General features: G+C 36.8%; 1 protein-coding gene across 7 annotated transcripts; it reads right to left on the bottom strand.

Moving 5' to 3' along the window:
* Window positions 1-3554: 3554 nt before the first annotated feature.
* Window positions 3555-61425, bottom strand: LOC103706768 (putative cyclic nucleotide-gated ion channel 20, chloroplastic). Of its 7 annotated transcripts, XM_088714319.1 has the most exons (14): window positions 61180-61303; window positions 61023-61073; window positions 56357-56814; window positions 49414-49602; window positions 46181-46279; window positions 34532-34669; window positions 30349-30597; window positions 26156-26419; window positions 20448-20593; window positions 19451-19528; window positions 10001-10130; window positions 6597-6843; window positions 5943-6105; window positions 3555-3949 (listed from the first exon to the last, which is right to left on the bottom strand). In XM_088714319.1, exons 3-14 carry the CDS (start codon window positions 56795-56797, stop codon window positions 3814-3816), a joined length of 2280 nt encoding a protein of 759 aa, XP_088570445.1. In that variant the 5' UTR covers window positions 56798-56814; window positions 61023-61073; window positions 61180-61303; the 3' UTR covers window positions 3555-3813. The 7 variants fall into 7 exon arrangements, with proteins under 7 accessions (XP_088570445.1, XP_088570444.1, XP_088570448.1 ...); XM_088714318.1 differs by lacking the exon at window positions 61023-61073 and having other exon boundaries at window positions 61180-61414; XM_088714322.1 differs by lacking the exon at window positions 34532-34669.
* Window positions 61426-63272: the final 1847 nt, after the last annotated feature.

The following is a 63272-nucleotide window of genomic DNA, read 5'->3' as shown; positions in this document are numbered from 1 at the left end:
TTTATGTTATTTTATTTTATATTGTTTGGGTTTATCTGCATATTATCATTTTAGGGCTTTTATGGGTTTATTATATCTGTAGAGGTCTTTTTGTTATTTTGTGACCTTATATATTTGGATCCATGCAATTGATTAGGGTTAATGAATAATTGATTGAATGATTAGCCTCTTTTCTCTTCTTGTTCTTCCTCTTTCCTTCTCTTCTCTTCTTTTTCTTTCTCTCCTCTCTTTTCCGTAGCCGTCCTGCATCGGGGTCCCTTGGTCGCCACCGATGATGCCATAAGTAAAATGTTGTATTTGGGTATTTGTTTTAAGGCATGGAGGTGTACATCAAGCATTGTGATTGAGGGAGAGGTCAAGTTACTTGTGGGCACTCAATGGTGTCGTGAGCGCTCTATGCCATGGCCTTTGCTTTGGGCATGCCGCAGGAGGCGTCACACGAACAAGAATCTATTCGCGTCAGCGACACTCATTGATACATTTTTTAAGCTTCTAGGGGTGGCCAAGAGTTGGATACCTTCCTCCGATATTAGTTGAGAGGTGAAATGTCATGCTCCGAGATCGCATGTCAGGAGTCGCGGCAACCGCTCTATATTTATAAAAAAAAAATTTCTATAAGCATGCAAGGCATTTCATGATATTATAATCAAATCGGACGATAGAAATAATAAAATTTAAACTCTTACCAAATTAATAATATTTAGATCTAGTCTTGTGTCAACTCTAGTCTAATATATAGAAGTCTTGCATGGCTGTACTGATATTGACCTTAAAAAAACCTTTTCTATATTATCTTTTAATACCAAGTCTTAAGGCCTCTGTTCAACAAACAAGCCTTCACTCCCATTCATACGGCCTCTTCGAAAAACCACAACCACAAACTTTTTCTCATCCGCATCACAAGTTCCTTGTAGAAAAATCATAGGTTGTGACACTTTCTTCAGTTATATTGCATTGGTATAGCATCCCACTAGTACTAGTCAAAGTCATAATGTTAAGAAGCCATGCAAAGGAAAAGATGATCATGCCACAACCTTCTAAATAACCTCCTCTCCAAGCTACCTTCAACATCTGATATGACCCTACCTTTGATAACTGAAAAATAACAGAAAATATTTCTTTTTTGTGTGGACTATGGACGTCCTCCTTCTCTTTGTGTTGCGGAAGATAGATAAGCATTAAAGCTTTTAGAAATTATAATTAAACGACCAGAGAGAGAGAGAGAGAGAGGTGGTCTATTTGGCGTGACAACTACTGGAGAAAAAAAGGAGGAACATCGCGTAGCAATAGATTCTTTTAAGAAAAGTCAATGCAGCTGATGGCGATTTCCAAATCCATGTATCCAATTTTGGCCCTTGCCATCCGCTCATTTGTATTATGGTGCAAGACCCGCGCCTACTCCGGAGTGGACCACCTGCAGACTACCAACCAACCATAACCCCCCAACAACTGGTCTGATGCTGCAGACCGAATAAGCAGTCTCAATTAAGATCTGTAATCCCGGAACTCAGTACCGTATTAAAACTTTATCGATATAGTATATTGCACTTCTATACCGAAATAGTTATTTAACTATTTTTTTATAATTTTTATTTCGATACGTCTTAATACAGATCGGTATGCCTCGATACGGGCCGATACGTACTTCAGTATACCTCGGTACACTTCGGTACAGAGCGGTATATCTTGATATAGGGCGGTACGGAATTTGCACCGATTTGAAATTAAGTTTTGTACCAGTTTTCTTCCCGTATAGAGCAGTACGACAGACCATGGCCATAATTGTATGGATAGTCGGGGAATAGAAATCATCTCTCTCTCTCTCCCCCCACACAACACATACCCTCGCTCAAAATATAGGATTTGGATTGTTATCTTTCACGCAAAAAAATGATTGATCTTCTTTTGCAACATCAACCATTGGATCATACCATGTACAGATCTCAAAGCATCCCGAACTCTTTCATTCATCCATCCATTTATATAGATCTCGAAGTGATTATCGTGCAATCCAACAGTGATTCATGAGAAGAAAAGTGAATTCTTCTTTTGAGGAAAAGATACAATCCCTATCCCAAAATATATGAGTTGAGATATATAACTTGGGATTTATCCTAGTGATCGTAACTCTCAGCTTAGCAGGTTTAATTGCTGCGCTTTGTTTAAATTTATGAATAGGAATTTAAAGTCATAAATCATAGCCAAGAATTTTTTTTTTTTTCCTAGCTATATGAAGATGAGCTAGTTAAATTCTTTCAATGTCCATCCCTATTAATCTTCATTCATGGGCACTTCAAGTTTGTCCAAATCATTTTTCATGTGTGTCTCAACGGACAGGGTGGGATCTCATTTTGTACGTTTGTGTTTCATATTCAACAGAAGGTGGTGTTCAGCTGCAGAATAAGCGAGGGAAAAGAGATCGGCTGTACCATTAAAGGAATAGGCCTATCCCACGAAAATATGGGGGAGATATCCCAATTTGAAGGACATCTCCCTATTTAATTTGCAATCAAATTCCACCATCATAATTAATAAATAAATAAGAAGGAAAAAAAGAAAAAGATAAGGTCCCATTAATTAGCGTCGCTACTATTTTAATTGGCAGCTTCGGTGAGATGCGAGAAGCTCGAGCCCATCAAGTTCCCTGCTAAAGAAGCAGCAAGAAAACGGATTGAAAGGTCTTTGACATTTTAACAAAAAAAAAAAAAAGGTCTTTGACAAAATAAAGCCCTTCCGTATACATATATATAATCAAGCAATATGGTCTTTTAAAGGAGATGAGAGAGAGGTAAAGGAGAAATTTTTCATCTTTTGAGGTCTGATCAATCTTTATTGTCAGCAATTTATCCTTAATTAGGCACATATCACACTTCAGCTCAGTGTTTTGAATTCTAAGTGTGCCTTGTTTAGTAGATAAATCTTTTGAAATCATTAGAATAACATGGTTGAAAGGTTGGGTTAGCAGTCCATGGTAGCTTCTCATGTCCCTCTTTAGGCAACTAGTAGCATACAACTTGCAAATGTTTAGATAATAGAACGACAGTACATTAATCCACATTTGAAAGAAGAAATGTTTAGGTGGACTACGAAGAGCACATCGATGCATCTTAGTACTTCTCGATGCAACTTAGTATCATTAACTTTGCTCTTTCGTAATGATACATCCTCATCTACCCTCTGATTTGAAGAGAATTGATGCACCTGAGGCATTCCCAGACTTTGATCAGAACTCTAATGGTGGAATAATAAAATACGTCTAACCATCATCCCTGTACGTATCAAATAACGCACTGGATCTGCTCCCTGATTGACAAATTGGAGATTGTGGACAGTGCTTGCTGCACATTTTGGTTGAGTTCAATGGATTTTGGCAGCACCCAAACTTGCGAAAGACCGTGACAGGATGAAACCCTCGACACTATTCAAGTGAGTCAAGCCCCCATTCCACGTGTTCTTTAATCATGGAACACGTTGGGACAAAATATTGCTTCAGAAACGAAGGCAAATGTGAAGAATAGTTATCCTATCGACTACCTCTATCTAATCGCAGCTTGTTTACACACACATCAAATGGTGATTACACTAGATATTTGCTTATAGTGAACTTACATGCTATTTAAAACCTCTTAAGTAAAACAACTAACAAAAAGGCACCCACCCTCAGGGAAAGCCATAAACCTAGAAAGAGGATGATCGATGATGCCTTTAAACTGATAACTGATTGATGTCAAGAGTCCTTTAGTAAGACTTGTATATATGGATTACATGTTAGACTCAGAAGTGTAAAATCTGCTTTGCTGAATCTGATGACTGTTATCGCCAAACATGAGAACTAGAATGAGTAGATCCATTGTTGGAACTCTCAGTCCGCTTTAGACGTCTCTGCCTGTATCTCCATACTACTTGAATGCGGGTCGCAGCAATATTTCTCCAATAGGGTGATTCATACCTAATATTTTGATGGGAACAAGATGATCTTAATTCTTGAGTTTCAAAGAACTAAATTTATATTGTTTTACAGAATTCTGATTACCAGGTATAGCAGTACAATGCACAATGGAATTATCAATGGTGCTCTATAAATTAAAAAGAAACTCCAGGCAATAAAAGGGGAAAGTTGACAGAAGGAAAATTTTGAATATCTTAAGCACTTGAGATAATTCTGAAAATTTTATCCTTGGTTATTTGTAATATTTCACGGGAAAAACATTACAGTATAGCAAATAAAGTATTTGAGTTGCGCACAATGTATTTATCAACAAGCAATTAATAAAGAGAAGCAGCTCATAATGGATTGAGGAGGCTGAGAAAAAAATGTAAAATTAACTATGGACATTAACTTGTATCTATATGGAGTCCATTCCTCTGTAGCTACAATTTTCTACCTCAAGCATCGCATTGCTCTAAAATCTTATTGCCACTCAAGCAACCCTCTTCATAGCACTTTCCGTAATCACAAACTTTAACTGGTAGAAGATATTTTACTGATTTTTGTTTAATAAGAGACTACTTTATAATATTCATTGACTTTTGGTTTTTAAATCCGTCATTTTTTTAATCAACAGAAGAACCTTTTTTTATTAACATATAATGCTTGATTTGATCAAGATACTTTCCTAGCACTCTTGTTCCCTACCTTCTCTAAGAGGCCCGCTCCCGATTCAGTTAGGTACATGACCTGTATAGGCCTTGCACCATGGTACATAAAAAATGATAAGGTATCAAATGGGCAATGGTAAGTTGAGGGATGGGCCAATATGTAACAATAAATATCTATGTAGACAGGCAAACAAATGTACTGTGTTGGCTACCATGTAGCACGGGTACATATCATTGATGCTAAATGACAGTGAACCAATGTTTAAGATTTCTGTGCATATAACAACCACATTGTTTTCCTCAAAACTTAACAACCATGTTGACTCAGTTAATGAAATACATGTTGCATTATGTATGACGTTTTTTGAAAGGTTTTGTTCCTTGAAATCAAATTTTTATCTTTTGCAAAGATCTATTCTCATCTTACACGCTAATGTTCAGCATTGACATCAATTTTGTCTGGAGAAAACATTAAACCAGAAACCCTACGACCAGGCTTTCCAAAATTGGTCATACTACAAAGAAAATTTTATGTCTCTGAGAATGTTTGATAGTTAGAAACCCTAAAGTTACAAACTGTACCTTGCTTCAATCAATTCCACTAGACAAAATTTCTATCAAAAAGAAAAAAAAACACTAGATGAAAAAAATGAGGACAAGATTCAGCATGAAGATTTTTCTCCAACATTAATTAAGCAAGATAATACTTTCCATAAGTAATATAAAATAGATGTATGTACGGTAGGGTTGTCAAACAATGAGCCATTTGAGAGAGCCAGCTTGTGCTCAGATCAAAATTAAGCTTGCTCGATTTGCAAATGAGCTAGGCTAGAGCTAGGTTGGGCTTGTTCAGTTTGGCTTCATTAAACTTAAAATATGAGAATGTAAAATATTTTATACAATATTAAATTATTTTTATCATTTTCTATATAAAAAATAAGTATTATTATTGAATTAATATGGTTTATAAAAAATAGAATGTATTTTCAAAAATTAAATATAACCAGAATAATACATCTTGTGTTGGCCGAAATTAAATGAGCTAACTTGACTTCTGCTTCATTACAAAATAAGTGAGACTTGAGTAATACCTGACTACCTCAAGCTAGGCTCATTTATACCCTCTCAATGAGATAAGGTTCATTGGTTATTCTTATTTCTAATATTATAAATTGTTTATTTTGTTCAATTACCAAAATTTACATCATTAGTTTTAGTGAATTACCATACTATAAAAATGAACTCTATTGAGTTTCAAAAGCACTCAATACTAATCATGAATGACAATTGATGACGCAATTTGTGATATGCAATATCGAAGAAAATAGTGCAATCATGCTTACCTAATCGCTCCTTGCACACGTGGGCTCCGCAGGAATCGGGAAAACAATGTAGTGACTTCTTCCAAGTCAGCAGCTCGTAGTGCGAATGCCTCAACATTAGTTAGACACTTAACAGTCCTGTTTGAAAACAAGAGCTGTCCTGGGAACCTGATTTTCCCACCATCTGCGAGAGGAAAAATTTTTGCACACATTTAATTAGCACGCATTAGAAGAAGATGTGCTATGTCATACAACATACAACATGATTTTTTTTTCTTCACTTTTTCCAAATAGCCTGCTCCTTGGCTTAGTATCTGAATTTTCTCTTTACACTCTACTAAAAGTAACTGGTTATCTGTTTGTTTTACCAATTTGAGAAACAGACTACAGATGAAGAACTGGCAGTTCTATGCTAAAAAGAAAATTGCCTTCTAATAATGTGTTAATCATCTATGCAAAACACTAAAAATTCACATAAATGTCCGTAATATATCCTAAAGTGCTTTGGAAGCTGACGTAAAAGCTTCTCGAGGACAAAAACAAATTGAAAATGGTAACCAGCGAAACAAGCACTGAAATTGGACCTCTTAAATCTAGGATTGGGTTATATGCCTAGATAGGAGCTTCTGAATGCAATGCAGTATTTGCCAATGGAGACTGGTGTACATGTCATACCTCTATTCACCGAAGAGTGTTCAAGATACCATGTGAGGAGCTCCTCACCACATACATCTCCTTCTGATAAAGGCGCTACATTTCCATCTGCTCCAATGCTCTCCAATTTACCCCTCACTATGAAAACCATCTTTTCAACGGGACTTCCCACATAAAGTATATCACTTCCTCCAATGTATAACTTTTGCCTTAATTTTTCACAAACAGCATCAAAGAGGGCCTCATCCATCAGGGAAAATATCCGAACCTGCAAATCAGCAAATTTTCGGTTCTCAACAAAACTATGATATCAGAAACTAGAAGACTCAATTGCCACAATGGCATGAAATCAGCATTTGTATTTTGCTTGCTAATGTGCATAACTACATTCAACTGATCTTTTGCTTCAATTTGATCTTAGTCCACAGTTCAGACCAAGTAATATCTTGTTAGAGTACTAGTATATGTAAATAGGGTCACTAATACCAGAAATACTACCATGATATTATGTTTTTGGTATCTAAAAGCAGATCACTAGAGTTCAGGCACTAGCCTGTAGTAGTGCATGTATGCTGCCGAATGTACATGTTCATTATGATGTAGAGTTGCATACCTCCATTTGTATGTGTGAGACCAGAAATGGATTGAATTAAATTGGGAATGGATTGTTTTAGCGTTTCCGAGAATAGGCCCATACGTGCACCCTTTAGTGTGATATGCTCATCATAGGGTGTGTTTGCCATCAATGTCTGAAGTTTCACGTTGTAATAAGTTTAGGAATTAACACTTTCACTTGCTTATGCAGTTTTGTAGGACGAGCATTTGTAAGAATCCTATAATCCATGACCCAGAACATGGATATGGCCCCAAATGATCTGGATCTCATCCTTGTATCAAATTCAGTAAGGATCATAAAAGCTAATGAAGCAGCATTTTTCTATATTCTTTGCTCTACCCAAGAAAGAAGAAATGGGTGGTCACCATGGCATGCTCAAAGGAAAGAATAACCCTCACGGTGATTGCTCATTTGTAATGTATATGACCTATATAGGGCCAAATATAATGGTAGAAACAAATCCCGACTACCAGGTGTGATGTTAAATAGGCCTAATAAACCTGTTAGAAGAACCATACAAATTTAATTCTCATCTGCACCAGATCATCCATCTCCATTAAATAATGGAAACTTAAATCATAATGATACTAAGGATATAGAACAAGTTATAATGACAGGAAATTAGAAAAAAAAAGAGGTGATATCTATACTTTAATTGGACAGGAGTACGAAAGCTCCTTATCCTATAATTCAGAGAAATAGCAAAGGGGATAGGGTAAAAAATCCCACTCCTCTAAGTTTAACCAGACATCCTTTTCTGTGCTAAGTACTTGCTCTCAAACGTTAAAGAGAAACAAAAATAAGATAGGAGAAAAAATAAACGCTCCTCCTGTTCGAACCGGAGCCTCTACTTAATAGGGGAAAAGCCTAAACGGACCCAAATTGACAAGTATCCTAATTAGCAAAATTTGAATCAACTCATGTCCAAAATCTCTATATACCAATCCATTAAATATATACCTTAATCCAACCATCCAATTCTAACTTGAGCCTCTTCTCTTTAGGGGCGTGACTTGGGGTTAGTTCAGGCTGCCGCCACTTAAGTCTAAACCAACCAATAAAATATGCACCTAATCATACTTGACTAAACAAACAACTTAACTAGCAAAACTCAAACTCAGCGTAAGACATAAATTTGAACCAACTATAGTAAAAGAGTTGAATTAGGTTGAGTTGAGAACGACTCTAGAAGTGCTACCAAGTCGGGTCAGGTCCAGCTATCACCCAACCCAGATCCAACTTGTTGGGAGGTTTCGGCCTACATTTGAATCCATTCGCTACCCATTGTAGAACTGGGCTGGTTTGGGTTTAGGTAGGATCAAGTTGACTAAAGATTGAGTCCAAGTTGGATATGGTTTCGTCAAGTTGCCCAACCATCCTCACATGCATCTCCCTATCCAAAATTCAAAGAGAAGTCAAAGAATGCCGTTCTTCCAACTCAAAACTAAGTCCCCCTTTTGCTTAAAAATAACTATCAAACATTAAACCAAAAACTGAAAAGAAAGAAGAACAACCATCCTTCCTCCTATTTGAACATGCGCCTCTCCTTCATATTGAATTGACTGGAGATTGTTTGGGTTATCCCCAATCAAAACTGATTTGAAACCAACCTGATCGATGAAATTTGAACGCAACTAGAGTTAAGATCTCTATGTATAAGCCTATTAAATATGTAGTACAACCCAACACACAAAATTCCTAATCTTGATCTGACATGACCGATCATGAACCCGATTAGTAAAATCTGAACCCCCCAATATGAGTCCACAATCTTTATATAAGCCTATTATGTATATATAGGAGATATACTACCCTAAAAAAAATGGAGGAAAGAAGTCTTCCTATTTCAAAGTTTAGAAAAATATAAAAAATGTAAATATACAAAATGAAATCCTCCGACTCAAACTTGATGCCATCCTTACTTGACCAAGAAAATATGAAACCTAGCTAGGCCTGACCATACAATTTGTTTCTTAAATTCCTTATCACTTTACATCCCTTTACTCCATGCCACACCAATCAATGATCAATGATACATGATCTAACTACCCTAGATTTATCAATAATGTCTTTTCTCATATTTTACTCTGAGACAATTAGCATTTATGATGTTATTATATAATTTTTATTTACTTCCACCTTTATTTTTTTTTTCTATAAATCAAATAACTCAATTTCTATTTTTCATTTTATTTACTTTATTTTTATTTCTATATTTAATATTTCTTAATCCCTAGCATAACATGGTTTTAGTTGTACTATGCCAACTTACATATGTGCTTAACCTATTCGTATCAATTTTTCCAAACACAATTTCAAATAAATTTACATGGTTTCATGTTTGGAGAAATGAATTTATATGTTCTTATGACGTTATTATGCTGTTAAGAGTTATTTTCCCCGACTTATTCTTTTAAAAAAATAAAATAAAACTAATCACAACAAAAAGGTGCTTGTGGACACTCTACCATCTGATACAATCATAGACATCATATAATTGAACTTCCACTCTCTCTAATATGTTTATTGTATTTGTTGTTTGTTAAGCAAGAAAAGGACAATTTTAATTATCATAAGCCACACATACATAGAACATTACAATTACCATCTCAAGATATTATAAATTTCCTCAAAGAAATCGTATTAAATGCCTAGACATTTATGGTAGTCCACGTGAATGGTCCTATCATGACAATACAAGTCAGAGTCAGATCTATGAGAACAAGAACTAGTTATCAACAAAGTGATATAGACTTATTGTTACTACTTACTACCATAAACAAGTCACATCTCATGTTTGGAGACTCACTTTATGGAGAAATTTAAAGAAATGGCGACGAATTTCCCTTTGTAGGTCCTCTGGTAGATTCTCTAGTAGCTCTTCTTCATTTACACCTCGAGTAGCTGCCCAACTAAACCTCTCCGCTTGTCTTACTTGCCTAAATCATCATGTAATTTGGGTTAGTATCACCACCAAAAGGGAAACTTCAGGAATCAATAACAAAAACATGCAGAAAATCATTAAAGAGTTGAACAATAACAAACACATATAAGTAGTACAACTAAATGACTAAGGTTCAATCCAGATAAATGATTATGATGTCTGGACAGTCATGCACCACGTTAGCCAAACTATACTGCAATTAATTCATAAACAAGGTGGACTCAAATAAAATAAAATATTATGTGGATTCACCATGAATAACTAAATAGACATTCTAATGGATATTTCCTATTTCAATCACTACTATAAAGTAATAAAGTTCTCAGAACAATGACAATAAATTTTGTTATGATTTCCGTACAGATATATGTAATTAGGTCAGCTAAGTGGTCACAGCATTATCATAGTCGTATCATTTTTTTGATATACTAGACTTTGCCTTCCTCTTTGTATAGGCACTTTCCAAGTCTATCGCAACTTGATGGGTCTCTCCCACTTTGCATGAGCATAGATAGCCTAACCAATAAAGTAGGTTTTCTTTCCCAAAATCACTCTCATGTTTCACGACAAATTTCATCCCTCATGGAAAAAGTCATCAACCAGAGGATCAAAATAAAGAGTTGATGCAAGGTCGAGATATAGATGTAAAAGGTTCTTGAAATTAGGATGTGTATTTCTCAAGAAATAAGACTTGCAAGTACAGTACAATACATCTTTAATTGGCTTGTAATCTTATAATCACTAGCATATATTATCTTCCCCTGGTTACTATGCTCCCAAGATCAGTTCATTGCTTGGAACCTTCATGTCGGAGCTTTGAATTAGCATTCCAGGAGAAAAAAAAAATCTAGAAGACCAATTAAATGATTAGATTCAATCGCCTAGAGAATGTCTTAGGTGTTTTTGGAGTTCTTATCTTGTCTAGTGGTTACTGGAACATAATTCATGCTCTAAGAGCACCAACTGATCAAAAGCTCCAAAACAAACAACTGTGACCATGTCAGCCAAATTCAAGTTCAGGGTAATATCTACCCCTTCTATTACCTTACATCCATTTTCCCTGATCTCCCCTTCCTCTTTACTTGCATATTTCCTGCCTCTTTTAAACCATTTTCCACTTTACATGGCTAGTTGTGCACAATTTATTTGATAATGCATAATGGCAATATCCCTTCATCTATTACCTTCTTTTCTTAACTACTTGCCACTTTCTCCAATCTTTTACCAATTTACATCCTTCACTTATTCTGTTATTCAGAAATTTGCGTCCCTTTTCTCTTACTCCACCTCAACTTAGTTTTGTTTCTTAGGATGTTTTACAGCAGTCAGTTTTCAGATACCATCAAGGCATTCACATGACATTAGATTAGACGAAAATAAACTGTGGCATTTGATCTAGTATTGTAATGAGGCAATTATCATGAATTGATTTATTGGGTCAAATTGATAAGACAACATCTACATTTTCAACAGATGTTCTAGGGTGCATCAATTGGGAAGCATGGCAGCTTGACAATTGATTTGTCTTATCCTTTCTCTTGTTCTTTATTGTATTCCTCCAGCTTTGCGTGATCCACTTATAAGTCCTTAATGTTGGGCTATGCATGGGACCAGCTTCAGACATTTTAAGCTTGCGGCAATTCTACAATGTGCAGTGCTTCTTGGGGCTCTGGATATGCTCAAGTAGTTCATCTTGTTCCTCTCCGGATGCTGCTCCAGTCTGATCTACTATTGTTCTATTCACTTTGTTGGTCATCATATCAAGGTTTATCTTTTCCTAAAAGGGCCATCAGCAACAGAATCCTCCTTATCAATCTTACCAGCCCCACCTATGCACCAATGCGAATCATTCCTTCTTTGTGTTGTCCTTGAGTTCAATGTTCCTTTAACGATGGTGTTCTGCAGTCTTCCTTGTCATAATAGTGTGCAGTCTTCCTTGCCATAATCACTATTACAGGCAAGGTTGGAGGAACTGGTACCGGAACCCGTACCGATTCTTCGGCGGGATGGCTCGGTATGGCCTGTGCCGTACCGCTCCGGGCCCGTACCAACACAGCGCAACAAATAGGGGAAGGAAGAACGAGAGAGGAAAAGAGAGAACGAGAGCAGGGGAGGGACGCCAGTGGAGGGCCGGCGGAGCCTGGCGGAGGCCGCGATAGGGCCGGCGCTGGGGAAGAAGGAACGAAACAGGGGTCGGCCACTTAAACAACCCTTCTTCCCTGGCATTGGCCTCCCGCCGGCGTCCTCTTCTGCTCCCTCCCTCCCCCGCTGGCTCTCTTTCCTTCTCTTCTCCGGCTCCGAGAACGTGTCCCATTTTTGGAGCCGGAACCGTACCGGTGGCTCACCGGTACGGTTCGAAACGAGCAAAACTACCCGGTTCGGGTCAGTTCCGCTGACGTTCACAAGTGCTATTACCAGGCCGCTACATCTAGGTAGCCATGAATATTCGATTCTATACCAGGAATTCTAATACCAGCCATTTAGATTAATATATACCCCTGCCTTCTTCATTTCAATTATTTACTATTGATTTATCTTCCAGACCTAAATCTTCAAAATGTCCTAACTCCCTAAGATGTAATTATCAGTAAATTTTGCTCTTTAACTACCACTGAATTGTTAATTTCAAGATGCGGATTTGATCTCATTGCGGCCCTGTATTGCTCTTTTATCTGGATTTATAAGTCCTTATAACAGTACCATCAAAATACCTGCATTGTGGATGAAATTATAGTTAGATATTGGATTATGGATGAAATTATGTTTAGGCAGTATAAGAATTGTACTGTTTTCTAGATGAAATTATGACTTATGATTATGGATGACACTATGACCTATAGATGAAATACCAGTGCCATCAAAATACAGCCCTTATAACTGTATCCTGGATGAAACTACGGATGTTTCTTGCTTGTATTAAGCACTGTGTTATTATTATTATGTTTGTGCTGTAATAGATTGGGTTGTGGTCTGAACATTGCCATACTTTCTGATTTCTTTTCTGCCTTATCTTTACAAAGTGTTTTCATGTCTGTGTTGTTGCATTGTGAAAAGAAAGAAATGCCTAAGAAGAGCCAAGATATCTCTGCTAGTACATCATCCCAAGATGAAAAGAAAAAGAAGTCTGTTTGGAATGACAAATTGATAGAGAGTTTATTGATATCTGCATTGGTGAAGTTGAAGCTGGTAAAAAGACTGGAATCAATGACTACAAACAATTTAAAATCAAATTGAATAGTTCAAAAGCAAACTGGAGCCTTCGGATGAGGTTGGTAGGAAAGGACATGGGGTTGGAGGGGAACTGTTAGAAGAATGATAGATGCACCTGATGCATGGCAGGGAAAAAAATTGCAGGTACAAGTAATGCTAGTTTGATGTTTCTAAGAGTTTGTGTACTATGATTCATAAACTACTATTGACAATTATATGTCCACAAATTGCAAGATATTCCTAACGCATGTAAGTTTCAAGAATATGGTTTGCAACATGCAGTGAAGTTAAACAGGTTATTTACAAATGCTAGTGCCACTGGGGAGGGGGCTTGGACACCAGCCATAGCGGTGCAGGAGGTTGTTGAGGGCACATTTGGGACAAATGAGAGGTTGGATGCAGTTAATATTGATATGTTAGAGGGCTTACGTGACTCAGATGATGACCCCAATCTGATTGTACGAGAAATTTATGACATTCCCACTGTCATAGACAGTCTTAACCCTAACCTTGCATGCAATGCCACCCAGGAGAAAGAAAAGAAGAGGGTTAGCACTAGGACTCAAGATAAGAAATGCAAGAAGGTAAGAGGTGCTGGACAATTATCTCAATAGTTGAATTGTATAATTGAGGTAGAGGAGAGTAGGAGTACAGTGACATCTAGGTGATGGAAATAGTGTGCCATGCCTGAGGTAGTCGCACAACCTGAATTTCTTCTGATTGTTGCCAAGGTGCTCCTTTAAAGAGAACACAGGGAAAAGTTTGTAGCTCTCAAGGGCACCCACCTTCAGATTGAATGGCTCAAGCCATGGTTTGCTGTACCGCGCGGTGCGGGGCATACTGTACCGCATCGGAAGAAAACTGGTACGAAACTGAACTTCAAATCGGTACAAGCTTCGTACCACCGCGTACTAAGGTCCATACCAGACCGTACAGAAGCGTATTGATCTGTATTGAGGCATACCGAGATAAAAATTGAGAAAATTGGTTAGAATTATTTCGGTATATGATGCATATCGTTCCGTACCGTACCGAACCAATAAGATATCGATATGGTACCCAGAACCGAGATTCCGGACCTTGGCTCAAGCGAATGTCAAATGGATGTATTCTTACAGTGATATGTGTTCATAGTTTTAATTTGTATTTTCTGTTGGAAATCATATTTCAATGCTGAATTGTGAATATAGATGTTTTAAATAGTATATGCATTGGTGCCATGGTGGATAATGTATTTTGGATGTTATGGATAGTATGTGTTGGATGGATTACATGTGTTGATGTTATATATTATTTGTGTTATTTGTTATGGGTTACATGGAAATTATGGATTATATGTCTTGGTGTTATATATTGTTTGTGTTATTTGTATGGTTGTTTTATTTTTTGCATTTTGTTTTCTCTATAGATATTGGTAGCACCGACAGTAGTTCCGAGGAGAACTATTCTACTAAAGACGAGATAGTTGATGATGGAGATTTTTATGCATTAATGACTACAACTATTGGTACAACTATTGATTATTATACAAATTATATTGACAGGGAGCCTTATAGGACCTCTTTTCTGATTGAATTAAGTTTGTATTAGAGATTCTACAAGGCAATCCAGATGAAGTTTCGCCGTCTCAGTACCAAATTCTGTACCAGTACCATCTTATTACAGTGTCCGTACGTAGTACGGTACAATATGGCAAGGCAAACCAAATGTCAGTATGTTACAAGACTGCGTACCAGTTCGCTACCGATACAGTACAGTACGCCAGGTACAGTATGGTACCGACTGGTACGGCAAACCTTGATCTAGATAGATATCAAAAACAATTCAGAATGGAAAATATGTATTTGATGATTTGCGCAATGAATTGGAAGACATGGTTTGAAAGCTTCTAGAAGCATTGCTGTTGAGGAGCTAGGGACTATGCTTTTGATGATTCTAAGATATGGAATTGGAACAGGATGGTACAAGAAAGGTTTCAACATTCAGGAGAAACAATTAGTAGGCATTTTATCTGTATCTTAAATGTTATCTTAAAAATGCCAAGGATATTATTAACCTAATTAATAGAGTTTAAGAATATTCCAAATAAAATTCAACGACAATTGCTGGTGGCATTATTTTAAGGACTCTATTGGAGCAACTAATGGTACTATCCACATGCTGCTAAAGGTTTCTTCATCCAAATAGATACCATATACTGACCAAAACGAGATTCCCATGCAAAATATCATGGCTTGTTGTGAAATGCGTTTCACTTTTATTTGGACTATAGGAGGGTACCACTCATGGTACAGCTATTGACTATTATACAGAGTACATTGACAAGGATCCTTATAGGGCCTCTCATCCAATTGGATTAAGTTCGTGTTAAAGATTCTACAAGGCAATCCAGATCAAGGTTCGTCATCTCAGTACTGGATCTCGTACCAGTACCATCCTATTACAGTGTCAATATGTGGTACAATACAAGATGGCAAGGCGTACCTAGTGTCAGTATGTTACGAGACTGTGTACCAGTTCGGTATTGATACGGGACAGTATGCCAGGTATAGCATGGTACCGACCAGTACGACAAATCTTGATCTATATAGATGTCAAAAACAATTCAGAATGAAAAATATGTATTTGATGATTTGCGCAATGAATTGAAAGACATGGTTTAAAAGCTTCTAGAAGCATTATTGTTGAGGAGCTAGGGACTGTTTTTGATGATTCTGAGATATGAAATTGGGAACAGGATGGTACAAGAAAGGTTATCCGTGTCTTAAATGCTATCTTAAAAATGGCCAATGATATTATTAACCTAATTGATAGAGTTTAAGAATATTCCAAGTAAAATTCATAACGATAGTTGCTGGTGGCATTTTTTTAAGGACTATTGGAGCAACTAATAGTACCCACATGCTGCTAAAAGTTTCTCCATCTAAATAAATACCACATATTGACCAAAAAGGGATACCCAAGCAAAATATCATGGCTTGTTGTGACATGTTTCACTTTTATTTGGACTATAGGAGTGTATTGCTCATGGTACAACTATTGATTATTATACAAAGTCCATTAACAAAGAGCCTTATAGGACTTCTTATCTGATTGGATTAAGTTTGTGTTAGAAATTCTACAAGGCAAACCAGATCAAGGTTCGCCGTCTCAGTATCGGATTCCATACCAGTACCATCCTATTACAGTGTCGGTACGTGGTATAGTACAATATGGCAAGGTTTACCAAATGCCAGTATGTTATGAGACTGTATACTAGTTTAGTACCGATACGGTACAATATGCCATGTACGGTATGGTATTGACCGGTACAGCAAACCTTGATCTAGATAGATGTCAAAAACAATTCAAAATAAAAAATAAATATTTGATGATTTGTGCAATGAATTGAAAGACATGGTTTGAAAGCTTCTAAAAGCATTCTTGAGGAGCTAAGGACTGTTTTTGATGATTCTGTGATATGGAATTGGGAACAGGATGGTACAAGAAAGGTTTCAACATTCACGAGAAACAATTAGTAGGCATTTTATGCGTGTCTTAAATGCTATCTTAAAATTGGCCAATGATATTATTAACTTGATTGATAGAGTTTAAGAATATTCCAAGTAAAATTCATAACGACAGTTGGTGATGGCATTCCTTTAAGGACTCTATTGGAACAACTAATGGCACCCACATGCTGCTAAAGGTTTCTCCATCCAAATAAATACCATGTATTGACCAAAAAGGGATTCCTACGCAAAATATCATAGTTTGTTGTAGAATGTGTTTCACTTTTATTTGGACTATAGGAGGGTACTGCTCATGATACACATCTTTTTGGAGGCTATACATAGTGAAAAGCTCCAATTATTGTAATAGGTACATTTTAACTTCGATGCATAAGTGTAAAAGACTAACATATATATATTTATTCAGGTAATATTACTTGGTGTATAGAGGGTATCCTCATATGATGGGATATATTGAGCCATCAAAGAAGAGAGGTATCATCTACCAAAATTTCAACATGGAAGTCGATCAACGGTTATGCATGAAATCTCTAATTATGCACATTACATGTTACGATGCACTACTGAGAGGACATTTGGATGTTGGTGGAGAATATTGAGTACAATGCCTAGCTTTTCTTATCACAAACAAGTTCACATTTTGGTGACTTCCATACCCATTCATAACTTCATTAGGAATAATGCAATTAAAAATTTTGAGTTTCAGTCTTATGATGATGAGGAGGATTTATTCCATCCTGATTGTTTAGAGTTGATAAACCACAGGAAGAACTGCAGAGCAAAGTCAAACAATAATTAACCATGAGATGGATATTCTCCATGGTCATATCGTGGCTCTTTCTTTAAGAAATTATGCTTGTAACATGGATATTATGCTTTGTATCTTAGTATTTTGTATCTAAGTAAACAAGAATGTTGTTTGTTAGAATCAAAAATTTCTATTTTTAATAATGACATTCTTTGTTACTTGGCAATCTCCCTTTAAAAGATAATTACATTGTTTATTATAAGATTTAGATTCAAATAAAATATATAAATTATAGATTAACAATACTTTACAGTTTACACTATACTATATTAATATGAAAATAATATTATAATATTATACTCTAATTATAATATCGCATTTATATATTATAATAATATTATACAATGTAATAATATATTAATATGTAATAATAATTGTAATACTTCATATCAAAACATTACATTATAATTACTAAATAATATTAGATACATTATATTGTATTATATTATACTATAGAATACAATATTATATTATAATAATATTATATTAGATTATAATATTTTATTACATCATATTACAATATTATATTACATTATAATAACATTATACTATGAACTAATATATTAATATGTAATAATTATAATAATAAATATAATACTTTATATCAAAATACTATATTATAATTATTAACTAATAATAGATACATTACATTGCATTATATTATGCTATGCTTTACAATACTAATACTACTATCATTATTATATCATAATAAATCATATTTTAATAATATAACATTATTATATTTCTATAATATTATACTATTATATTGCAATATTATAATACTCTAATATTATAGCATTCAAAATAAATAATTTGTAAATTCAAAATACTTTATAATAACAAGTCTTGATAATACAAAGAGTTTAAAAATTGAAAGCACTATACAATGTTCTTTATGGTCATTTTCTTATACTAAAAGCACTTTCTCAGTTTAGTTACCAAATGTATGTTAAAATTCTGCAGCACTTTGAAAAATGTAGTTACCAAACAGAAAATAGTTTTTTATTAAAAGCTTTACTGGCAAAAGCTCTTCCAAAAGCTCTACTACCATTAGCAATTCCAAACGATGCCTAAGACTACTTTCTGACCTTCTATATACTCTCTACCATAATAAATGACAAGTTGTTATCATACTGGTGTATCTCCCCTTCTTATCATCTTCAATAATGACAAAATGCTTAGCAGAGAGATCAAACAATGAACATATATGTTGGATGACCTTTTGCAGTGATAAGATAATGAATATGTGGGTGACCCTTTAGATTTACCATTTTTTTCTACAGAGGGTGACCATTTAGACTAAGTCCCTTGATATTATGAATAGTTCATTTACAAATGTCATGTGTTTCGCGTGCAAAAGAAACAATTATACTAGTAATGCAAATATCCATGTGCATTTTGTCATATTTAAAATACTTAGATAAAATATGATAGATCTCATAAGTATCTTAAGCTACACTAGCATGAAGTGTTCTCAAATCATATTTATTACTGAACACAAGAACATAATATAGTGGTCTCATGTCAAGTGATGAAAAATTTTGATTAAATGAAAAAAGAGAGAACAGAAACTAGGGCCAGGATAAGGCATAAACATCATGAAGCATAATATTGCAATGTAGAGATCCATTTCAATCAAACAAAAGATGACAGCAAAGAGATATACACATATGGTATATAATAGATTCCATGAAACCAAGTTAGAGTAAATATTTTCATAAATTATTATGGCGATTGATGTACAAGAACTGAAATCAAATATTCAATAATATTTTTGTAACAAACCTCCTCAAATATTCTGGCAAACGACGATGGCTCATCCATCGTTCAACGTCACGTCGTCTAAGTTGCATTTCAAGTCTCCTTGTAAAACAAATAGGTAGAATCAAATGAAGGTACATTGCAGGTTTTATAATATTTGATGTGTGTTTATGAAATTCCAAAAAAGAAAAGAATCTTCTACTAAGTTGGAACTAAGAAAAAGTTTCCCTGCAATGCTAAATGTAAGGATCCAATAAGAAAAAAATTAGGTTTTGTTATCTGCTATATAAATCAGAACACTTGGTTATCCAATATACCTTATGTCCCAAGAATTTAAAAATCAAGGTGTGACTTTTACTGGTAACTGAAAGGTACAGTATGTACTGTGGTACAAAGGCAGTTCAAGGTCAGCACCAACCAGTTCGAATGAGCAGCAACACACACACAAAAAAAAGGAGGTTGTATCGTGTGGCACGAGATCGGTATGGGTACGTAAAAGATCACCCTACAGAACTATCCTGAGGGGCACCATGTACCCATCCCTAGCTGGAATGGTACATATAGAGCGCCATGGGGCAGTATGAGCAGTACATTACTGCTTGATAAACATATTCAGATGGCAAAAATATAAGTCACGAATACATGGTGGTATTTGTTGATCTTTTTACATCTATACCTACATTCCAATTTCATTTTCCTGACTAAAACTAGACAACTGAAGTCAGATACACAGGCCTGCTTATGTAAATACACTCATACTATTTGCACACGTGCACACATAAATAGAGTGATGGAATTGATGGATACTTATATTATGTTGTAAAAATTGTTTATCTCTATCTGCGATATGTAATAGAGAGCAAAATCTCCAAAAAAGAGACAAGTCAAAGGGCTTATTATAGTACAACTTGTAACAAGCAAAATAGTGGTTGTAATCGTACCAAGGAATTGCATCATTAACAATTATTTTTAAAAAAAAAGAGCTTCAGTAAGATGAGTTATAATCACGTAATTTGCACACCTTCTTCCGAGGGCTTGGAGAAAGTTCTGCATATTTCCAATGAGCAATGCAAATAACAAGAGCCCCAATCCAATGATGGCCATAGTGAACAGAATTTCCCACACAAAATAACTTGGAACTTGGTTACCAGCTAAGGTACTGATTTGCTAGGACACAACATAATATTTAAAAGGTGAGAAAAAAATATATCAAAGTATGTGCACATTGCTCATAAGATTTGCAAGAAATAGCATACAAAGCTTTTCTGATTGTTTTGATAAACATTCAAATACTAACTAAACAGACAAAATAATCAAAGTTGCAAATTTATGTGAATCATAGGCCCAAGGTTTGCTGTACCGGTCGGTACCAGTCGGTACCGAGCGTACCGTACCCGTACCGATGGGTACCGGTATCGGTACACCAATGTCGGTACGGTCGGTACCGAGCGTACGGTACCGTACCGACACTCGGTACGCCTATACTGGTGCGGCACCGGTACGGGGTTCGGTACCGGTACGGCGAACCTATTCATAGCCACACAGAATGAAAAAAAAAAACACTAAAAATAAATTGGGACACTGGTTACCAGCTAAAGTGCTGATTTGCTGGCATTGACATAACACTTAAACAAAGGTATACAGATTACATTAAAGAATTTATAGAAAAGCCTAACAGGTTGCAAGAAAGAAGGTGAGAAATGCTACAGCTTTTCTGTTTATATTTCTACCCATTCAAAATTCAAACTCATACAAATAGAACAAAAATTTCAAGTTTCAATTTCACATGAATGGAAGCAATATCACGTATTTCAAAACAAGAAGTTATACAGTGCGGACTTCCTTAATGTTATCATGTCATGTATCGCTGTGATTTACATAAATTTAAAGTCTCTCGAGCAAGTCAAATCTATGAGCCTCACAAACTAAAATTCAAAAATATTAAGCAAGTATTAACTGACCACCCTAATGGTCATCCCTATAAATTCTACATCGAGGGCCACCTCCTCCATCAATGCAAAATCCTTACAAATTCTATGGATGTTTTGTATGTATCTTCCTTTTTTACTTTTCTAACCTTGCACGTGAATCTGAACCTCTTCTGAACAGACCTCTCTTTGGTCTTCATTGTGCATGATCAAACTATACCATTAGTTACCCATCTTTTAGCGTCCACCAGTGCAATGACTAGACCTGCTTAAGTATCCTTCCAAAATATCCTTAAGTTTCCTTCCAAACTCGCTCTTCTAGGAAGCACAGAAACTTCAAGTTGCATGCCATGTTTGTATCATATATGTATCAAATACCAGCACTCATGGATACATCTAGGTTACATATCCAATATTTATTTTAAGAATCATATCTTTTTAAAATAAAAAAAGTATTCCACATACTTCCCGGATACAATTGAGATACTTTCCCAATACCTCTAGGAATGAGGGTAAGGGCATTTTCTTTCCATTTTTTTTTAAATGAATGTCAACCTTTTAATGTCAATGGTCAATTTTGGAGTTGGGATCTTGAAATTTTAATGTGAAATATGGATCAGGGTCCAAGGATTTGAGTGATAACTCAATAATGATTTTGTGGAACTTGATGTTACTACATAAAGTAGGAAGTACGAATTATATTATTTTGATAGTGCATGTGATTTATGGATGCTATCTTTCATATATATGAAATAAATATATTCATTGTGCTCGTCAAATTGGTGTTGAGAGCAGTACCAACATATAAACCTGTTCATGGGCTCAAAAAACTTGCTTAATCCTAAATAAACATATAAAAACCCTAAACAACACTGAAAAGCAACAAAATGAATGAAAAATGTCTCGGTAGGATATTAGGATGCTATAGTGTATCGAGTGTCGGTATGCAAGCATCTCGAAATTATATCGACCCAATCCCAACCAGAAAGTTTCTTCTTGATTAATTCCTAAAGCTACTAAAGGCACTCAAAATGAATTCAAAGAATCTTACTTTAATAATATCATTTATCCTACACTCCAAGCTGGGCAAAAGCCCCAAGTAGCAACCCTATTGCACCAAGGAGTACTATATATATGGTAATACAATCCGAATACGACATAAAAGGGTGTATTATTAAGGCTGGCAAAATATGACCCGACCCATGTTTGACCTGCAATAAGCAAGTTTGGGTATGGGATAAACAGATTTAAGTCATAAACAAGTTGACACATTTAAAACGTTTAATAATCGGGTTGGGTTCAAGTTTCAGCCCCTTGACCCGTTTAACCCATTTAAAAATCAAGCCGGGTTGGGCTATGCAAGTTAAGCAGGTTACCTGCTTATTAAACAAGTTGAGGATGATAGTGATATTTCGATGATTAACACAACAATTGAGTGAACATCAAATTAATAATACAGTTTAACGTGATACATCACTAATGAATACGACACCCTCGATACATTCATTATATATTGAGAGAATGAGATCAAGACGACTTCCAATGATTAACAATGAGATAAAATTTGTAGTAGAAAAAAGATAAAGAGCTTTCAAATCTAATTCAGCAAAGTTTTAAGTGAAATCTACTCTTAAGGGCAAAACAGTAATTTTCATTGTTAAGGGTATGAAGTTCTATCGTGGCATACACTCAAAATTACTTGAAATATGTTCTATTGATCATATGAATTAGTCTAACCTTAAGATGTAGGAAATTGTGAGTTGAGTCGACCCCAAAGAAGTTTGGAGTCGACCCTGATGCATATGGCACGGAGTGGCATACTTGGGACAGTGTATGAGTCGACCCCAGAAGAAGTGGAGTCGACCCTGGCACATTTTGGAACCTCCTGGCACATCCTTGGAAAAATGGCATAGATGAACAGTAAGTGAAGCCGACCCCAAGTATCTTTGAGCCGACCCCAAGTATCCTTGAGCCGACCCCAGGAAGACTTGAGCCGACCCCAGTGGAGCCGACCCCAAGAGAACATGAATCGACTCCAGGATAAGTATTCAAAAACCATGTCTCTGGAATCCCTGAGAAGGCCGACCCCAATGGAGCTTGAGTCGACCCCACTGTAGCACGGGTCGACCCCAAGAAAGCATGAGTCGACCCTAGTGAAAACAGCCGAAAAACAAGGTTCTGTGATTCCTGAGAAGGCCGACCCCACTGTAGCAGGGATCGACCCCAGAGAAGGTTGAGTCGACCCCAGAGAAGATTGAGTCGACCCCAAGGCTAATGAACAGTAACTTGAGTCAACCCCAGGAAAGTTTGGGTCGACCCCAGCACGGGCAAGAGCATAACGGCTAGTTCTGCAGAAGCACTTTTTCAGCTTCCAACGGCTAGTAACGGCTAGTTTTTCAAATCTAACCAATGGGGAGTGGCCAATAGAGGTTGGAAAGTATTTAAAAGACACTATTCATCAGAGGGAAGAATCCTTTTTGCAAAAAATCTATAGAGCATTCAAGAGAAAGCAAGCCCTAGTGTTCTTCATCAAGTTGCTTCAATCAAGTCCCAAAAGAAGGTGCTTGAGCAATCAGAAAGTGCATTCAACAGCTCTACCAACCCATTGTGAAGTGAAGTAACCTGAGCAAAGAAGAGAAGAACATCCTCAAAGCGATAACTATTTCTCATCTCTTCTTTTAGTTCATATTTGTTATATTTGCTCATTTAGGAGCTTCAAACTTCTTTCTTTTTAAATCTCTTGTAAGGTTGGTTGGTGAATCCGTAAAACCAACGGTGTAGGTTGTTGGTGAGCCCGCAAAACCAACATAGGTTTTTGGTGATCCCGGAAAATCAAAGTGTAAAGATTTTTGGATTGTGAGCCCGAAAAACAATCCAACTGTAATCCACGGGATTATAGTAAATTTCCAAGAGGACGCTTGGGGAGTGGACGTAGGTGCTTAGGAGAGCACCAAACCACCATATTTCTTGTGTGTTTGCCTTATGTGTCATTCTAACTTCACTACACGCACTCAATTAGTATTAACTAAACTACTCATTCATCTATCAATTTGATTAAGGGATTAAAAATTTAGAAAACCCAATTCACCCCCCCCCCCTCCTGGCTTGTCATCTTGGGCAACACAAGTTAATAGATTAACAAGTTATATCGGTTATACAGGTTAATAGTTTAACAGGTTAAGCAAAGATACCTATTTATTAAACAGGTTAAACGGGTTAGGTCAGATTACATGTTTATTAAATAAGGCAGGTTCAGGTTTCAAATTCTTACCTGTTTAATAAATAGGTCATATTCAAGTTTCGAATTTTCTGACCCGACCCGCATTTGACCCGACCAGTATATGATCCGACCCAACCCGACTGCCACCCCTATGTATTATGTAATAGATTATATTGCTCATACACCTTAGCACAAGCCCATGTTGCATTGCATATATTAACATTCAACAAGACAGGTCAACATACCTCAGGTCATTATTAGTCAAAAGACTCAAAACAACTGAGGTTCGAAGCAAAATTCAGTAATAGATGCTTTAAGTAAAAATACTCCAGCACGCCAATCCTACGAAATAAATTCTAAGGCTCATTTCAGGGTTTTGATTTATTGCTCACCAATGGGCATTTGATTAGATCTTTAGAAAAATATTGTCTTGCTTGTCATTTAAACCTTTTGTCCAAACAAGATACATCAATGTGTTCAATGGAGTAACAGAAATTCCAGAAAAGGCACAAAATAATTTTGAGAGAAAATGGACCTCCCAAATAATTCACAAACTCAATCAGTTTTAAAAATAACCTGAACAAATGCACATCCATTCATACTCTTTTTTTTTGCACAAGGTGATGAAACAAATACACTTGAAAATAGCTATATTTGTTAATAAAATTTCTATTTCAACAATACAAAATCAAAAATAATATTACCAAAAGGATAGACCAGTGCATGAGGCTCCCGCCAGATCTGGGAAGGGTCAGATTACGCAACCTTACCCCCACATATGGAGAGACCAAAAATAACATTACAAGATACTACTATTTTATAAAATTATTATCACCTTAATTTCTTATTATGTTTGAAGCAAGCGATGGGGTTATATAGTGGTACTTTTGGCATTAAAACTTAAAAATAGTATTGATCAAAATGGGAGCCTCCAAAATGTATGATTATATTTTACTTGATTACCTACTAATTTCTAGTAGCTGCTGCTCGAGAGAGAAGCAGTTGTTTCTTTGTGCAATTTTAACTTAATATTTTTTTAATTAATTAATTAATTATTGTAGTGATAAAAAAAAATACTTTGTAAAATTTTAAATAACTATGATTTGGTTTCTATGATTAAAATAGTATAAATTTAGTTATTTAAGTCTACAAGTTATATGGATGATTCACTAATTACTTCAAAGGGACTATGGAACCGACAATTAGCCAAGAAAGCAAAGTTCTAGGACTAATGGTCCAGCATAAGGAGATTCACCTGATGACTTTGTATAAAATCTCGCTAGAGGAATAGAAGCAAAACTTTAAAGGTTTATAATGCCTGCAAAAATCACTATTATTTGGGTAATGTGCAGCATGTGACAATGTTTGCTCCGATTGCTGGGGAATGAGAATGCAACATTTAGATGGTAACTAAGAATTGAGACTACTAGGCAATGAAAGTAGGGAACTCATTGCATATTTATCCAGCATGTATAGTGCATTCCAGAGAAATGTAATCTCAAAAATAATTGTCAGGGAATAGTTTATAAATTTATTGTGATAGTGGTATTATTTAGAGGGCAAGTAGATGGAATGGGGTACCTGAAATCCCCAGAATGAGGAATATATATATCGTGTAACAATACTGTGCTTTGTTGTTAATTCGACAGCTTGTTGATAAATGCCATAAACAAAATGTCCATCACCATAGTTAAAGCAATCACTAGAATAAGAATCATTCAACCAATTTGTTCTATTTTTATCATTCTGTTCAACAATATTCCCACGTCCACAGTCTATATATGATGCACAAGATGGAAAAAGAGAACTGGAAGAGCAGGCATCCCTTAGACATTGATTTATCCTCTGAAAGGAAAAGAAAACAAAAATTAAAATCTATCCATTACCATCATTACACCAGAAGATAGTTACAAATATCACCATATATATAACAGATGACTAATGGTTGAATGAAGATACCATGGTAAATTAATAAAAAGAAACAAGAAATTAAGCATCCTAGCATATAAAACAAGGTAAGTTCATAGATAAACCAAACTAGAGCATGCTGATTTAAAAGTTGATTTTCGATAACTTAAAGAGGGGAGGTTTAATGTCTCAGTCTTATCAAACAAAATGCATATGAAAGTTTGAGAGAGAAGCTCTTATAAATTATGGAAGTAACACCACGCCAAAAGCACTTAGAAATTAATACAGATACAACCTGGAAATAGGTTGTGCATGAATTTCTAGAAAGTGATCTATAAAACCATAGACCGAACCATAGTTTGAAATTTCACTAGATTCTAGAATCCAAAATGGAAACGGAAACTTTACATTTTCAGTCAAAGAGATTTGTAAACAGAACCAGTTTCCAAATTCTAGCTAAAACTAACTGATGAGACCAAAACAACTTTGTGTATTTACTAAGTATGATAACGTTTGTCACTTCTATATTTTTTAATATGTCAAGAGGCACTGGAAGCATTTTATCTTAGATTAAGCTTAGATTTATTAGGAAGAATTGGTTGTTCCAATACAAATCAGTGAAAAGTAAGTTTTTGAGCATAAGTTAGGCCACTGTGTGACTCAAGTCTCATAGGCATCTCAATTGTTATGTGTTATATTTGCATCAAATAATAAAATCATATAGTACATTCTAAAGACGATCTCATAACATTTTATTTAAAAAGGAAGAACTTTTCTGATATGAAATAACTTAAACAATACATATAAAGGTCCCAAAACAAACAAATATTCAAAAAATTCCAGCTTATTGTCTTGATTTGCTATATTTTTTTATTTTTACTTTTTCCTTTCTAGTTTCAATTGACATTTTCTGGATTTCTTATTATTCCAACTGTAATGGCTGAAAATGGAACTAGAACTACCAAAACCAAGACTGATCTGATTTGGCATAACACAAAATTGAGTCTTCAAACTTGGATGGAACCTTAGCAAGTTATAGGGCCAGATTAGTTCCTAACAGCTTTAACTAGAAAAAGAGAACAGATCGCCTTAACATCCTTTTCTGTAGGATAGGCTCTAGAAGGGTTTCTCTAACATTTCTTTTCATAAATAAGTTGGCTTACATCAAACAGATAATAATGGTGTGTTCCTTAATGATGAATTAGAAGAAGAAATATGTATGCATGAAACAACTTGAAGGATTTTACAGTAAAGGTCAACAATATACCATCTACAGCTCAGTAAGATTTATTTTACCAACTCAAGCAAGCCCCGAAGCTATGGCATGAGAAGTGCGATAACTTTATCATATAGTTCTGAAGTTCAGAAGAATGGAAAATGACTATATAGTAAAACAATTCAAAAAAAAATTGTGCAATATATACATGCCATGCTAATGCAAAATACAGCATATGGAACTAACTTGGAAGTTCTAAATGAAATTAAGACTTTCATTCCTAGTTACTTTGATATGAAAGATCTAGGTGTGACCATTTTGATCCTAGACAAGAAACTAATTAGATCTTCTGAAGGTTAAACTCAAAGTTGTGCTATTGAAAAGAGGTAATAGTATTTCAATTCCTATAATAACAAACATGTTTCACACCTTATGATCTTAATTCACATGTTAAGAAGAATTTATGTGAGCCTGTCTCGCAATGTAAACACTCTTTAATTATAGGTTTCTTGTTATGCATGAGAAATAGAACATGAACTCACATACTTTACAGAAAAATTGAGTAGATGCGCCAGTAACCAAAATAAAGCTATAAGATGCAATGAAAACAAAGATGACAATTAGCAGGAAAAATTACCATTTTAATTGGAAAAGGGATTAAGAAGGATAAAGATCAACATAAACTTGCTGGTTCAAGCTTATGCAGGATAGATAAGATAATTTATATGAATAAACAAATTTTTTAAGTTACAAGATTTAGGATCATAAGCTTCTGAGATTTATGTATGAAGAAAACAGTCTGTATACAGTCTCATGACAGAAAACTATAAACTCTGGTTAATTTATGTCATAGGAGACACTTATAGATACCCCATCGTAACCCTTTTGAAGCAAGAGATATGATCTAGAAGAGAAGAAATCCGCCAGTAAGAAACAAAACTCCGGTCATTATTAATTAATGGGAGTATGAGATCATCAGAAAATGTTATGACTTTCATTTGGCTCTTTGTATTATTTGCGCTTCTGAGATGAAAAAAAGTTCCTTATATCCAATGCTATCACTGCACTGTCCATGTAGGCTCTATCCACAAGGAATTCTAGAGGTTCCCCCTAGCCAGATAGTTTTCATAGCAGATCCTTCTCTTGCTTAAATTTGCCTCAACCAGGAGATCAGCACCAAATAGAGAGTCTAAGTCAAGCTGACAGCAAGTCATAAAAGATGCTCAATCCTTTTGCCGATTTGATGATGATGACAATGATGATGAAAGCTATCAGGATTACTATCTATGTAGGTTCTATCCAAGTCTTGGGGAATTTTATAGGCTTATCCTACCATATAGCTTTTATGGCAGGTCCCTCGCTAGCTTAAATTTGCCTCAACCAGGAAATCAGCACCGAATTTAAAGTCTAAGTCAAGCCGACAACCTCACATAAAATAAGCTCAACCCTTCAGCCAATTTGATGATGATGTTGATGTGCTACCACCCATTTAATGCTAGTTTATTTCACATTATGAATTATATATATGTCCACACATCAAGATACATAACCTAAATATTATAGAACCTAAGCAAACCCAATAATTTAAAATTTATATTATCTTCGATATTTTATTTTTTTTTTACCCTGCATGTGAGCAATGAAACTTCAAAGTCAAACTATTACTATAGTTGTTGCCTTGCTCCTCCATTAGATACAATAAGAAAGATTATCTGACAGACGAAAGTCTAGGGAAAAAAATGAATTCTACATCGGACAACATTAACTTCTAAGATAAGCAAGACCTTAGTTTTCTGCCTATCCAATGCAAAGCATCTTAAGCATTGGTGCAGAGTGCAGACTATGTCATGATGTTGTATAATGCAGGTGTAAAGTCTAGAATATGGACCTTGACAGTAAGGCACCATACTCAGATCAATAAACCTGTCAGTGCCAACACAGCAAGAGTAGGATGCACTACCACGTTTTGGCATAGTATGGTACAGAAAAGTGTATCGGTATGGTAAGGTACAGCCCATATGGACTGGTATGGTATGGCACTTCAATCCATGATTATAATGCTTAGCCATACTATATTTGATCATGCCGCTGCATCCCTCCAATCATAAATTACATACCAAGTCTTGTTGTGCTGACTAATGCAACTCAAACACCAATAACAGAAATGATCCATAAGAAAACATAGTGAAACTAAATATTTTATTTCATATTTTAAGTTGCAAAGCTATCAAAAGTTCATATAAACAAAAAGATTGTACATTTTCAAGCCTCATAACAATCAATATGAAGCACCATAGAATCTTGCTCTAAGTTGGATGAAAGATCATCTTCTTATGTTTGCAAACAGTCTTTAGTGCATTAGGTATTATTGTACATTCATTACTCTTATGTCCAGCTAATGTACGAAATAAGATTGTGAACCCTTCAACTAATAGTGCAAAGCACTCTTAACTACTTGAATTACAGTTTGCTTTCTTCACAACCTTGAATGATAAATAAAAGAACTCATATCGTTCTTCCAAAACAACTTTTTTGGTTAAACAAAGGACTATCCAAGTGCTATACTAACCATGCCTCACATAATACAAAACTTCCATAAAGTTTCACAAAGATGATGCACCATGCTAAGGAATAAGTAATTGCTGCACACCTGTAACCCAAAGAGGTACCAAGACGAACCAACAACATGACTAGCCAACATAAACATAAGAAGATTAATAACGAAGTTAGCCCAAGCTGACTCAAAAATGAAGCCACTTGCAGACTGCCCAGCAAGCAAGGGAAGAAATCTAACAATTCTTGGGGCATACTGAAGAAGAACCGTGGCACGTAAAAGATTTTTTGCATAGTTTGCTGCTGATGATCCCACATATTTTGGTATGACTAGTAATATCATTACCTGCATAAAAGATAAAAATGAAGAGACCTTTGGTAGGGACACACAAGAAGATCAAGGGACTGCTGCATGTTACAAAACTGAAATCCAAATCTCATTTTTCTGCATTATGCTTTTAAAAAGAAAGCTTCTATAAACACAATCCTGCACCAATGTTATACATAAAAGTATCATAGAAACTGTAGGATATATACAAAATCCACGTATGACATGAACCAGCAGCAATTACAAAATAAGCATCCCTGTGAGAGTATATTCAATGGAGAAACTACAGAAGTCAAATCAAAGTGCACAACTAACAAACCCAATGTTGAAACCTAGTTGTTTCCGATCTCAGTATAATGGCTTAGGCTCATATTTGATGGCATCAATTTACAATGACAGGGAAAAATAAAAGTACAAGAAATTGCTGTTAGAAAGGTGAGGATAAGTAACTGTAAATCATTTGTACTTTTAGAATGGTGCATCATTTCCATTACTTCAGTGTTATGTTATCAAAGTTTGTTCTTTATACCAAGCTGCAATAGAGCCACTAGTACATTTTAAGTTTAGACTAATTTTCTCATTATATTTATAATTTTATTATCACTAAAATATGCTATGCTATGTAATATGGGTTCATACAGTTGTTAGAATGTGGGCGTGTACTTAGGAATCAGATAATTCTTATACCAAATCTTAACACATTGGAACTCAACATAAAAGGATTCAAAATTTGGGTTGGAGTAAAAAGATCTCTTGTATTTCCTACCATTTTAGTGCTTGTACAGTAAGCTTTTAAGTTTTAATTTTTAGTCCTTGGACCATGGTTCGTTGTACCACCTGATTTGGTGCATATAGAGCCATATCGGGGGCAGGCCAGCATAATTCCGCCCCTCGGTTTGAGAAACCGAAAAGGGAGGGGGAGAGGGAGAAAGAGAGAGCCTCTCTCTCTCTACCTCCCTCTCTCTCTCTCTCTTTTTCTTTCTCCTTCTCCCTCTCTCACCAGCTCTACTGTGTTGAGACGGGCTCGGCACAGAACGACACAGTGCCGTACCGAACCGTGCCGCCAGGCAACCAGTACAGATCCCAGTACCAGCACAGTATACCTTTCCTTGGGCACACATAGGCCTTATTTATGAACACAACTAAGTGTTTTCATACATGCTTATAGACATATAAGGGCTGAAAGTTAAATGGCTGTAAAACCAAATACCTAAAATAGAATGCCAATCGATAGGAGGCTACATAATAAATTGTAATCCATCCAAGAATGAGATGTTAGTTTTGCTCTTTTAGAAAAGGCATCATGGGAGCTGCACACTCTGAGCCTAATAAATTGCAATCCTAATCCTCTCTCTCTCTTGATGCCCACCGTGTTGTTTCTCCTCCATTATATACTCCACCTTGGATCTGTCTATCTGCGTTCTGACCACAGTCCACAACTCCACATCATCCACAAGAACCAGTCTACTATTAGTCCACTCTTGCCACGTACGTATCCTCCGGTATCCTCTCCTCTTCTTCTTTCCTCTTTTTTTTTTTAGATACCTACTCCCCCTCTCTCCTACATCGGACTTTCCAATCCACAGTCAGATTGCTTAGTGTCATACTTGACTCCTACACTTATCTCTGGCACCTATATACAGTACCCATGCCATGCCGTTTTAGCATGGGGTACATCAAGGCAAAGGGATGAGTCCAGGAATCTTAGAAGCAATGTCAAGTAAAGGCACCAAAATTTTAAGTTGCTTAATAAAATTTGAATCCATAAGTGGTTGCTCACCAAAAATTTAATTTGCTTAATCACATTTACATCCACAAGTGGTTGCCCACTATGTATATTAAGGCCATAGAAATCGACCCCAATACATGATTGGAATAACAAAATGCAAGCACCTAACATGACCATCCACCAAAACCATGTAGAACAGTAACAACTTGCAACACCTACCAACCCACCTAACCCCACTCCTATACACAAACATGTAATATTTCTATAATTCAGTACCCTTTTGAGGATTCTGAAGCACAACAATTCGTACACAGTAACAAGTTGAACAAAGTTTACCCATTACAAGTTAAGGTAATCAATCAACTAACCTAGGTCCTAACCAATAATTCGGTTAACTACTGAACAAGTAACTTTGTGGGCAAGGTGAGTGTTACACCAGCAATATCCATACATTCTTTTAGTAATATCTCATTCTACTTGGCACAATAGAAGATTGGAAGTGTAATTCTAACCTAGATATTCCCCATCAAATTAAAGATAAGCCAAAATAACCAAAAACTTGCAAAAGCATACACTCATTGCATCATATTTCATGCCATTTTTACTAGCTTCTGACCAAATCCTCAACAAAGATACCCACTACCTTAGAGCTCAAGATCACAAGTAATATTTTTAGGGAAGCTAGGTAGCAACACCTAGGCTTCCCATGTGCTTCCATTTGTTATTATGGCCACAAAATCCTAAAGTATGAGAGGGAAAAGGACCCTATAGCTTCCAAAATAAAAAAGATCATTTTTAGGATTAAGACTCTAGTATAGTACCCTCAGACTAGCCATATTGTACCAGATCAAGGACTAGTACAGATGATCTTGACATGCCCCAATTTTAGCAAACTAGGCCCTAACTGCCCTATTGCACCATATAACACCAGGGCATACCACACCACACCATGCTGCATTGATGTGTATTGATCACATACCATCTCTCATGCTTGGTAAATCCATTTCCCTTTCTAATGATTTCTGTTGAGGCATGCCAACCTGTATCGCCCTTGTATCAAGTACTGTAATATACTAGACCATGATTGGAACGAGTCCATACATCAAATAATTAAATCCTTGCTTTATTCCTAAAAATGCCCTCCAAGAGCCATGACGCTCTAGCCTATTTGCCTAAGGTCTCATATCCTCCTCCTACCTCTCACAACCGCTTTATTCTCAAAAAGAACCATTGCCCTCAAGGATGCTTGCCAAGCTCTCATATCCCTTTCTACTTCTCGCAATACCTCCATCCACTCCATGTGCTACCACACCAATTCATGCATTCTAGCCTTTTCCCTTCTCTTTTCACCTCCTCTCCCTCTGCTCTAAGGCAGAATTTACGTGCCATCTACAATATCAAGTGAATTGTTGATATAATCTTCCCAATCATCAAAGTTTTCCTTGCATGTATAGGATCCATTGGCTTCAGTATTTCCTTTCTACTTCTTTTCAAAAGCCTTAACAAAAATCATTCTCGAAGCATAAGGTTGTGATGTCCTTTTTGCAATTAAGATGTCAACAAAGAGGAGCTAAGCCTAAAGATTTGCAGACTTGCTTTCTTTCTAGCAGCATAAATACTTTGGGATCACCCGATGGATCTAGATAGGATCTCATGGCACCAATTTCAAATATTTCTTTAGGGAGACAATAAAAAGGTGGGATTTCATTGAATAACTAGAGCAAAATTCAAAGCATAGCAGAGATCCGGGGCCCAAATTCAACACTCTTAACACCCAAGTAGAGACAAAAAGGCTGCTACTTCGCAACTCTACCAGCCTAAAAATCAAAGGACAATAAGATTAAAACAAACCCATAGAAAGAGGCAGTCCTATTGTCCATGCCCAAAACAAAACCACCTTTACCTATGACAGTTCGTCAGGTGCCTAACCTAGCACACTTCATTGGGACACCTCCACCTAGGACACTTCAATCCTTGATTGAATGTCCATGGTGTAAGAAGGATATGACATAACAATATTGCAAGGTTACTCAATTTTCCAATTTTTGTATGTCAAACTTGTGTAGCAGAATGCCAGTCAAAGCTACAAATGTATGTAGGATTGTGCTATTATATATATTCAAGATTCAAGTAGTTTAATGGTGCATAGACTTGCAATAATATTTGCACTTATATTTAAAAAAATAAAAAAAAAGACAAATCACAAATAAGAGAAATTCATACCTGAGGAAGTGGCAACACAACAAACACATCAAATATGAAGTAACCACGAAGATAATGAAGTGCAATTTTTTTTGGCTGATCAACTAAATCCCCAGCACCAACAACTCTGGATTCAGGTGCAACATATGCTAGTCTGAACTGTAGAAGATAAATTAAATGTATCAATACAGTAAACTACTGCACTTTAAGCATTTTATGTTTAAGATGACTAGTCTTAATTCAGGTAATTGACCTAAACCGACATCTATAAGGATAAATAATAACTAGCAGTTTCTCTATTCATACCCTATGTCACACGGACTAAGAATAGGATTCTTTCAAATATCTAAGAATTTCATTACTGCATCCAAGTAACATACTAATATCCATGTTCAAATATCTAAGGAAAGAACCATGCAAAGTCACTAGAGCTAGTTAAAAACAAGGTCGGCAGAACCACCCCGAACCGGGCGGTTCCGGCCGTCCCGAGCCGTTCCGGTGTCTGTACGATTCTGAAACCCATTGACGGAGCCGGAGAAGGAAAAGAAAAGAGAGAGTGAGAGGGGGAGGAAGGGAGAGAGAGAGGGCGGGACGCCGGCGGAGTGCCAGCGGAGGCCAACAGAGGCCATTCGAAACAAGGTCAGCGGCCGGGGCCTTAAAAAAATTCACGATTTTTAAGTGAAGTCGGCAAATCAAGGCCGGCCTCCACCGGTACTTTGCCAGCGTCTGCCACCCTCCTCTGGCCCGCCCTCCCCCACTTGCTTTCTTTCTCTTTTCCTCTCTGCACAGTCCCTCTCTCGGTACAAGGCCGGCACAGTCCGTACCAATTCATCCCGCCAGAAAACCAGTATGGTGCCCGGTACCAGTTCCTCCCACCTTGGTTTAAAACCAGCCCAAGCACTATTTAAAAAATTGTAAATATCACAAATTGATGATAAAAGAATCTCCTTTAGAAGGACTTGGACCCAATTGTAAACTACTAGGAGTAGATAGAAACACAACTAGAGCTAGTAAAGTAAATGGTAACAAGAAGTTGGATGCCGTGTTGCCATGATGATCAAAAATTCCTATAAATCTGAAAAAATGAGTAAACTTATCTAAAACTATAACTATTAGCCAAAGAAATTGGATATGGTTTGGATCAAGATGAAGATTTAAGGAGAGCCAATATCGTGTCAAAGCTCCCAATACAGGTATCTAATAACAATTTAAACCTGATAGAAAAGCTCGATCGGAAATGTATATTAAAGCACCATATTAAATATATCAACTAGGAGAGTTTCAAACCAAATATACTATTTCGAGAAAATATGTTCAACATTACTGTTGTTTGATATGGTTTACACAAAAAATTCTATCACGCCCCCGCTTACGCGGGGCACGTGAGGCACCCAATGCCCACGTGGGGGCCACATGAGAGGAAAAATACGGAGCTCCCCTGCCAGATATTGTCCAGTTCCGGGGCTTCACGCAAGCGTCCTTCACCCCTTTCCGATTTTGTTTTTCTCCCAAAATGCGTATGCAGGATTTGGAGACACCCGCCTCATATGCCAGGCTCTGCAACGAGTCTTTCTGATGTGGGACTATTGGGCCTCACACCTTTCCCACCATCAGACAAGAGCCGTCCTCGGCTCTGATACCAAATGTCATGCCCCCGCCTCCGCGGAGCACGTGAGGCACCCAGTGCCCACATGGGAGCCATGTGAGGTATTTACTGATCACAAAAGCTTAAAGTATATATTTACCCAGAAGGAGTTAAACATAAGGCAGAGGAGATGGCTCGAACTATTGAAAGATTATCATCTAAATATTAAGTATCATCCGGAAAAGGCTAATGTGGTGGCAGATGCCCTCAGTAGGAAGTCAGCAGTGGGCACAACAGCTTTGCTCACTACTCAAAAGCAAATTTTTAAAGATCTCTACATGATGCAGATTGAGGTGACTACCAAGAATGCTGGGAGCATGCTGGCTAGTTCGATGGTACAACCCACCTTGGTAGAGAAAATAAAGGCTGCCCAACAGATAGATGTACAGATGTGTAAGCTCAAGAAAGATGCAGAAAGAGGGTTGCGACCCGAACTCGGGATTCACCCAGATAGTACTCTACGATTTGGGAGTAGACTGTGTGTACCAAAAGATGCTGACTTAAAGAAAGAGATTTTGGAGGAAGCTCACCAATCCCATTTCTCTATTCATCCTGGTAGCACTAAGATGTATAGAGATTTAAGGGAACATTTTTGGTGGAATGGCATGAAAAGAGAGATAGCCGAATTTGTAGCTCGGTGCTTGGTATGTCAGTAAGTGAAAGCTGAACACCAAAGACCTGCAGGATTGTTGGAGCCATTGGAGATACCAGAATGGAAATAGGAACATATCACCATGGACTTCGTTATTGGGCTTCCCAAGACAGTCAAGAAAAATGATGCAGTGTAGGTGATTGTTGATCGCCTCACAAAGTCAGCTCACTTTTTACCCTTTAGGGTTGGCACTTCACTTGATAGGCTGGCGCAGAGGTACATTGATGAGATCGTGCGCCTACATGGGGTACCGGTAAGCATTGTATCTGATCGGGACCCACGATTTGTATCTAGATTCTGGAGAAGTTTTCAAGATGCTATGGGTACTGAATTGAGGCTTAGCACTTCTTACCACCCTCAAACCGATGGTCAGTCAAAAAGGACGATCCAAACCTTAGAGGATATGCTGAGGACATGTACAGTTAATCTTGGAGGTTGCTGGGATAATCATATACCCTTGGTAGAGTTTGCCTATAATAATAGTTATCATTCTAGCATCAAGATGGCACCATATGAAGCTCTTTATGGGAGGAAGTGCAGGTCTCCTCTACATTGGGATGATGTTGGAGAAAAGAAGTTATTGGGTCCAGAATTAGTGCAGAATGCCAGGGAGAGAATCTTGTTGATCAGGGAAAGACTCAAGGCAGCTCAGAATAGACAAAAGAGTTGGGCAGATAAAAAGAGGAGAGAAGTAGAATTTCAAGTAGGTGATTTTGTTTTCTTGAAGATTTCACCCTCGAAAGGTATCATGAGATTTGGGAGACATAGTAAACTAAGTCCTCGATACATCGGGCCCTTTGAGATTCTGGACAGAGTTGGGGAGGTTGCTTACAGATTAGCCTTGCCACCCGGGCTATCTAAAGTACACAATGTTTTTCAAGTTTCCTTACTGAGGAAGTATGTCTCGGATCCCAGTCATGGGGTACAGTATGAGCCATTGCAAGTTGACGAAGATTTGACTTATGAAGAATTTCCTTTACGTATTATTGATCGCAAGAAGCAAGTTTTGAGGCGGCGCACCATCCCCCATGTGAAAGTACAATGGAGCAACCATTCAGAAAGAGAGGCGACTTGGGAGCTTGAGGATGAAATGCGTGCGAGGCATCCGCAATTCTTCGAAGTCTCAGGTATGTAAATTTCGAGGACGAAATTTTATTTAAGGGGGGGAGAATGTGAGGCCCAAGCCGAAGGAGAGGTCGAAATCCTCGGCTGCACCTTCTCGAGCGTAACGGGGGCGGGATCCGCGGCGGCCATTTGAATGGCCGATGAACCCGCGCAACCGCCGCTGAAATCGCGGCGGTGAATGAGCAGAGCCGTTTGAAATTTTCTCAGTAAAATCCTCCCATTGACCCGCATCTGAGATCCACCAAGCACTTCTCCTTCCCCACCCTACTCTGCCTCTAACTCCTTTCCATCCTTCGCTGCTAGGGTTTGGAGCTCACATCAGTGCCACCGGAGAGAGTAGCTGCAGCTTCTCTTCGTAGCAAGGTAAACCCTAACCCTGTTTCCTTTCTACCTTATGATAATGAAATAAAAGGAAAGAAGAAGAGGAGAAAAAGGCATACCTTTGGTCGTCAGCGCTGTCGGCTCTCAGCCACAGGTACCGTCTGGCTTCAGCCGCATGTATCCCCAGTCCTCGGCCGCAGCCACCACCAGTCGTCGACAGAGGCTGCAGTCGGGTCGGAGCCCTTCCCTTCTCCCTTCTGATGGGACAAAGGGGGCGACTCTCGCCTTTTTCCCTGGGTGAATAGAAGAAGAAAGAAAGAAAGAAAGAAGAAACAAAGTAAAAAAAAAAGGGAGGTGACTCACTGTGGGCGCCGGCCATAGGCGCGGCCTGCGACTGCGGGCGTCGGAGGCCGGGGGACGCCGGCCACGGAACGCGAGTGCGGCCACGGCCACAGCCGCGGGTGCCGCAGGCCCGGCCGCAGGCACTGCGGGTGCCGCCAACCGGCCGAGGGGGCGTCGCCAACTCGGTCCTCCCGAGCCTGATCTCCCCTCGCGGGAGAAGAAAGAGGGAGGGAGAGATTAAAAAGAAGAAGAAGAAGAAGAGGGGAAGCTTCGGGAAGGAAGAAAAAGGGAGGAGAAAAAAAGAAGAAAAGAAAGAAAAGGAAAAATAATAATAATAATAATAAATATATAACTAAATAAATAGAGAATTAAGATAATAGATGTATTTAAATGAATTGAAATAACAATAAATAAATTAAATAAAATAGAAAATGATGAATGAGTGGTAAATAATCTGTCCTCTATGATGATGATAGGTACAATGAAATTGTCATCTGGTTCTAGGGATTCGTGAGCGAATCAAGGTAAGTAACCCTGGCACTGATCTTATTAATTTAAAATCACTGTTTAATTGTAAGAATAAAATAATGAAAAATATATTTGGTATGATGTATTTTCTTAAAAGTAGGATCAAGCATATGATTGCATGTGATTCATGAGTTTGACTAAAATGCATCCTTCATGAATATTTGAGTATAAATTATGGTTATGATAAATTCTATGAAAATGAGATTTGTGGCATGATCATGAATTTTATACATTACGATGAATTATGGTTATGATAAATTGAATGAAAATGAGATTTGTGGCATGATCATGAATTTTATACATTACGATGATGATAAATTGCATGAAAATGAGATTTGTGGCATAATCATGAATTTAATACATTACGATGCCATTTGTCATTTTTCAACCTATGTATGAAAGTATGATTTATGAAAAAGAAGAATGATTTATGAACTCTCAGATAGCTATGCTCACCTCTAGAAATAGAGGTCAGTCGACCCCCTGGAGCTAGCATCCAACGAATATGGCCCTCTGCCAACGGGTTAAAGTTGGTAACGAATAAGAATAAGTTATAAAACTCGTCGACTACGAATATGAGCCGTCATGGGATTATAGTGACCATAGCAGCACATCCGTCTGAGAGTAAAATTTATAAAGTACTGATGAATGGAAGCATTTTTATATGACTTGCATTATCGTGTTTATGAACTTGCATGGTTGGAGCATATTTTGCTTTATAACTTGTTTTGAATAAATTATCTATGAAATGCTTTATTTTGCTGTTAAATTCTTCAAATGATGCATTGGCATGAAAAAAAAAAATTATGCTTGATCTAATAAGATAGTACATGGTTACTTACTGAGCCGCAAGCTCATACCCCTCCTGTTGTTTTCTTTTATTTATTTCAGATAATTAAGGCGATTAGGAGCAAATGAAAATTGGAGTTGAAGCATAGTTACAGGGACTCTTAGAAGTATCTATGTTAATAAGTTTGGGTTGTAATATTGCAAACTCAATTATTTGATTTAGATGCTCTGTACTTGCTTCTTTATGATTAGTCAATAAATTTGATCGGATTTGGTTTTATTTCATGAAATAAAATTGTTATCATGGGCTTCGTGTTATTGTGGGCCGCATCCTACAATAGCACGGCCATGTCATGAACCGGATCTGGGGCGCAAAAAATCATGTCCGTGACATTGTGAGGCCCAAGCCGAAGGAGAGGCTAGAATCCTCGGCTGCACCTTCTCGAGCGTAACGGGGCGGGATCCACGGCGGCCATATGAATGGCCGATGAACCCGCGCAACCGCTGCTGAAATCGCGGCGATGAATGAGCAGAGCCGTTTGAAATTTTCTCTGTAAAATCCCCCCATTGACCCGCATCTGAGATCCACCAAGCACTTCTCCTTCACCCTATTCTGCCTCTAACGCCTTTCCCTCCTCCGCTGCTAGGGTTTGGAGCTCGCATCAGTGCCACAGGAGAGAGTAGCCGCAGCTTCTCTTCGTAGCAAGGTAAACCCTAACCCTGTGTCCTTTCTACCTTATCATAATGAGATAAAAGGAAAGAAGAAGAGGAGAAAAAGGCATACGTGTGGTCGTCAGCGTTGTCGGCTCTCGGCCACAGGTACCGTCTGGCTTCAGCCGCATGTATCCCTAGTCCTCGGCCGCAGCCACCGCCAGCCGTTGGCGGAGGCTGCAGTCGGGTCGGAGACCTTCCCTTCTCCCTTCTGGTGGGACAAAGGGGGCGACTCTCGCCTTTTTCCCTGGGTGAACAGAAGAAGAAAGAACGAAAGAAAGAAGAAACAAAGAAAAAAAAAAGGGGATTCACCGTGGGCACCGGTGGCAGGCGCGGCCTGCGACTGCGGGCGCCGGAGGCCGGGGGATGCCGGCCACGGGACGCGAGTGCGGCCACGGCTGCAGCCGCGGACCGTGAGTGCGGCCATGGCCGCAGCCGCAGGCCCGGCTGCAAGCACTGCGGGTGCCGCCAGCCGGCCGAGGGGGCGTCGCCGGCTCGGTCCTCCCGAGCCTGATCTCCCCTCGCAGGAGAAGAAAGAGGGAGGGAGAGATTAAAAAAGAAGAAGAAGAAGAAGAAGAGGGGAAGCTTCGGGAAGGAAGAAAAAGGGAGAAGAGAAGAAAAAGAAGAAAAGAAAGAAAAGGAAAAAAATAATAATAATAATAAATATATAATTAAATAAATAGAGAATTAAGATAATAGATGTATTTAAATGAAATGAAATAACAATAAATAAATAAATTAAAATAGAAAATGATGAATGAGTGGCAAATAATCTGTCCTCTATGATGATGATAGGTACAGTGAAATTGTCCTCTGGTTCTAGGGATTCGTGAGCGAATCAAGGTAAGTAACCCTGGCACTAATCTTATCACTGTTTAATTGTAAGAATAAAATAATGAAAAATATATTTGGTATGATGTATTTTCTTAAAAGTAGGATCAAGCATATGATTGCATGTGATTCATGAGTTTGACTAAAATGCATCCTTCATGAATATTTGAGTATAAATTATGGTTATGATAAATTCTATGAAAATGAGATTTGTGGCATGATCATGAATTTTATACATTACGATGAATTATGGTTATGATAAATTGAATGAAATGAGATTTGTGGCATGATCATGAATTTTATACATTACGATGAATTATGGTTATGATAAATTGCATGAAAATGAGATTTGTGGCATAATCATGAATTTAATACATTACGATGCCATTTGTCATTTTTCAACCTATGTATGAAAGTATGATTTAAAGAAGAATGATTTATGAACTCTCAGATAGCTATGCCCACCTCTAGAAATAGAGGTCAGTCGACCCCCTAGAGCTAGCATCCAACGAATATGGCCCTCTGCCAACGGGTTAAAGTTGGTAACGAATAAGAATAAGTTATAAAACTCGTCGACTACTAATACGAGCCCTGTCACGGGATTATAGTGACCATAGTAGCACATCCGTCTGAGAGTAAGATTTATAGAGCATTGATGAATGGCAGCATTTTTATATGACTTGCATTATCGTGTTTATGAACTTGCACGGTTGGAGCATATTTTGCTTTATAACTTGTTTTGAATAAATTATCTATGAAATGCTTTATTTTGCTGTTAAATTCTTCAAATGATGCATTGGCATGAAAAAAAAAAATTATGCTTGATCTAATAAGATAGTACATGGTTACTTACTGAGCCGCAAGCTCATACCCCTCCTGTTGTTTTCTTTTATTTATTTCAGATAATTAAGGCGATTAGGAGCAAATGAAAATTGGAGTTGAAGCATAGTTACAGGGACTCTTAGAAGTATCTATGTTAATAATGTTGGGTTGTAATATTGCAAACTCAAGTATTCAATTTAGATGCTTTGTACTTGCTTCTTTATGATTAGTCAATAAATTTGATCCGATTTAGTTTTATTTCATGAAATAAAATTGTTATCATGGGCTTCGTGTTATTGTGGGCCGCATCCTACAATAGCACGGCCATGTCATGAACCGGATCTGGGGCGCGAAAAATCATGTACGGATTCGTGGCGTGACATTGAGTGGTATCGGAGCCGAGGACGGCTCTTGTCCGATGGTGGGAAGGGTGTGAGGCCCAATAGTCCAACATCGGAAAGACTCATTCCAGAGCCTGGGCATATGAGGTGGGCGTCTCCAAATCCTGCAGACGCGTTTTGGGTGGAAAACAAAACCGGGGAGGGGTGAAGAACGCTTGCGTGAAGCTCCGAAACCGGACAATATCTGACAGGGGAGCTCCGTGTTTCCCCCCTCATGTGGCTCCCATGTGGGCACTAGGTGCCTCACGTGCTCCGCGGAGGCGGGGGCCTGACAAATTCAATTTGGACCAATTAGACAAAAAATGTAGCAGAACAGCCGACCTTATTCTGACAATCCACAAAGCTATTTGAAAGAAGCAATATATAATTATAAATAATTGAAATACATAATTTACTAGCAAAAGGGAACTAACTATTAAAATAGAAAATAAATCTTAGGGACTTCTATCTATATCCTCAAGAAAGCATCTTGAAATAACAATAAGTTGCCTGACCCATGAAAAGGCGTGATCAAACTATGATTAAGGTCTGTCGTATCGCCCCGTACCATATCATACCGGAAAAAACTGATACAAAACACATCTTCCAGCCAGTACAAGCCCCGCACCGAGGCATACCAACAGATATCGAGGTGCGTACCGCCCCGCACCGAGGCAGATCGACCAGTACCGAGGTGCGTACCGGTCCGTACCAAGCATACCGAGATGAAAATAGAGAAAATAGATAAGAGAAATATTTCGGCATAGAAGTATACCATACCAAACCAATAAAATACCGATACGATACCCGATACCGAGATTGTGAACCTTGACTATGATAATCATTAATATATCTGATAAAGTATGCAAAATGACATGCTTGTAAGTGTTCGAGGTCTAAAAGCTTCAGAGTTTATAAATAGTAAGAGAGGCAACTATAAGGAGCACTGAATGTCGAAAAACCCCATTGCTTTTAGAGTCCTTGTAATCATGGTCTATTGTGCCGGTATTGGGCACCGGACCGGTTGGCATGGGGAAGTACAAGACCGCGTCGTGCCATGTCGGGCATGTATCAACACAGTAGAGGAGGCGGGGGAGAGGGCGAACGAGAGAGAAGAAAAGAGAGAGGAGGAGAGAGGGAGGGAGGCCGGCGGAGGCCGGCACTCGAGCAGCAGGCGGAGGCTGTGGCCGTTCTCCTGTTTCGTTCAAAACAGGGGTTCCGCCGCTAAAAAATTTTGAAATTTTTAAGTGATGTTGGCAAGCCTCCGCCACCCTCCACCAACCTCCCTCCCTCTTCTTCTCCCTCCCTCCCCCGCTCGCTCTCTCTTTTCCTCTCTTTCCTTCTCCTTCTCTCCCTCCAACAACGAGTTTCATTTTCATTGCCGGAGCCATACCGGTCTACAGTCGGAATAGCTCGATACAACTGAAACCGCCCGATTCGGAAAGGTTCCGCCGACCCTGCTTGTAATGCTTGTCAAAAAATAATATAATGATCAAATATTACCAATAGAATTTACTTTTCAAAGCTACATTGTTTACATTCAAATTCTTTAGTTTAAGGATCATTGATGGGATCGATACCTCACCAAACATTTAATGTGATAGAGAAAGGAGGAGAATTCACCTTCTATCACTTAAAGGATTGCAAACTCTATGCAATTATTATGTATGAAGCTTTATTGGTCTGTACCATGTTAAAAAGCACGAGTTAGAGCCTTCGTTTCTATCATTTCTGCCCTTGGTGGAATATGAAATATTTCTATATTAAAGCTTTACTATTTTCTTGTTAAGAACATGGGTAAATTGGCAAAACACCTGGCCACAAGATTATGCATGATCTAGTTCACCCGATCACGACTCCTCTGCCATTCAGCCCATGACTCCTCGGCCATGCACGGAGAAAACAGATTCGACTAGATCCCACGTGATCCCCCTGCACCACACTTTTCCTTCTCACTCTCCATGCACACCCTGATCCTGCCTAGCACAAATACACACACTCTCTCTCTCACGCACATGCATATATGCACGCACAAACTCCCACTCCCCTATGTAATTGTTCAGTCAGATTGTTCAATCACAAAATGGTAGGTCTTTTTTATTTTCAACTAAACAAGCACTAAACATGCAGGATCATATAAGCGCACGCCTATACATTCATAGAGAGCTACAGACAACATGAAGGCCATTACATATGCATAAAGATAAATATATCCACATAAAGATCGCACGCATTGAAATTATGAAAACCAACTAAATGTAGCATCTATGCATTTGCAGAGTTACCATCATGTAATTTCATGGTTTTTAATTCAGTTACTAATTCTCAATTTGCTTATTGCAAAAAACCTATCTCATTGAGCAAATCAGATTTGCCCTGCTAGTGGGTTGACTGGGTGGCGCACGGATTTGGAGAGGCTAACTCAAATTAATTCGAATCTCGACACATGATCACCACTAGCATTGCATTTACATTTCATATCTACACCCCAAGCCAAGTGAATACATGATAAAACATTTAGGTAAATTAGTTTGTGATAAGACAGGAAAAAGGACTTATATCAAATACATGAAAAGATTTGCAATAAAAGATCCATATAAATAAAAAGATATATAATTATGGAAGTAAAGAATGAAAAGAAAATGATTTGATGAATCAGGTGAGTTGGACTAGGGTATGATCTATAAGAAATTGTTTCAGAAAGCATTTTTGGAAATTTAAGTAATAGGACTATCTTAATATTACGAGGTTATTGCTTGTCAAATACCAATTGTATTTCTTAATGATCAAAAGAACAATTCTACAGAGAAAGGGTGCCACAAAATGAAACTACTCTTACACTGTTGCCTGTGCCTGAATCTGAAAGTTTTATCAGTAGAAAGCTAATTATGATACTGCAAAACTGAAGTCACAGTTTATAGTATGACTGTGGTGATGTCAAAATTTCTGTCAACTTATCTATATTGACCAATTAAAAATCCAAAAGAACAATATAGCAAAACTTGAACAAGAATCTAAACAATAAATGTTGTTCAAGTGATGCATTATTTCTAATAACATCATCATTGCAACAAGTACTGCAAATACAAGTATACCTTCTGATGTTCACAAAATGAATCTCATATGAGTCTTGATTAAAGAACAAGCTAGCTGTTTAACTCTAAAAATAGATTTCAAGGATAATGAAACAATAAGGGTTTTCAATAATATGTGCTTCAGTGTGTCAAATGTTAAAACCGTTATGCCGACAATTTTGTCCAGTCAAACAAGGCCATGACAGTTTTTAATCGGAATGGATAAACATGCCTCTTGGTCAACCAAATCGTACTAAAATATATTGATGCTTTAATATTGAAAAGTAGAAGTTTTTGGCACTTCATCCCAATTTGAAACATTGCTTCCTAGGCATGAGTTTCCAAAAGTAACTCAGTTTTAATAGGTGGATGAACAAACATGTTACAAAACAATAAAGAAACCCTCCCCTAAAATCATAGATGTGGTACATGAATGTGCATGCAGCTTACCTGAAGAAGCATGTGTAACAGGTAAATGAAATCAGTTACACTTCTTACAACTGCCAATGCAGTTGCAAAGGGCCAGTTCAGGACTATACACTTCTGCTCCTGCATTTGAAGAGAAAATAACTGAAGATGAATATAAATATAAATTTGGAAAACAAATAAGGCAGAAAGATGAAATTCATGTAGAGATCGTAAGAGGTGGAGAACTAAACTACATCATAGAAGTCATGCCAAATATAACTCCCAGAATTAATTCAACAGGGTTATATAGAAAGGATCAGGGTCCACAGACTGTCATGATAATCACATTTACAATGTGAAACAAAGAATCTTAGATTAAAATAACTAAGAAAAACATACTTCAAATTTTTGTACAGATATGACTCTCATTAGCATTTGCTACAAGAAAGTACACTGACAGAATGACAGATTGGAGCATCCTACAAAGGTAAGTATCACTCTATGATGTCTTCTTAGTGAACTCATAGATAACCAAGAAAAAAATCTACAACGTATATAATGTTATCTCAAGAGTTGGATATGACATCAAGGAGATAACACAACATATAATACATAAGTCAACATCAAGTCCTCCATAATTTTCCGCAATAATTTTCTACAATATATCATCAATCCTAGAATATCTCACTACATGTCACACTCAATCAAATGCATCGGCACAACATATAATACATAATTTTCATTTGCCCTGGCCAATCAAATGAATTGACTTGGCCAATCAAATGTTTTCCTTAATACAGCTATCATCAAGTAAATGAAAAATTCATCGGTGGAAAAAGGTAAGTAAAAGCACATCAAGAACAAGAAACATTTTGCCAAAAATATGAAGGAAAACTACACTTCTCAAGAAAAAAAAGGACATAGTTAAGGAAGCATGATGAGTGACATTAAGACAGCCAACTACTATTATAACAATAAAAACTTTACAATCTAGAAAATGGTGATGAAACAAATCATTGAGAAAGAACACTGTTGCCTAGTTGACCACTCAGCCACAAAATCCTGTGCAATGTGGGCTTCAAAATGAGCTCAAATAAGTTTATGACTAATCAACAATGATTAGGAGTTCTTGAAGCTTGCAGAACTCAGAAGTATAGCTTGACCATTTTACAAACGGTAAAGGTGTTAGTCACTTTCAGCAACTCCTGAACAAGCGAGCGTAAGAATTCTAAGTTCACAAATATCCAAATTTCCCTTACAATGTTGCAAGGGCAAAATGACCAAATACTCCATAAGCTATTTGAAATACCAAAAGGCTATCGTAAATATCCGAATTGCCCTTACAATGTTGCAAGGGCAAAATGGCCAAATACTCCTTAAGCTATTTGAAATATCAAAAGGCTATCAGCATCATACATGTTTCATCAAGACTCGTTCAAAAGATTACAACAATTAGGCATAATAGAAGCCTGGAAATGAAAGCCGAAAAATTGATAACTTTTATACTGCATGCAAACTAAGGAAACAATAATGTACAAAGTGCATGATGGACCAACATTCTTCCTCTCATAATGAACTTTCGTCCAATTCCAAAATCACTTCAGTATTGAGGTTCCGTATAACCGGTTTACCAAACTTGATAAGGGAAAAATTGCCATGTCACACTTGCAGGCTTCACCTGATGCAATTGAAGGAGCTAAGACCGCTCCAACATAAGGTAAACATAAATAGCTAGCCTTCCCCAAGAGATTCACATCAGTTCGACTTAGCACCAAATTGATATATAGCAAATCAAAGGTCATAACACCAATTTATTCCACATGTCCAAGATTCCTCCCTTCACATGCTATATGCAAGGACAATGGCTAGCATTGGAACATTCGGATATAAGTTCTAGTCTTACTCATACATGGGCCATGAAAAGAGAGGAGAGACGCGGTGAAAACCTTCACTACTATGATATGAAAGGAGGATAACTTTACCTTTGCCTGATATTCAAATGGCAAACATGCTTGACCACCCTAGGCCTAGGTTATAATAGAATTTAGTGGTAACTAAGGAATGCTGAACCGGCCCGTACCGGCCGGTTCGGCCTGTACCGAACCGGTCCGGTTTGGTGTTAAAAAACAGTACCTGCTAGGCCAAATTTTTTTGAACTTTTGGATGCGTGAACCAAGCCAAACCAGTGGTACCAGTTTGGTACCAGTTCGAACTGGTCCAGTAGCCAACCGGTACGCCTACCGGTACCGGTTCGGCGATCCTTAGTGGTAACAAGTTCAATGTGATTCAAAAAACCATATATAACAAAACTAAATGGCAATAATAAGTTAATAACTATTAATAAGATGCTGAAATTATGAAACATGAAAAATTGAAAAGCAAGTATTAGTGTATCAGTCAATCCACTGGTGGAATAAGAGTCCAATAATCATGAATTAGGCTCTACCCATCATTTTCTCTCACATCCATGAGAGTCAGCATGTCATCTGCCACATATATTTTGAAAATTACACAACTAGTTTCTATAACATTACCAACATGTAAGTTTGTCAAATGATTAAAAGCTTCTCAAGATAATTGAAGTCTAAAATCTCAGCTGAAATGGATGATCTGAAACAACATGAATTTTGATACTCTCAATTAAATCTGACTGCTTGGAGTCCAATTTTGGCCAATTCAGACTGTTCTTCTAGCCTAAGCTAACACATAAGGTTAAAAACCTCATTTTAAGGTTTCATCCTGATTTCATTTAGTCGATCACACTCTAAGTAATAAATCAAGCCTTAAGGAAGCATTTTTTTATATGATTAAATTCGAACTTTTGATTTTTGAGTGGATAAAAAGCACATAAGCATTATGTTACGATAATTTAAGAGAAATTTTAATTTCTTAAAAAATGTAATTTATATACATGTTTTAATTTTATATCAACTAACCAAGATAGTTGGCAGGGTTTTAGGTGACAATTCATTGTGCCAACATGGACCAACATACACCATGCCAGACTAGTGTTAACACTAGGCACATGGCGCGAAATTGTGAATGCTTTTACAGTTCATACCAAGCAAAGTTGATGGAACTTTAACTGTACTATACAAGTGTCAAGCAAAAGCACAAGTTGTAAAAAAAAATTATAGTGAAGGACAATAAAATCATGAGAGCACAAATACCACTAGTCACAAGAACATAACAATTGCCAGTATAGTTAATATATTGGAAAGTATTTAGTAGGAAATAGCTGCTTTCTTTTTAGGTGGTATAAAGGACAAACATACCTCCTGTACAGAGAGAACAAAGAAAAACAATGGATCAACAAATATTGCGACCAAGCAGGAGATAACAAAGAACTTGTTCCACTGCTGAACAACCTTTGTATGCGGATTCATGATTGGAAAATATGAATTTAGACATGAAATTGATTTCTTTGCCCATCCATCAGCTTCCCCATAAAGAATGTTACGAAGCTGCATATAATGACAAAAAAAAACAAAAATGTATGTCAAAGAAAGTAAATGACAAATGCATACAACACTTTGTTAATGTGATTATATAAAGCCTATAGACAGCATGACTAGGAATTTATTGAATAATTGAATTTAAAACAATTATATGATTTCCAAAGGTGCAAGCATATCTACAAAATAATAATATATATATATATATATAAGTATATGTTTAGCATTCAATGTAAAATTATCTATTTAAAGCCAATGGTTCCACAAAATAATGATTACAATAGTAAATCTGCATTAAGCTACAACATTTGAAAATTAACCCGACAAATGACAAATATGCCACAAGCATAGTTAGCAGAACCGAACTAAACATTGATCATACCAAGGAGTTGAGTCATTTGGTCACTGGTCACATAGTGGATCAACCTCAGCTCGCAGACATTAAAAAATTTGAATAATTAAAATTAGTTACAATACTTAGATATAATATGAGCAGGCCTTGGAGCAATGGTAAGAGTTCTACACTATGACTTCAGTGTCACCAGTTTGAAACATAGAAATAGCCTCTCCGTATGCAAGGGAAAGGCTGTGTACATCTAACCCTCGCAAACTCCATAGTGGTAGGAGGCTGGGAGCCTTGCGCACTATGAAACCTTTTTTCTTAGATATTATGTGAGATATATACATAAAAAGTATTTGATAATTTTTTATTTTATCAAAAAGAATGGAATGATTGCATTTAATTCTTTTTTGATCAAATGATAAAAAAAAATTGATAATTGACCAAAGGAACACAATCTACCTACACATTCTATAGTTCACAAGGTCCAGCATGTTATTTAGCTTGTATTGACAGATACATAAGTTTATTATAAGTTATATCATGATATAAAACAAACTCATTCTGTGTCTCGTTGGTTATGAGAGTAGTTACGTCAATAAGTAATCAAGGCTTCAAACCTCATGCCGAAAAAGGGTTCAAACGTCCCCTCCCAACATATAATGTGAGATTTTCTGGGGAAAAAAATGGAGTACCCTGGTTACTTGAATCCAGTAGATCAAGCCAGTTGAGCGAAACCCGAGCAGATCTAGCAGGTTTCAGTGGTTCAAACACAGGTCAATTACAAAACCGAATTGGACCCTAGGCCCGGATCGCTGGATTTCTGGTCCAACCACTACGTCTAGTCTATTTATGATAATTATGGCCTTAAGTCCTACAAATTGCATCACTGTCTATCATAATAACATGTAATTGTAGCATTCTCGCATTTCCTTAAAATGCAACATTGTAGTGTCATCTCAGTTCCACAAATCACTTCCTCTCACAGGCAGTTTGAGTAGTAAATTTCACACTCTCAATATTTGAAAATTGAAACATTGATTTACTGCCAACAGAAATGTTGTTGTATACAACCAACAGTCTTCAAAAAGTCACCAATGTTGCTAGTCATAACAGCTGATGAAGACAATTGGATGCTATAAGCAAAAGAACAAGATTAGCCTTGATTTCTCCATTGTCAAACAGTTCACAGCTTTCACTAGATTGGTTCCTTGGTTTGTTTTATTCTTCCTTTCCTATTTTTGGCTTTTAGACAATGTCAGTTATGGTGCTTACTTCAGGAGCAACCATAATGTCTCGTATTTATTGAATTGCTTAAAACAATTTCCGCTCTACTGAAACTAAATGACTTGATATGGCATGTTTCCTTCATTCAAAACAAACCAAAAGAAAAACTAAGTTTGAGCTATTATGCTTGATATACATAGTTGTCCTATTCCTTGCGAGCTTAAGGCGGTCAAGTGGTTAGCTAAGACCATGGTCTGCCGTACCAGTCCGTACCAGCCGGTACGGGCCGGTACGTATCGGTCCGGCCTGGGACCGGTACCGGATCAGCGTGGAATCCGGTACCGGTAGTTTATTGTTGAAAAACCGGTACGGAACCGGTACGGACCGGTACGGAACCGGTACGGGACCGGTTCGGGACCGGTACGGGACCGGTTCGGGACCGGTTCGGACCGGTTCGGGACCGGTTCGGACCGGTACGGGACCGGTTCGGACCGGTACGGGACCGGTTCGTACCGATACGGGACCGGTTTCGTACCGATACGGGACCGGTTTCGTACCGCTCCGGGCCGCCACCGGTACGCCGACCAGTACCGGTACGGCGGACCTTGGCTAAGACGGTATCAAAGCTATGGTCATGGATTAAAATCCCGTCCATGAGGATTGTTCATTCAATCTAGTTGCCATCTCTACTTGTCTCGTCTCGATTCATTTACATCTCCATGCGCATAATCTCGACTCCACTTAATGGGGACTTCAGCCTGATATAAATTGTTGTCCCATTCCCTAACATGGTTTTAACTCTTGCATCGTGTCATATACCATATCTTACCAGTATGGTACGGGTCAGTATAGTATGGCCCCATACCAAAACATGGTAAAATGCTGGAGTTGCTACAACACCAATACCATGTCTGTGTAGATGTATGCCAAGCCCTAATACCATACCAATATGATACCGAGTCAACACAATATGCCCCATACCGGCCTGTATGGGTCATTACTTAAAACCTTGCTTAACAACTTAAGCTTTTAGAGTCAAGTGCTTAGTTAATGAGCTTCAACTACATTGTACTAGGATGCAGTGAATAAAGCATCCCCATGTAATCCTCAAACCAATATCATCGGACTTCAAGTTGATGTAGTATTTGTAGCGGACAATGTTAAAGCGGTATGGAATTTTGCTTTAAGGAGCTTCAAAATCTTTAACCACAAAGGCATCATTACTTGACTTTGTGAAGCCTCTACATATGGATATGTTCCCACCACAGTAAGGTTCGCCGTACCGATATCGGACCCCGTATCGGCGCCACACTAATATAGTGTCAGTACAGTATGAAATTTTTTAGCGTACCGAGAGTCGGTACGCCACCCGTACTAGTACTAGTACCGAACTGGTACAGTACGGTACGTCCGGTACTGTCCAATACAGTATGGCATACCATGCACCACACCAATATGCCTAAAATTTTATCATAATCAGCATAACTTTCTGTATTTTAAAACCAACATGCATATTAAGGAAACTCTCTACGTAAGCAACCGAATCACAAATTTCATGGAGCTGGAGCTGCCTATTGAATTTTGAATTATTTTAATGTATATAGTTGCATTAAAAATTTTGTCTCTCTGAAGATGATCTCTCAGGTTCCTTGTAACAAAACTCATCTTAGGGACAAGGCAAATATTAATTCCAAAGATGAAAGGCTGTGTGATAACCACTTATGGACTTTATTGATTATTTTGCCATCTTTCAATAACATTGTGAAGGTAATTGAACTCATCTTTTGTAATCAAGTTGTCTCCTTGCATCTACAATTGATGGGATTAGTGGCTATGGATATATGTGCCCTATGTAATGGCCTCTGAGGTCCAAATCAATTTGTGCAATAGTAGGTTTCTAGAATATTGCCTTTAAAACCCCACAAAGCAAGCACAAAAATTGCCCCCTCAATTATTTTTTGTTTTAGTCCAACTAGAGATCTGCTTTGAGTCCTAAAAGCCGGTTGTCATAAACCATCCAGAATACTATGACCAGGCTGCCAAATATCTAAGTACATGGTGTGTGTGTGTGTGTGTGTGTATACATATATATATATATATATATATATATATGAATATATACATACATATATATTATATATAGATAATATATATATTATACACATAATATATATATTATATACACATAATATATATATTATCCACATAATATATATATTATACACACATTATATATATATATATATATATATATATATATATATATATATATATATATATATATATATATATATATATTATGCATATATATATATATATTATGCATATATATATATATATGCATATATGCGTATGCGCATATATGCGTTTATGCATATGCGTGTATATATATATATGCGTGTGTGTGTGTGTGTGTGTGTGCATATGTATATATATGTGTGTGTGTGTATACATATATATGTATATATGTGTGTGTATACATATATATGTATATATGTGTGTGTGTATATATATATGTATATATGAATATATATGTATATATGAATATATAAGTATATATGAATATATATGTATGTATATGTATATATGAATATATATGTATGTATATGTATATATGAATATATATGTATATATACATATATGTGTGTGTATATGTGTATATATATATGTATATATATATCTGTGTGTGTGTGTGTGAGTATGTGTATGTATATATGCATACACATGTGTGTATAATGTATGTACATATATACATATATATATATGTGTGTGTGTATAATTATATATATATATATATGTACATATGTTTGTATGTGTTGTGCAGACAACTATTACATAACATACATATAAATGTGTGTGTGTACATATAGACACGTGTTTGCATGTTTTGATGCTTATACGAAAAAGAGAGAGAGAGAGAAGAGAGAGAGAGAGAGAGAGAAGCTTGACATGATAGATATATACATTTAAATTTGAGACATAACGACAGTTAGCTTAAAATGTTCATATAACTATAATAACTTTATATTAAAAATATAATTACACTTTGCTTTAAATGTGCATATAATATTTATAGTTTTATCTAAAAAATATAAGGGCACTTCGCATCAAGTGTCCAAAAAAAACTATTACATAGCATACATATATGTGTGTGTGCATACGTATAGACACGTGTTTGCATGTTTTGATGCTTATTCGAAAGAGAAAGAGAGAGACAGAGAGAGAAGCTTGATATGATAGATAGATACATTTAAATTAATTCATATAAGTGTAATAACTTTATATTAAAAATATAATTACACTTTGCTTTAAATGTGCATATAATATTTATAGTTTTATATAAAAATATAAGGGCACTTCGCATCAAGTGTCCAAAAAAAAACTTAAGTATACTTCATTTAAAGTGTTCAGAACTTAAACTAAGTCACCTACATGATACTCTTAAAAATTGCAAATCATTCGACACTTTTTGCTGACATTAGCAGAACACAACTGGAGTGTCCGACCATGTTGTGTTGGGTCATGCCATGTCTGTGTCTAGAAGTGTCGATACTCCCATACATCTTAAGAATGGAGTGTCCAGATAATATAGATTACAACACTCTTCGTACATGGGTGAAGGCAAAAACCAAAAACTCCTGTTGACTCGAAACCCTACTCTAGTTCTTTGGAGATATGATTTTAGAAGGTTAACCAGTTAGACCCCAGCTGTATTTATTACTAACATTTACTGATAACATCATTTCCATATGTATGCCATGCTCGTGGTAAAACCAAACTGTCAGCCCGCTGCTATGAACTTGTCATGGCAAATGCGAGTCGCCAACACAATTTTTCTTTAAATTTGCCAATACATCAACCATCTTATAAAAAAAAAGAGTAAAAAAGGTTGGTCTTGTAGAGGCTTAATTCAATGGATCAAATTAACATAAAAGAAAATAATTGTTTGAAGATTTGAAATCTTAAACATCAAAGTTGATAGACCAGGAAGCATTATTCACCGACCAATAGTCACATACAATATTGTAGAATTTGTGGGAGCACTGGGAGGACTTACATCAGGTTAATTACCATCATATTAATGGTGTCAAATAGTTTCTTGAAACATCCTTAATTTTTGAAGTGTGCTCAATAACCTATCCTATCTTGCTGGGAAGGCCTTGATGGTTTTAGTTGCTGTTCTTGAAAATTTTTATGAAAGTTGCATTTATTTAAATGCAAACCATATTTCCACACAAATTCCAACTCAAACCATTGTGCATGTTTTTATTTGTTGAATTAAGTTATTGATACTTATTTTATAAAATTCTTTATTGATTCTAAAATAGTACTCAATGTGATTCACACTTCTTGTTAGCAATAATCCTTCACAGATAGTTCTTATAATGGGAGCTTAACTTGAATATTAGTTATCATTCCATTTATAACAGATATAAAAATTACAGCTTATCACAACTCCTGCATTTAGGCCCATGGTAATGGAAAACCTACATGCTAACAAAAGAAAAACTAATTTATGTTGCTGGTAGTTATGTTCTTCAAACACACCTCAATGTTCTGTCTAAACTAGCTACCATTCTTCCATAGCATGTAAAAGATACCTTTTAATCTCTACAACATACTCCATTCAAGTGCATATATATACAACTTCCTATTTTCTGCGAGCATTCTCTTTCATATTTCAGATAAAAAGGCAATATCCATTAGCAAGCTTCATTATGCAAAAAAGTTAATATGAGGTAGTTCTTGTCATCTTCATTTAAAACTTACTGCCAATTACGATTTATATTGTTTTCTTAGAAAGTTGGCATTTTAAATAAATGTTTAACAAGTAGTTACATGGAGCCAAGTTATTGTAGGCTTTTGTCGCTTATATTTGTCTCTTTTTTGGGCACAGGTAGATATAAAAACTCAAGTTGGCAGTATAGACATGCCCTGACTCTTGAGGCATTATTATAATACAGAAACGGCATATGTGTGTGTCTATATATGTGTGTGTGTGTGTGTACATGTACATATAAATGCATATATCTATATCTGTCTGTATATACATGTACATGCATATATCTTAGTAATACATACTAACAATGTAAATATTGAGTATTATTCAAGTACCATAATGACTTCACGAGATCAGTGAAACAAAAAACAACTAAAAAGAAACTAAAACAAATGTTGATAAAGGGGAAAAACCACCTTACTATCAAGAGAAACCGAGTTTTTATAATAACTCCTTTTGGTTTTATAAGCTGCAGGACAATCAGTGCAGTCAGGGTCATTGCATAACCCAAGAGGCCCAGACTTCAACAAGTGCTCATTTTTTGTATGATGGTTATTGTCTGACCAGCCATTTTGACCCATTACTGCTGGCATGCCTGCATGTATTTTAGCGTGTTGGTTGCCATGTTTAAGCCAAGGAACCTCATCTACCTTCTGATTGCCACATAAAGGACCACTTGTAGGTGCAAATTGTGTCGTCCTTTGGATGCGCAAAGGACCAGTATGAGAAATAAAAGTATCTTCACTTTCATAGGACACATTTGGGGCCATGGACATTGATGCACTCCTGGCAGTGATTTTCTGTAGCTTGATATCTTTTGATAGCATGGGGATATGATCTTTGTCTTGGTCAGCCATTTATGCAAGATGTAGACCTGCAACAGAGAGCATATAAATAATGCATCCAATAAACAAGAGTAGGTTAAAATCTTATATGTAAAATTGTTATATCTCATGTTGAAGCTTTAAGAGCATGTCATTCGTTTATTGCAACTTAGTTTATGAGTTTTGACCTTGTTTACTGAGCCTTATTGTAAGAGGTGCCTAGATGATCAACCGCACTTAGAGGTACTTTCATCTTTGATTCAGTTTATGGCGTATAATCTAAATATTGTAATTGGAAAGGGATTAGGACCTGGATTACAGACTTAGACCTCTTTCCTGTTCTCAATTTATTTCCATTTGTTTTTTCTCACTTCCTCTCTCTGTTCTTGTTTGTTCTCTCCTTTCTCCTCTTCTTTTTCTACTCATCCTACTGTCTTGACCTGAGGCAGCATGGAGTAAATACCATTGCTTATCAAAGTTCTTGTTATTATTATATATTGTCAGAAAACCCTGGATAACCCATATACAGCCCAAGGGTCATTGCCCTATCTAAATATCGCAAACAACATGTTACAGGGCTCAAAAGTAATATGAATGTGTCACTATTTTCAGGAAGTTTGGTATCATAGTATTCTGAGGTGTTAAGGAATTAGGGTTTCTTCGTCAGTTTTTTGGTAAATCAACATATTTATTATTCAATAAGGCTTTGAAATGTGAATCATCTTTAAGGATGTTAGATTCTATATAAGCAATGTTAAGGATAATAACAGAGAATTATTTTTCAATCAGCAGTAATACTATGAATGTTTCCAATCATCAAGGTCGCTATAGTTAATTCAAGAGTTTTACCCAATGCAAAGAGGATTATTTCATAGAATTATCCTTCCGTATTAAGCAATTTCAAGAAGACACGTATCTTAGATTCGATGGCTGATGACTTCTAGTAATGAAAAATATGGCAGCAAGCAATGACCAGGACTCTACTAAATTAAGACAAGGGACATATCCAATGTGTTTAAACACCAATTGATCCCAATAGTAGAAAAACTCAAAACGAGTTGAAAGTAGCAAACACACAGAATAATTATAGTCACAAGTGGTGGCTAGTGAACCAATATGCAAGTCAATCCATTTGCACCAATACCGTTCGCATATGATATTTAATGACGGAGAGGGAGATTTTGATTTAAGTTCCTTATTTAATTGCTAGTGATGAGTTCTAACATGGAAAGGAGTAGGGAAACTATCATGAGATTCCTAACTCGACCGGTTAGAACCATAATCCATGTTTGATGGAGAGGGGTTTTTATAACAAAAATTCAAACTAAATCAACCCCAAAGAAATCATATGATCATGACTAAAGTGTATCATAAATAATAAACTTCGACTAAAATCCAGTTAAAAAATCAGACATATTCTATTACACAGTACTCTATACCTTCAATGATGTTAATGCAACACTAAAACTATGTTCCTAGTGTTGCCTTGAAATTTAGTAGATCCGAATATCAACTTGTAAATATTGACTCCACCTCCTTAAATAGGTCCATCAAGGCTCTTACAAATCACTTTAAAAATATATATATATATATGAAAGACAAGGTGAGCTATAACAATGTTTTTTAAACCAGACCAGGCTGGCCGGTACAACCGGTTGAACCGAGAACTAGTCACCTGTCCAATCAGGTGCAAAGAATATATAAAAGTAGTCAAAACTTGATTGTACCCAACAGAATAGGACGGACTGTCGGACCGGCCAGTCCGATATGTTTCTCACATGTTTGAATTTTTTTTGGGATCTGCCACTCCAGTCTTGTCCTTGACCACGATACCCCCTAGACCCCTATAGTTGATCTCCAACAGCTAGTGCTCACAGCCATGGAGGCAACTGAGGGTGGCGGGGAGAAAATAGGTGTGGCACTAATGACAGAAGAAGCTATAGCGGCGGCAAAGCAGGTGGTGATCACAGTGGACAAGGGGAGTGGCAGAGAAGGAGAGAAGGGAGGAAGCAATGGAGCTAAAGAGGATAGGAAGCCAGAGCAGGCGATGCAGCTAAGGTGGGGGGGGAAGGGCGGCGGCCGGCGAGGTTCCCCCGACAAAAATCTCACTCTAGGTGTGGCTACATCACGATCTCCCTTGCCTTTTCTTAAATTTTCTTCATCAAATGTTGCCATCTCTGCCCCCTCCTTCATCTCTTCTTAAATCCAAGAATAGGTGAGACAGACAGCTTAGAGACGATGTAGCAGGAGATAGAGATCTGCCAAATGAACATTGAAGATTTCAGAGGTTTCGAGCTAATCCCTCCCTTTTTGTTCATGAGGTGACCATCCATCTCCTCTTCCTCTTGGTTTAAAGGAATCATATGCACCTCTAATTTTTAGAAGGGAATAGCTGGAATTTTTTCTATATAAATTGTAAAAAAGGCATCCACTTTAAAAGAACCACAGAGAGTACTTCTCATCGCCTGGCTAACTACCTTTTGGGAGAGTTCTTCTTAGAAAAAGAGAGAAAAGTAAGATGACGGAGACAATGCCAAACCACATGCAGACGGTGGAAGGATGGGCGAAAGAGGCTTTTCATCGTTATTGTTTCCTCTCACTCTCCATTTTAGAAAGAACAAATTTACAGAGAGAGAGAGGAGGGGGAAGAAATGAATAGCTTGAACTGGGAATTGGGAATTCATTGGGACCCTGCTACTCTCCCATCCTATGTTTCCTAGTTTTTAGAATTTTTTGAAAAATAAAATAATATTATGGTGTCATAATGACGTCTGCTGATGTCACCGATTGGACTCGTCTAACCGATCAACCTGGGAACCAAATAACTTGCCAGTTCGTTGTCCGGTCCGATTTTAAAACATTGAGCTATAAAGCTCGACAAGTAAACTTCTATAATGATCAAGAATTTAAGTAAAAAACGCATACTCTTAAATCATAATACAAATCAAATAATAACTGAATATCCAAGTGTCGATTCATTGAACTAATATGAAATCAAAAGTTTCAATACGAAAACACAATTGTAGTGAACAAGTCAAAGCACATGATTGCCGAAAAGAGTTCAGATAACCAATGTTAGATCACAAGTCATATATTTTTCAAAAGTTCATATGAAGGTTTATTGAATCACTTCAATAATGAAAATGCCAGAAATTGAAGTCCTTCAGTAAAGAAGGAAGCGGTCAAACACATTATACATCAAATTCTGATATTTCATATCGTTTCATATTATCTTATAAAGTTTCACACATACCCTCGAGGCCACTTATATATTCTCATTGCAAATGCAAGTGAGGCCACTTATATCCTCATTGATAATTCAGATGGTGCACTAATTATCCTGGTTGCTGATGCAAGTTAGGCTGCTCATATCTCTTGGCCATTTGCCCACATATAACACCTAGCCAAATGTCTCCTTATCGAAATTCGCACGAGACCACTCGTACCACCTGGCTGGTGGGTTCACTTATATACTTACTGGTAATCCAGATGAGGTCAAAAGTACCACTTACAGATTGCATCTATAACATGATCGACTCAGAGAATTTATAAGAAGACATAAACATATAATCCACAGCATCCAATTGCACCCAACCTACATTATTGCATGAATGTGCTGTTTTAAACAACATGAAGAAATTATACAGCACTGAGGATAAAATTCAGTGCAGGAGTGCTCATGCACGGAACAGATATGCTGAACCAAAGACCGACATTTTTTTCATTAAAAAAAAGGTGTTTTCTTTGGCAAGAGAAAGATATAAAGAATCGAGATAAAATGGTTAAAAAAAGTTTTAGAGAAATGAATTTTTTGATCGTATTTTCTCTCAAGAAAGCATCATTCTGGGGATTTTTATTGTCTTTTGGTGTTGTGCATCTGTTCTGAGCCTGAATTAAACGATACATCTTGTTTGGATTTTTCTTTTCTTTGGCAAGAGAAAGATATAAAGAATCGAGATAAAATGGTTAAAAATGTTCAACCCACAGCCGAAATGTTGCATCAGAAATCCACAAAATCCTCTAAAAAAACACTTTAATGCCATAAATTATCCAAATAACATGCCTAAATCAAAGAAAAGAAAAACCCAAACAAGATTTATCGTCTAATTCAGGCCCAGAACAGATGCACTCCACCAAAAAACAATAAAGCTCCCCAGAATGATGCTTTCTTGACAGAAAATACGATCACAGAATTCATTTCTCTAACCACAAGATTAGTGGCAACAAACAGTCGATACTCGGTACTAAGACTACCAACCTGCTAACAATCTAAAACAGGGATATGTGATGTGGGACTCTCTATCAACTCCTTCAATTCCCCATCAATCCAGAGACCACAAGAAGTAGTAGTTAGTTTTAAAGATAAAGAAAAACCCAAGGGGGCGTTCCGGTTCTCCGCTAGATGGCAACCTCACCTTTGAGTTCTTGGCGAATCGCAGTAACTTCACCGCCTCCCCAAAAGACCGGCAGGTAGGAGAAGAAGGCGTCCGGGGGAAGCTTCGTCTTGGGATTATTGAGTATTTGGACTTTGGAGCATGGATTTTGACTCTTCGCGGAGATTCTTATTTATGGCGGAATGCGTTCACACTCCGGCCGGAGACTTCCAGGTAGTCGCTGGAAGACTGGTTCAAACCATTGAAAGGATTTCCCAACCTGTGTCTGGGACCCACCGAGGTTAGCGGACGGATGAAGGTCTAGGAAAAATAAGTGATAATTAAAAAATAAGTTTTAGGAAAAATATAAGTGTTGTATAAAAAATTACTTAGTTGATAGTTTATTGATCCATGATTAAATTAATTATTTTATAAAATAACAAGCATGGTTCCTAGAAATATGTATTGCTTTCAAAAGCATCTGATTTTTTTCATAAAATAAATGATTAACTAATTTTTAAATAAAAATTATAGAAAAGGTAAGCAAGTTCGGAGGGATGGAGACTTCAGCTCGAGAGACTATAATTGAAGTATGGGTGACTACGTGAGTTGTCTAAAATGATGTAATGAGGAAAAAAATAATTATATTTTCAAATCTATCTACGAGAATTAATTAACAAAGCCGGCAGTTTGATTGTAGAAATTTTTTTCATAAAATATTAAAGAAGAGATACTTTCATTACTTTCCTAAAATATGTTTGTCACCTCCTTTTCAAAGTTCTTTTGGTTCGTAATCTAATGATTTATGTGAATTATTTATCTTACAAAAATGATTACACGAGAAAATAATATCATATTTCATTGGTAGAAAATTAATCTAGAAAATGATACTAGAAAAAATTACTATGTTTGGTTAAAGATACTTATATATGGTAATATTGTCAAAATTTTAATAATATTTTTAATAAACAATTTAAATAATGATATTTTTTATTTAATTTATAAGTTAGTCATTTATACCTCACTTACATGATAAAAGGGGGCATTTATAAGTTTCAACGAAAAAAGTAAGGACATTTCCATCACTTAAAGATAATTTCAAATTTTCTCTACTCGGTAATCTGGCATGAAAAAAATATTTGTGGATGAAAAATGAAAAAAATGCAGCATTGAAAAATGATGGTGACACAAGTGGTGCATACACGAAAGGCAAAAAGTAGATAATGGAGAGGAGGATGTAGCCAATAATAGGGCCATGTCTTCCAAACCTTGGACGGAAACAAAAGGGCTCGAGATTACCATCTCGAAGCCAAAGCCATCACAGGTAGGATCATCAAATTGAGGTAAGCAACCTAAACCTAGTGGTATTCCTATGAGGAGACGGACCTCTATTGAGGGACAAAGGTAAGCCCCTACAGTTGGAGAATTTAGGCTAGTAAAGAGCAAATTCGATCTCTCTCATCCTAGTAGCTCAACTAGAAAAGTTAAAGCAAATACTATTGATAAGGCTATCATTGACATTGCCATCCTTCAATGCAGCAAAGTATATTGGATAAATGCAGCAGAGCGTTGAGTAAGAAGTGGTCATCTAATAGGCGCTTCTCAATTCGATATAGGGGTGGACTTATTGGGTTCCCGCGAGGCTAGCTCCTCTCGGCCTGCACGGAATATCGGAATGAGTCGACTAATGTGTGCAAATTGGGGTACATTCTACATTCAACCCATTTTGGGTTTAGATTTGTATAAATGGATTTATGTCATAAATACATTAACCCACTTAAACCTATTTTTTAAATAGTTGGGGCCAGATTTAGACGATGCATAACCTATTTAATAGCTAGATTGGAGCCACTTAATATATTTAAGACCCGCTCAATCCGTTTAAGATATCATAAAACTTGTTTAACTTATTTATTAAATGAGTTATAATTGACTTATTTATTTAATAAAAAGTCAGATTCAAATTTAGATTTTAACGATTTAATAAATAAATTATATTTAAATGATAGATTTTTTACTTGATTTGCATCTAATTTCACGTGGTCTGATTGCTGCCTCTAGATGTAATCATGCAAAGTTGTTATTATATTATAGGATCTGTTTTTTAAAAATTTTCTATCATCATCTTCTCTGTA

The sequence above is a fragment of the Phoenix dactylifera genome, chromosome 18 (assembly GCF_051530095.1).
Source record: "Phoenix dactylifera cultivar Ajwa chromosome 18, Ajwa_hap1_PhDact_Kaust_v1.1, whole genome shotgun sequence".
Lineage (NCBI taxonomy): Eukaryota > Viridiplantae > Streptophyta > Magnoliopsida > Arecales > Arecaceae > Phoenix > Phoenix dactylifera.
This window is presented reverse-complemented; position numbering and strand designations above follow the sequence as displayed.

Bases quoted from the DNA above. Each gene is read 5' to 3' on its own strand.
- LOC103706768 (XM_088714318.1), bottom strand. From the start codon at position 56,797: ATGGCTGACCAAGACAAAGATCATATCCCCATGCTATCAAAAGATATC. The intron at 49,603-56,356 runs GTGGTTTTTCCC...CATTATATGCAG, and splicing joins CGGTTTCTCTTGATAGTAAG to CTTCGTAACATTCTTTATGG. The intron at 3,950-5,942 runs GTAAGCATGATT...TCAAAATATTAG, and splicing joins CGTGTGCAAGGAGCGATTAG to GTATGAATCACCCTATTGGA.